General features: G+C 52.9%; 1 long non-coding RNA gene across 1 annotated transcript; it reads left to right on the top strand.

The window, feature by feature from the left end:
• Nucleotides 1–27,774: 27,774 nt before the first annotated feature.
• LOC140003444 (uncharacterized) lies at nucleotides 27,775–56,203 on the top strand. The gene is made up of 3 exons (XR_011812128.1): nucleotides 27,775–36,915; nucleotides 43,243–52,441; nucleotides 52,634–56,203. It is a non-coding gene; the product is annotated as an uncharacterized lncRNA (long non-coding RNA).
• Nucleotides 56,204–59,103: the final 2,900 nt, after the last annotated feature.

Below are 59,103 nucleotides of genomic sequence, written 5' to 3'. Positions count from 1 at the left end.
TGGATTAACGTACCTCTTAAACACCAGCTCAAAACATCGAGTGTAAGCTGCTAGTTGAAAATACTTACTGTTCTTCCACAACTTGACCAGTGCCAGAACAGATGCTGGAAGTGTACAACCTCAGCGTTTCCAGGTTTCTTCTGAGTGAAGGCTTGCCTGTTGTAACTGCTGTTCCAGCAGTGACACAAATAGGTTTGACTCTTAGATGACTTCAAGATCACTTTAGCAACTTTAACTCCGTCATGTTACTAGAAGCCTGAATGTGACTGCTGGCTTGGTTCACTGAAGTCCATATAGGAGCTGTATATATAAAGCATGTGAGAGAGTAAGTCAGTTTTGTATTTCTATGAAACATGAATTGGTAGCTGGGAATAGAGAACCTACTTTCTTGGTTTGTTTAAAAATGGTTCTTTAACTGGAGACAGGAATATTTATATGAAAGGGGAAAAATAAAGGTGAGAAGTTGGTGCTTGTCTGGAAACAAACAAAATCAAACAACAAAAATTGCCAAGCCTGAATGTCTTGATCTCAATGGTTGCAATAGTGTTCCTACAGATTTACTTCAGCTTGGTACAGGTTATTAGTAGTTTCTTGTCGCTCTTTAATTCAGGACAAGTAATCACTTGAATATAGGCTCTAAGAAATCTGGGTGCTTGTCTGACACCAGCTGTTGTGTGTGCTGAGAGTTTCAGAGCACTCTGTTACGTCTCCTCCTCAAAACCATCATGCTAAACCCATTTGATCTGCTGGAGTTCAACATTTATTTTTTTTGAACAGTGCTTTCATGTGTTGAACTGTGCCTTGTTTGCTCTAGGAGCATTTCTGTCTTGGCATGGATTATTTTTTCTTTCTCAGTTCATTATCAAAAGAGTTAGTGGAGCTGAAATTAAAATGATGTAGTAACAGCTCAATTGCACATCAGAAAGTTGCTTTCTTCTGGAGGAGCGGTACCCAGAGCTGCTGCCAGCATGGCGTCAGTAGGCAGCTGTGGAGCTCTTAGCTGTGGTTACATTTCCCTGGGCATGAAGCTGTTCTTAACAGCAGGATTGTGTTTGGATGCAGTGGTTAACTGCGAAGAATTCTTACTTCAGGGTGGGGGAAATACAAGACAAAGAGTGCCCTAGAAGCGAGAAACTAAATCTCAATTTCCTTGGGAACACTAACTCAACACAGCATGTAATTCCTGCTAGCTGAGACTTTTTTTTTTTTTTTTTTTTTTTGCCTGCTAGCTCACCCTCTTGTTACCTTGGTGTTGATGATGCTGTAAAGTCCTAGCATGTAAGAAACTAAGCTTAATGTTTTGGGGTTTACTAGGTGTGGATTATTTAAGTACTGTATGAATGGGGAGATCTGTGGGCTCAAACCAAAAGAACAACTAACTCTCTTGGCAGTGCTCTGTATGAGGTTTTTGGCTCAACTGAATCATGAAGGTGAAGGTAAAATCTGGGCTGTGTTTGCTCATCAGCAAAATTCCCATGGCAGTGATAATCCATGTGTTTGGTATAATCAAGCATGAGGAATCACCTGTGTAGTAAAGGAAGCTTTCAATTTTTATGCTTTCATGGACAAACATTGCTGATAAATGAAGGGGGAAAATGGGAGGTCACAAAAATGCCAGATGTAAACGAAATGCATTGAAGAGGTTTCAGGGGTACTTCACGAGACACGTATGGTGATCTGTTACGTGAAACAGGAAAGCAATATTATAAGGTAATGCTGCTTATAATTGATTGTTGGCACAATGTTGCTATTATTCGGCAGCCCTATTTTAAGTGGGTATATGACTTCTAAGTAGCTGACTTGGAAATACGTCTGAGTCCTGGAAAGTTTGTAGAGATTACTGCTTTCTTAATCTAATGTGTGCATTGCTCTGCCAACTCAGAAAATTAACTTTTAATAGAAAAAACATACATATAACTCAATCACAGCTATTAGATCAGATGGATTTTACATTAAGTGAAAAAGATGCTGAGCATTAAGGGATATTAAATTGTGAAGCTTTTTACTGTTGGACTCAGCTTTCAAGCCAGCACTCTACTGTGAAGAATATTTATTTGTGCATTTACCAAGTATCTTAGATGACAGGAAAGGAATGCATATGAAAGGAAAACAGGACATGAAAATATGACTTCTTTCCAGTGTGAACATCTAGCTTTATTTCATAATAATTAGTTTTACACTTCATTAAATGCTGTTTTTTTGTTTTTCTTTCCTGCTTGTGTGCTCTTAGGGCCCAACAGAGATGACTTCAAAAATTCGCTGCAGGGCATCAAGCCAGAGTTTTGTAATCTAGTGGGAGTATTCCAAAGTAAGAGAGGATCTCTTGAAGCTTCTTCATGTGTTGGGAGTCAAGTGTGGTATAAGAGTTATTTTGGGTGCAAGGACACTTGTCGTGTCTTGCCATACTACTTGCTGCAGTTTAGGAATTGGAACACATTGCTCTAACTACCAGTGGACAAACCTAAAAACAATTAGTGTAGATCAAGTAAATCTATAATATGATCTGGTCACGAGGGACTTTGACACACAACTCTTAGTTTTCAAGAAATTCTAGCACTTGATGATAGGGATACTTATGCTGTTGAGTTCAAAAAAAAAAAAAAGTCTAAACATCACTAGTGAAAAATGGTGATCTGCTGACCGTGTAGGCATACTTCAACTTGAAAGCTCCTCTGAAAGAAGTGATAAAGGAATGTTTTGAGAGAAGGGAGAAGTTAAATAGATCGTTTTGTCAGTGATAAGGAATTCCCTAGGAAAAAAGTAGGAAGAAGAAAATAAAGAAAAATATGCCAGTTGCAGGATAGCAGAATTAAAACCTTTTCAAAAGGTTTGAAAAGCCTTGAAACTGGGTAGAGCTTCAGGGGAGCAGCAAAAGCTGCTGTGCCTGTATAGGAAGCAAAGGAATTAGAAGTATGGTAGGTGCTGCAAGCAAGAACAACAGACAGGTTTTTAAAAGAAATGTGTTGAGAAATATCCATTCAGTGCTATGGGCCTGACTTCAAATTGTAAAACTGGAGAATGTTCTAGCAGGGGAGCTGCTACAGGGATGTACAAGAAACGGCAGAATAGGTGGCGAGGTGTGATACTAAAGCGACCAGTTCATGGGCTAAAAGCAGCCAGAACATTGTTCTCCAGGCTTGAAAGCTGCAGCGAGAAGGCAGCTGACTGTGGGTGGCCTCCTGCGAGTTATATCACATTTTGAAAAGCTTTAATTTTAGCTCAAGCATGAATTAAAAGGCAGCAGGCCTTTCCTGCTCTGGCTGCTGCCATGCAGTCTCAGCTGAGATGAACCCGTGAAGATGCAGACTTCTGTTGGTAGTGCTTGGGCTGGGAGGTATCAGTAGACCTGTCAAGCAGTGTTTAAGAAGTTGGCATCCTACATCTCTTGGAGCAGGGCGCAGTGCTGGCTTGCCTGATGGGGAAAAGGCAACGTTGCTTCTAGCGTGGTGAAGCTGGGAAAACGCGGAAATTGTCAGCGAAGTCTCACAGCATAACGTATGAAGGAATGCTGAACTCTTCCATCCCTTTCAGCAAAAGTAGTACTTCTTTTTACCTCCTACATCTCAAATATGAAGTGAAAATTACTCCAGATTACTGCTTCTGCTCCAAGGAGGCTGCTGAAATGGTGCATGCATGAGTACTTCCTAATGCTGCCATTTGACACGTTGCAATCAGCTACAGAAGTAATAAGCCTGGAACAGCACGGTGCACTTGAACGAGGCACAAAACTGGCAAGCTGAGTTGCTTGGAGATGTTTGTGACTGGCTGTGGTGCCTGGGTAAGCACAGGGCTGCCCTCTGCCAGCAGCTCAGAGCACTTTGGCCAAGCCTGCAGCATCTTGCAGCAGTGTCTCAGCTTCTAATGAGGGAGAAGTTTGAAGAGCTGATCCCACTTTGAAAGGGACTGGGGGGAAAGCGCAATCGTGAAGAGTGTTCCTTTCTGCTCTTGTGTGCCCCTGGAGAGACCAGGTATCCAGAACAGCAGTTGGTGGCTGCTGGATGAACAGGGGACTTGGAGCATTTCCAATGGGTTGTGACAGGAAGAATTTGGCTGGGGAAGAGCAGACTTGAAGTGTAGCTGATGGGCGCTCTTAAATGCGGATCTCACAGGAGCTAGCAGTTCCAGCAGGGGCTGCAGGAGGGCCTGGATTTTCAAGTGATGTATTTGTTGTCTTTTGCCTAGGAAAAAAAAAAAAAAAAACTGACCTTGTCTTCATTTAGGCTTCTTGGGCTGTTAGTGGCTTGCTCTGATCTGAAGCTCAGAGTTGTCAAGTATCTTAAAAAAAATTAAAAAATAAATGACAAGTGTGTGTACATATCTCAGCTCTTAAGTCTGACACTCTCAAGCTGTTGGACTTTCTCTGGAGGTGCTGTGTTACCATCTACACATACAAGGAGTGGGCGTGATGCACTCAGAAAATATGGGACCTCTGGCACTCGCGCATATTTCTGTACAAGAAATCTGAGGCAGAAATGTGGCAGCCCTATTCAAGCAGCTTCCTCCAGCGTTGGGTAGTTAAAGCGTCTGGCATGTCCTACTGTTGCTGAAATGTAAAGAAAACCAGTGGGGCATTTAACTAATGCTCACTGCGATAAAGGGAACTCTTTGGTAAAAAGCAAAACCCTGTGGGAGGTTAGGGTGCAGGAGGAGCGGGGCCCTAAAAGGGTAACAGTCCTCTTAGGGTTTCGGGTTTGCTTGGGGAGAGTGAGGGAGGTACAAAACTACATGAGTCTGGGGAGCTGTGAAGAATCCTGGCAGGAGATTTTTTCTCTTTCTTTAATGAGGTTCTTAATGAAGGTGTAAAATGAGCTGAGCGGGGAGGAGGGGACGATTCCTCTGCAGACTGGAGAGGGCTCTCAAAATTCCCTGGTTATTCCTCTGGGTACGTATGGGGAAAGGATGAGAGGGCTGCTGACAGGAGGAGGATGGACAAAGGCTCACCCCTCTGAGAGGGACAAGGAATACTTTGCTGCTCTCGGGGTCTTCTTTAAAAGATTTATCCTGGGTGAGTGGATGCAGATTTGTTGCTCAGACCTACTGGACTTCCCTGCCTGTGTTTCTCCAGGTTTCGTGGAGCAGGACCAGAGGCAGGGTCCCAGCAGACAGTGCAGGAGCTGGCCCTTCCCAGGAGCTTCAGAAATGCCTCATGGGCTGAGAGCTTTCTCTCTGCAGCAGAAGAGCTTTCACATGCTTGTTTCTTAGCAAAACTAAAACCAAATGTTATGGGAGGTACCGGTAGCAAAGGGCTGTTCTTTAGCTGTGGCTGATGGAAGCTGTGCCATCGCAAGAGGAGGCTGTGTCGGCTCACCAGTGGCGTGGAGGTGAGGTGCTCCATGTCGTGGCTCAACCCTGAAGAAGGGGAGCCGTGTGCTGCTCACGAGTCCCTGCCTGAGGGATGTCACGGTGCATCAGGCTGGAGAGCTAGGGGAGAGGACAAAGAAGTGACATTGCATGGCAGCACTTAGCTGCATATTAATTTCTCAGCAAATGTTATGAGTGTTTAATCTGCTTATTCTCTTGAGCTGTTCTAGAGCAAAGAACTCTGCTGGTGATAAAGGAAGAGTGATTTACAGCTTTAAAATTATCGGTGCCTCAACAGATCACCAGCCTCAGATTGCATGCCTTTCTTGTTCTGCTTTATAGATGCTTCCTCTGAAGCTCAGTCAAGGCTGTGTGCAGGCATTTGGTTTTGTCCTTCCAGAAACATGACCTTGGACAGCCAAAAGTGAGGTTATTTAAACACCACCCCCTACACACCCGTCAGCACAGCCCCTATGCCCCCAGTCTGCTCACTAAACTCCGGCTGAGTTGCTTGTGGCATCCTATAGAGCGTATGATTTAAAAACTTCCCAGGTCACCTTTGCAGTATCTCAGATGCAATTGATGGGGAATCCAGGGACGCATTTTAAAGTAAATTACATGGAACAAATAAACCAATCTGCTTCTAAAGCACTTGTGCCTTTGAAAACACTGGCACTGCTGCTGTTTTTTTTTTTTAAAAGGGTACTTGTATTCATTCTAATTGAGTTGACCTTAAAAAAAATAAATTAAAAAAAAATAACCCAAGTGATGTGGGTGGTGTTTTAGGATACGTCTGTTCTTAATCTATGCCAGCCTGCTCAGACAGCCACAAGGGTAAGGACAAAGCAGTAACTCTTGTGCAAAATGCTGTCTGTTGTACCCTGGGCTGTGAGCTCTGGCAGCAGCCAGCATTGATGCTGCCATCCGTGGGGCTTGTGGCCACGTGCCTGGCCGGCAGCAAGCACGGTGCTGACCCTTCACCGCTCCTTTGGGCAGTTAGCCCTTTGCAGGAGGCGAATCCTGCGAGTGTCTTTCTGCTCAGGATGACTTCTCCTGCTCTGTCTTCCCCGTATCAATCTAAGCGTCCTCTCAGGCTCCGTGCTGTGGGGCGGAGAGCTCCTCGTGCGGTGAGCGTTATTGATGTTCTCTGGGGATTAGGCAGAGCTCGCAGCAATCGCTTTGCACCGCGGGCCACATTCCAAGTGCTTTCAGCTGGGTTAGTGATCATTAACAACCTGTCTGTGTTCCATCAGATCACCTGGCAGTACAAATTTGTCTACCTCGAGCATGATCCTGTCATTGTATTTGTCAGACTAGCTAGAACTGGCAGTCCTGAGCTCGTGCTGGCTTTGTGGTTTTTGTGCCAGCTGTGGATAACAGATGGTACCTGCTCTGCCATAACCTCTTTTCTGCAATCTGATAAAGCTAGGCTGAGGACAGAGGTTGCCTGATCTGGCACAGAGCCTGTCAGGACAAAGTTAACGTGCCTGCCAGCACCTCTGGAATGTGTTTGAACTGGCTCAGGGAGTTTGCATGGGGTCAGCACTTCTGGGCTACCCGCTTACAGCATGTTTTCGTCCTGCGTCACACACCTCAAAAAAAGCAATCCTCCAGGGGAGGGCAACAAAGCTGGGGAAAGGGCTGGAGGGCACATCCTCTGAGGACAGCCTGGCTGCCTGGTCTGGAGGCTGAGAGGTGCCTCCCTGCCCTCTGCAGCTTTGTGAGGGGAGATGGAGAGGGGGGATGCCGGCCTCTGTTCCTTACTCATGTCAGAGCTGCCCCGGGAGGTTCAGACTGGACATCAGGAAAAAATCTCCTCACCATGAAGGTGGTCAAGCACTGGAACAAGCTTTCTGGAGAGGTGGTTGATGCCCTGTGCTTGCTCAAGAGCATTTGAACAAGGCCCTCGGTAACACGCTTGATTTTTGGTTAGCCTGCAGTGGTCAGGCAGCTGGACTAGGTGATCATTGAAGGTGCCTTCCAACTGAACTATGCATTTCTCTTAAATAGTGTTAAAAGAGGGTCTCCAGTGAGCCCACCAGTGTCTGTTTTGTTGCAAGCTGGTTTTATTCCTTTTCTCTTGAAAGAAAAGGATCTCATCCCCCGAGGCTGGGTGAGATTTGGAGGTGATGTTTCCCGTTATGCGCGTTTGTTCTGCTGTGCTATTCCACGATGCTGCTCATGGAAAAAGTGCTGCTGAGTCGAGTATTTTCTGGAGGATGTGACAAAAGCCTACTTAGACACATGGTGATTCAGATGAGCCTTTCTTTTGGTAACAAAGCCTAGCCTCTCAGCCTCCTTCCTGGGACCAGGAGGAGGCTGGGGAGTGAGGGAGAAGGCTCTGTGGTTTTCTAGGCAAATCAAGGAACCAGGAAGGGCTCTAGATCCTGGCTAGCAAGCCTTCTGCTCCTTCAGCCAGTGACCCCTGGGCTGCTGTGGGAGAGGTAAGGCATCTTGCCTGCCATGCCAAGTTCTTACTGCATTTGTCTCTGTAAGATGCGTACTTCCCCTGTTAGTTTCAAATGCATTTAATTGAAATGTGCTTACAGAGCTTCTGCCTGTAGGCTCTGGCAGAGATGTTCTGCCCTGTGGCTCTGAGTTTTTTTGTGCCAGCTGATTTCCTAATTGACAGCACACACTCCGCACTAACACAGCAAGCTGTAAACTGCAGCAAGCGTCACAGGGAGGGAAGGTTGGCAAGAGGTTTCTGACTGTACCTTGATACAACAACACGTTCCTGGGTAAGCGTTATCAGGTGTATTCCCATCTTGGTCTGGGGATGCTCTGGTGTTTCTGTTGAAATAGAGATGCCTGTGAGAGGCTACAAATGCTGCAGATGGGTTTTCCTTGGGCTACAGAAGGTATGTGCTCTGTGCCAGCTGGCTTGTCTCATCAGGACAGAATATATATGTGACTCTCATAGCTGTCCTGTTCTCCTGGGAGTGTGTTCTAGGGGGGATAGGTAAGGGAGAAATGAACACCACAGAGGGGCTGGGGCTGGACAGCAAGACACAGGGCTTTAAACTATTAGGTGGGCTGATGCTTGACATATTAATGGACATGAATGTGGAATCCCCTGGGGCTCAGTGTGAGGGAACCGATGAGTTTTGAATTGCATAGCACCCGGCCCTGTGTTGTTCCCCATGCAAACCAGGATCTGGCCCAGCTGCAGCTTGTCTGCAGGACTGTGCCTCATGCACGCTCCTGGAACAGTTTAATGTCTGAAACATTCACCGATAGCAAGGTGGGAGATGTCCTGACTTAGCAGCATCCAGGATGAATGAATTAATGCTGTTGAGCAGAAGCATTTACACAGGAAGAAAGATGCCTGCTGTTTGGCACGTTCTGTACAGCTGGCCAAAAGGTATTGTGAAGAGGTGTTTCTTTGAGCGTTTGTGTGGGCACTTCTTTCAAACCTTCCAGTGTTTGCTGTGGAAATGTTGTGTGGCATGAAGAGATGTGTGCTTTCAAAACAAATAGGTAGCCCTAAAACTTCTGCTAAAATGAAAATTTCCATAAATAATTTCAGGAGAAAAGGACTGTTGAAGATCGTGCTTAGCAGAAAACATTGCAAATAATTCTAATTTAAAGGTAACTTGTCTTTTCCTGATATGATTGGATTTCATGGAAAAAGAGGGGGTGGCTGTGCACCGACTTAGCAGAAGCAGAGCTGCCCAGGCTCTGAAACCCAGTGCTTTGGGATTACTCATGGCTTTTAGCGTTTGGCACGTACTTGACAGCTGAATTGTACACGCTCTGACACGCTCCCTGAGACAGGGATTTGGCCTCCCGCAGCCCCTTGATGCAGCTGGGAGGAGCTCAATGCTGCAGGCCCAAGCTCTGTTTGTTCTCTGACCTCCTTTAAGGCTCTGATGGAGCCTCCCCGGCCCTGCTCCACGCGCTGCTTCACCCGAAGGCCTCACACGGGCCCTTCACCTTCATGGGGAGGCCTGTGGGCAGCCGCCTGTGTGAGCTGTTCTTAGCAGGCCTGCGGGTGCAAGTTACTTGGGCAGGCTCCTGGTGGGGCTGGATTTGGGCATTGTGGTGACCTCCCTGGCAGCAGGAGGTCGGGTGCCTTCCTCGGCCTCTCGGGAGGAGGTTGTTCCACGCAGCCCTGCTGCTTGCATGTCCATGGTGCTCATTGCGTCTGCCCTGGTTCACGGCCTGCTTTGTGACTGCTTCGTTCTCCCACACGACACCATCCCTTTACATAGACACCTTCCCTTGTTGATATTTACTGCCGGTATAGCTCTGTGCCCTCAAGTATACCATCTGGCCCCATGCTGGCTGGGTGCTGAGGCTTCTCCATGCTCCTGAAGCTTTGTTCCGCCTGGGTGCTGGCAGCAACCCACCTTCAGGTCCTTAGTGGCTTGAGTGTGCTCTGGGCAACTTGCTCTGTTAACCTGTGTTGGTCCCCACATTGATCCATGAAGGACTCCGGTGTGTGCTAGAAGTGAGTTGATGCAGTGACTGTACCGCCTGTGCTTCCTCTCTTACTGCTTCTTTACCCTGCCCTTTCCATCAAAGCTGGCTTGTTCACAGGGCATGGCTTCTGCAAGTACAGCTGAGCCTTGCTCTTGTCCTTTGTTGCAGGAATTAGTGCTCTGATTTTAAAACAAACAACCCTAAAAAAAAAAAAATCCTTCCCCTGCTCCCATCCCAATCAAAAAGTACAGCCCTCTGGGGGTAGCCTCGAGCAGTCGGCTGGGCACAAAGGTCTGCAAGGTTTTACTCCACTTCCCATTTACCTCCATCACGTCAACCCTTCTTTGAAACTGGATCCTAAGTCTCACGTGGGGGTTGCCCTAACTTAAATGCTCTTTCTCATGCTGTCACTTGTGGGTTTTGCTGTGTAGACTGGGCAACAAATTAAAGTGATTAAAAAAAAAAAAAGCAACAAAAAAAAACCTCCCACAAAAACCAACAAAACACCCAGATTCTGTAATTGCTTTGGAATCTGATGAGCAGCAGATGGCTCTGTGCTCTTTGCAAGCACCCATCCTCTGCACATCAAGGAATAACTACGTCATGTTGTTCAACAAGCCACAGAAAATTATATTTTAATCCAACCTTGCTTCCCCCTTCTTCTTCCCACCCGCTCGCCCCCCCTGTGGTTTGTTGTTTCACTCAGTAGCTTGCCATAATGCATTTAGTCCTGCCTGCCTGTGATTGGAAACACAAGACATGGCTTCATTACAAGCTCTATGGCTTCCCCCTACACTTAACATACCGTACAAATTGTTTGCTCAACTTTGGCATCTTGCCTCAGAGGAATTTTTGTCATTTGAAGGTTTTAAATCAGCTATTTGAGCCACTCACAATTGTAAATAATAGGCTATTAGTTTATAAGAGACATGCTTGCTGGCATTTCAAACCTCTCGGAGGGATCACACTGTCTTGGAAACCCTGTAATGCCTATGGAACCGAACACTCTTAAAAAGAAACCCCCAAACACTGCCCTGGGAAAATTCATTTATAGAAAATAAGTGAAATGAATAGATGTTTTTAGCCACATGTTACTCATTTTCTTTTTATTGCTTTAACATGCCTTCACTGGAACATGTTACCATCGGAGGCTGCTGATGCCAGCTGTACACCTGGCTCAAGCTGGAAAAAAATGGAGTTTGGCCTTTCATCTTCTCTGTTTTCTGTTGTGATTGGAACCAAGGGTTGGCCCCAGATCAGACAAAGGGTGAACTGAAAACCATCCTCAGAGCCGGTTTCTAGAGGAAGCCTTATAGGGCTGTGTGTGGGGGGTTTGGTTTTTTTTTCCCACTTTTTGGAGCTCTTGTATCAAGTTTATATACTGGCAGAGGCAGGAAACCATTGTGTACAATATGGCAAACAGAGCTAACAGGCAGCCAGGCCAAAGGCTATAAATTATTATTTTAATTTCTTGGTTTATGGTTTCTTGTTGACTCCAGATCAATAGGAAAAAGGTGCATTGAGCCACCTCTTTTAATTAAAAAGGCTGCTGTGATTAGGTTCTAGTGAGGGATGGAGAGATGTGTGAAGAGGATGTGCCTGGAAGCAGATGCTGGTTTCCAGCGCGAGGAATGCTGCTTTCCCCTGTGCTGCATTAGTTGCTCGTGGCTTCTACTGGCCAAGTTTCTATGGGAGAAACCCAACTGCAGTGCTGCTTTATGAAGTTCTCTTCTAGCCTGTTTTGCGTTTGCATCCTCACATCCTAAGCCAGTGGACCTTGTTTCCCATAGAATAAAAAGGCCATGTATTTTAGTGGAATCTTCTGCTTATTATAAAATAGCTCCAGATTCATTTCACCCTAAACTCAGGACACTTGGCCCCATAGTGCTGAGAAATCATTAGCGTTTTGTGCTTAACAGGTGCAGCAAACTTTTTCTTTCCAAAGATTTTCCAGAGTGAAATGCACATCTGTAACAAAAGCTGTGTTTTTCTGCTCATCACCTTCAGACATGGCCATAATTAAATGCAGATATCAAGATGGAGGACGAGTTTGTGTTCCATAATCCGTAGAATGACCCATCACATGATGCTTGTTTGAAGTCTTAGTTAACCTTTAATCATTCGATGCTGAGTCTGGCTTTGATTTTCCGCAGAAAAAGTGTATTTTGCAAAATCTTCAGGAAGGAAATATGCCAATTCTGCAGTGTTTCTCATTGTGCTGGAAATGTTACTTTCAAAACCTCCCGGGAGATACGGTGTAAAATGAATGCTCTTCCATTTCCTTGCCTGGGCTCTGGCTCTTGTAAAGCTGGTATCCAGGATCAGAATAGTAACTTAAATGTTGTTAAAGCTTGTTTTTCTGAAGGAGACCGAGGACAACTGAAGGGGATGTCGTGGTGCAGGTCTCAGATGCGGAATTTCCTCAGTACTAAGGCATGCTGAATAGGTACTTGAGGGAACACTTACAGGTGTTCAGAAAAAGCAGAACTAGCAACGTTAAATCTTCAGTGCATTCCATGATAAAATCGGAGCCAAAGCTCTTTAGAAGCATGTCAGCTTGTTTGTTTTTGTCTTATGGGAGGTGCTGTTTAACTGGCAGTGAGCTGGTAGGTAAGCCAGCCGCTGCCATGCCAAAGAGCGCGGTGAAGAATTCCCCTTGCCCACTCCCACCCAATGTGTTGTGTGCGAGCTTGAACCGACGCCTGTTCAAGTTGCTGTAATAAAAAATCTGCCTTCCACAGAGGATTTGGCTCAGAGCCTGGGGAGCTGGGAACTGCGCTTCCCATCAGATGTGGAAACCCGTAGGCTGCTGCACCGCTTGTGCAAGGCGGTGCTTGGATCAGAGCAGCTTGCCGCACCGACCTCTCTTCAGCAAACCACGGTTTCCAGCACTCCTGACCTCCTGAATTCTTCATCTACATGCCAGCGCTTCCTTTTCACCACCATTCCTTCCCCATAACTATCACAGCTGATTCCTTCCCCCAAAGAATGGGAAATAAGCTCCCTTACCTCCAGCCAAAACCTGATAACCGCCGATAAGCGGCTTGTCAGCAGGGGCTGTGACAGGCGATGGTGTGAGCGAAATGGCAGCTCCTGGAGGCAGGGACACGTGCTTCCAGCCACTGCTGGAGAGCTCGTCTCCTCCTCATCTGGGGTGCTCAGCCTCGCATCTGCACTGGGGCAGAGCGTGGGGTGGACCCGGGGCTCTCGGTGGTGCTGTGCCCGGAGGCTTGGCAGTGGGGCGTGCGGCTGATGTGCTGAGCAAAGGGAGGGTTGTAGGGGACATGCACTCCCCAGGTGACATCTTCATCCTGAGTATAAATATTTAGCCTATCTAGCAATTTAGGCATGAGGCTAGGGAGTGGTATTGGGCCAAAAAAATAAAAATAAATCTGGTCTTGACTTGGGGGCTTCGTGCTTTTTAAGTTGGTGCGTACGCTCCTCGTGGTTCTGGCTGAACCTCTCAGGGTATTTTTCAGCCCTGCCTTGTAAGTGCTGCTGTGGGCTTGTGAACCCTGCTGGGAGGTGGGCTTGTGCCTGACAGCCCGGGGGTTCAGATCTGCAGCCCCGTAAAGCTCCAGGAAGTCATCTTAAGCTCACGGGCTTTGAAAATATTTTCTTACCTCGTGCTGAAAGGTCTGTAGGGACAGTCATGGTTCTCTTATGGCAAAAGACCTCTCGGGGGTAAGTGGAGAAGCTGGGAGAGGCTCAACTTTTGGGACTCGCTGAGGGCAGGTTTTGGTTTGGTCGCCAAATCCCTCTTTGCTTCAGCTTTCCATCTGTGCACTGATGATAAAAGCAGCAGTGTGCCTCTCCAGGAGCTTGGGAGGATAAACACACTAGAGGCTTGTGAAACCCTGAATGTAATAGAAATTGGGGCTGGCTAATGCCAAGAGAGAGCTCTCTGCTGACATCTAAGCACCACGCTGCCCTTCTCATATATATATTATACTCTTATTATTTGGCTTCTCTGAATGAACTCCGTGGAGTGATTCTCATGTAAATAGGAGAGACTGTTCCATTGCATATTGTAGCATCCTTCCACGCAGGCTGGGCTTTGACTTCTCAGGCATGTGCTGTTCCGTGGGTATACAAATAACAATTTTCAAGATCTTTCTGCCTCCCATGCGCCCTTTGCTCGTCGCCCCACTGGGGAGGAGCAGGAGCCCCGTGCTGTGGATGGCACCGCAGCCTGCAGATGGTGCCAGAGACATGGCCAAATGCAAGCTGGTTGCTGCTGCACAGCTCTCATCCCTGTGCTGGTTTAGGGAAATTCTGTGCTCAGCAGCACAGAAGTAATAGGAAGATAATACAGGCAAGTTGGTGGAAATTGAGAGGAAATCTGTACCAAATGCATTCCGGAGTTTGGGGAAGATTGTTATAGAAACCTATTGCTTTAGGTGGCTGAGAATATTGCTTTGAAGCAGGGGAAGCGCTGAAAACAAGACATGTGGAAAAGGCCCTCACTTTGTACAGATCCCTTATGGCTTCATGGTCCTCGTGCAGTGTTGGCTGCAACACTGGCGGGGCCTGGTCCTGGACCCCTCCTGCAAAACAAAAGGTGACGATGCCAGGAAAGCAGAAAGCTTTGCTCATTGAGTGCCCTGTGAAGAAGGATACCTAACAGAGGTGCTCGTCCACCATCAGCCTCGTGTGCCGGAGGTTTCCTGCCAGCTTGCTGCTCTGTCCCGTCTGTTGTTTCAGTTGTTCCGTGAGCGTGACCCCTGGTTCTGAATATCTCAAAGGCATTTTCATTAATCTCTTAATCTGAGCGTTTAACACCTTTTGTGGCATCAGCTGCCTCCGTTTGCAGCTGAGAGTAGTCAAGCAGGCTGTCTCAAAATTGTCTCACTGAGCAAAGAAGGATGTCTGGAGCCGCAGTGTGTCTGCCGTGGTTCACAGCTATCACAGAGCTGAAATGCTTCATCTCTTAATTTCCAAAGACTTCAGATTGACTGCTTGTTTCCCTGTTTCAAAGTGCTTGTGGTCAGTGAGAGCTGGGTGTCAGCTGCAGGATCTGACAGACGTCCCTGGTCCGTCCTGCTGCAGGAGATGCCTGCTTCGAGCACCAGCCTGGTACAAGAGCTCCGTTCTCACTGCAACTGGGGGACCTGCTCAGCAAAGCACAGTCTCATTGACTGCGTAGTCAAAATGTATGTTTTTCTCTTCTGGAAGAGGTGAATCCTCCTCCTCCAGTGTCCCCAGGACCAGGGTCTCTTCCCGTTGATGTCCGGGGACAGCACCCTTGGAGGATGTGGGGACCAAATGGCTGCTGCACTGGGTGAGCTGCTTGGTGGTGGTGCCCACCCAGCCTCTGCAAACCTGGCTTTCCAAATCAAACGTGCTTGTTGGCAGTGCTGCTGCCCTGCCCCGCGTACCCACTGTGCAAATTCCTCTGCCGACTCCTTCCTGATCAGGCGACGTGTGAGAGGGCTGGTGGTGGAAGAGACGGGCTGAATCTGGCTTTGCACTAGGCTGTGGACGTAATTTATGTGCTGTGGACTATCCAGCTGGTTGCCGAATGGGGTAGCGTGGATGGCATTTTCCTTTTCAAGTTTGGTTTCTGTGGAGACTGGTTTCTTCATAGGTGATAACTTTACAGAGGAGACTAATGACCACATGTTGATGAAATACTGCTGCGAGCCCATCTGGAACTGACATGTGTCTTTGGGTAACAGCTGGTGAGCAAAGACAGCAGAGGGAGCTGCCCTAGCAAAAGTGGAAGAGGTTGACCCCTTTTCTCTCTGACAGGGCTGTTAGCTTTTTAGGATCAAAGCTTTTCACATTTGGTCCCTGTTCTTGAAGAAGCACAAGTGTTTCCACTGCAGACATTAGTGATTCTGGCTCTGCTCCCTGCCACCCATCCCCAGATCCACTTTGCAAGCATTCTCCTTGAAACTGTAGTTTACAAAAATAAAACCTAGATTAAAGCCAGTACAGCTGCCCTGAGGTTTGAATCAATGCTGGTATGATGTGTTGCCAAAGAGAGAATTACTCAGGAGTGTGGATTAGAGCTGTTTGTCTCCAGGAAGACCTGGTCTTCAAAGCCAGGGAATTTTCACAGCTAGAGCTGGTGCATCTCCAGCTACGAGGCTCTGGTGCCCTTCTCCATGGGCACTGGGCTGTCAGCTATCTTGTTTTTATCTCGTCTTCGTCATCTCCCTTCTTCATATCTGGCTCCTGTGCTTTTCCTTTGGCTGGAATTTGCTGACCGGGACTGCCCTGCAGCCTTCCCCGTTGCTGTCTCTCACCAGCTGTAAAAACTTCAGTGCTTTAAAAAATATTTTTCTTCCTGTTGGGAGAGAGGTTAGACTTTTTTTTTTTGTTTTGTTTTAAACAATGCACACTTCTGCAGCACTGCTGAGGGTCCGAGCGTTCAAGGAAGGTTTAGAAACTCCAGTTTTTAGCAGCTGCTGGGTCTGGAGAGAGAGGCACTGCTGCTGAGCCCTTGCAGGAGTTGTCTGTGCGGGGCTGGTGCCATATGGCAGCATCTCAAAGCAGCAGTGCACGAGCTCATGTGCTGGCCTGCGTGGAGGGAAGGCTGAGGGTTCGGGAGGGCTCGAGTCAAGGCTGATGTTCAGCAGAGCCCTTAGGGCCAAGTTTTTCTGCACTCGCTGCCCTGGCGCTGCCACAGGGAAGGGCTGCAGCAAGTGGTCGGTGCCATCTCCCAGCTGCGGCAGAAAGGCAGCCTTGGTGGGAGATGTGCCTGAGCAGGGTGTGAGCTCCAAATATCAACCCTCTGGAATTACCAGGGGGATAGCCCGTGGTGCCCTGCCTTGTGTTGGGGTGGAACTGTCTGAATGTGTGCAGGAGATGCATCCACAGGGTGCTCAGTGCTGGGTGCTCACTCTACAAGCTCAGCTCCTGTGCACAGAGCCCTGATGGATGGGTGCTCACGCTCCACGTCCAGTGGAGGAGGCCAGGCTCGTTGCTTCCAAGGCCGAGCCCAAACCTCGCTGATGCCAGGCGTGCTGCGGAGCCTCGCCTCTGTCTCGGCAGCGTTTGTTCTCCAGGGACTCTGCCTCCTCCATCCCTGGAGCCAAAACTCCTTTGCCGTGATTGCTGCCTTTGAAGCAAGCTAAGCCTTCCAAGTGCAGGCTTGAGCCAAGCTTGGGCTCTGGCTCAGCACTTCTGACACGAAGCCTTCTCCAGCTCTGGGATGTGTCATCTGTGACCTCCTGAGGGCTCACGGGGCAGGTGCTGTTGGCACCGTGACGTCTGTAGATATTACCTGGCTGTCAGTAGCCAGGGCCTGACTTAACCTCTCCGTGCTCTGCAGGCTCCTCTCCCTTGTCCCCTGTCCATCGCTGTGCTTCTTCTAGCAGGGGCATCCTTTGTGCTCCAGGGCAGGCCAGATGCTGGCACCACTCCTTCATCTTTTGGTCCACCTCCTGTTGTATCTCACTGTCTGTGCCAGGTCTTTTGGGGCCAGGGGACAGCTGGCACCTCGAGCTCCCTGCTCCTTTTTCTTTCTGCCCTCCCCTTGCGAGCTCCAGGCCTTGTCACCAGGAACACGGATAGACCTCGAGGAGCCCGTTAGTTTGGGTAGCCAGTGACCCCAGGCCTGACAGCACAGCTGGGAAGGGACTGATGGCATGCTCTGGGGGGCGCATCCCATTGCACTGTCCATGGGTAGCACGGAGCCAAGGCCGAGGAATGTGCCTGGTGCTGGGGGTGGCAGGAGACGGGGTGCAGGAAGGCGCTGGGGAACCTTCAGCGTGCTTTTGGAGAAGAAACAATCGAGATGCTGGTAGTTGTCTTTTGATGGATTCAGGCTGTATTTATTAGTGTTCCGTTTTTGGCTTCGTTTGTCCAAATCCTTAACGAGGTCACGGCCGTAAAACAAAAATAGCATCCATGATAGATCTCAATCTTGCCTATTAAATCTCTTTTAAAAATGCACTCTGGATCTTTAAAAGCAAAAACCCCGACTGGCACAGAGCGAGGGTGAGCCACCAGCTTCCCCCCGAACAGAGGATTTCTTCCAGCAAACGAGGACCTGCTTCCCTATGTGTCGAGACCCCAGGATGGTTTAATTTCTGTGTCAGTGCTAATTGATTGGAAGCAACAATTTTGCCAGACAAAGCTGTAAATTAGTTTCAAATGGGGGAAACAGGCCACCCACTGCCCAAATATCATATTGCAGTAACAACATTAAACATAGAGCAAACCATAACCCAGGGAAGGAAAACCCAAGTGAAACCAGATTTCCACTCATTCCCTTTCCCTCGGAAAGTGGAACCAGATGGCTTGTGGCTTTGATAATAAGAGAGCCTGATTCTTTCAGATACCGCTTAAACTAAGTATCACACAAAGGGATGGGCTGAGAAGCAAAACCTCACAGGCATGAATTTTGCCTCCCGAGACCATCGGCATGCGAAACACTCCCAATAAAAACATTACAGAAAATTGTCCTCCTAATTGCAACTGGGCCCTTCTTGCTGGGCCGGCCCCTCTCAGCGCCTCGTGCGAAAGAGCAGCGCTGCTCCCAGCAGTTTCGGCCACAAACCCAAATGCCTCCCCGCATCTCCCGAGGCAGCGGGTGCCCGCCCAGGCTTGGAGGGTTTGCAAAGTGCCTGCGCAGCGGCGCCTGCCTTTGCTGAGAGGTTCGCCGTGCACCCGGAGGCAGCGCTGGGGTAACGAGCGGTGCCTGCGCCTCACCTCTGCAGCCAAGCTCCTGCTGGATCCAGGCCTGCCAGGGCTGAGTGTGAGCAGCTCTGCGGCTGTGCCGCAGCTTCCCAGCACAGCTCGGGCTGACTCACGGTCTCTGCTAACAGGGAGCGGTGCAGGAGCTCTCTCGGAGGTTTCCCCACATCGTTTTTTTGGGTCTGATGCCACGCGGCTCGGTGCTAGCAGCCCCGTCCACGTGGTGGGCAGCTGGGTTGTGCTGGAGTTATCCACATGTTCCTGTAGCACCTAGTGCCCTGTCCCCAGGGCAGCACGTTGGAGAGCTGGGGGTGGATGGACGTGTGGGGTCTGCCCTAGGAAAGCTGGTAGAAATTCCTTCCTATTTCTGTGGATTTGGGTCTAGGCAGGGAAATCTTTGTCTCGTCTGAGGAGTCCTCCTTCCCCCAGGCTGGTGCCGCCTCGCTGTCGCAGTGGCTGTGGAGGGACCTGAGGGAAAAGCTTTCTGCTTTTTTCCTATTTTTTTTTTTTGGGTTTTGAAATACATTTTTTTTTGTTTTTTTTTTTTTCAAGCCAAGTCTTCCCGCAGCAGCCCTGGGACTTGGCTTGGCAGGGGTGTTTCCTTGCGCGGGGAGAAGCAGGTAGGTGGTGATGTGAGCAGTGGCGGAGCAGAGACAGCGAGCTCCTGTTGGCAGCTCTTGGGAAGTTTATGGGCTGTGTGGTGATGGTGTCAGGGGAGCTGCGTGTATGTTGTGCTTGGATGAGGGCTCTGAAAAACCATCAACAAATAATTGCAATTTCCTCTTTGCCTTGTGGTAAGGCTAGATCCAAGCCTGAGAAACCACTGTTGCTTGCTGTAACGATGCACAAAATAGAAATCTCCACCTAACCCAGCACAAAATGCTGTGCAATCACTTTTAAATCACTGTGGGTTGCTTTAGCCACAGATGCAAAGTCTGACATCCAAATGCACAACAGAAGGTGGGTAGGAAGTGCTACACAGACCTACATATGTGTGTATGCTGGTCTCTCCTGCTCGTGGAGGGATTTTCTTTCTCTTCATCACCCAGAGCAATTCGGGAGGAGCGGAGCTGTGTCGGCGCGTGGATCTGCCGGGTTTCCCCCTGCACGTGGAAGTGCTGAAGGTTGGCTGGGGCTGGAGGCTGGGTGGCTGCCTGTCCGGGGGTCTCATCTGCCCAGGACAGAGCTGCTGCTGCCTCGCCGAAGTGCCAAGTGCCCCGGGGAGCAGCCGCCTACAAACGCTTCCACTGCTGGCAGCCGGGCCCAGGTTGTGCCTGACAAGCGGCAAAGCTGTTTCTCTGTTCCTTTGGCAAAGTGCTTGTGAAACACAGGATGACACAGCCTCGGAGACCGATAAGAAATTCCCATCGCAAGCGGAGAACACCCCCGTGGTCCTTGAACTTGTGAGGACTGGCAGCTATCATTATGCATGCAGCATCTTCCCCCCGGGTGCCTGCAGCATTACAATGCCGGCTTCTCCCAAGCTAATCGCTGTTTTGAACAACAAGATTGATTGCTTTCTCCTTTAATTATTTGCAGATCACTGAGACTTTGCAAAATGCTCTAGGTGACATAAACCACAGTTTAGTGTGTTAGCATTTGCCCGTCTGGGGGATTTTTCAAGCTCAGCCACCAGCGGGGCTGTGGGAAAGGAGCGCAGACAGCGCTGTCCTCTAATGACCTGGCTCGTGCACATGCATTATTGACAGCATTAATACGGAGCTTTGGGGAGAAGGCTGGGTGTCTCGTCACTGTCCTCGTTCCCTTTCTCATTAATGTGGATGAATTCAAGCACTTAACAGCTTTTGGCTGCTAATTTGGAGCTCAGAACCGCTGGTAGCAACCTGCACGGTGCCGTAGGTGCGGCGCTGCCAACCTGGCCTCGCTGTTGGACGTGCTGCTCCCAGGCTGCTGCACCTCGGGTGCCACCTGCATCTCCTCCGTGCTCTCCATCACCCCCGGAGGAGGGTCACCCCTCTTCCTTCGTGTCTGCTGACCTGGAAATTGTTCCTGCGAGTGCTTTGTGTAAGAGTTGCCCGGCGTAAGGCTCTGCCGGGGAGTCTCTGTGGCGTGCTATTTAAACCCCGCGGATCTGTGCCTTCCGAAAAGGTCACAATATCTGCATAGACTTTTACAGCTAAAGCTGCTGGAGGGCTGGGGAGGATATTGTGCTTGTCGAGTCACATTCGGCAGAGAGCAGCTATTCCCGTCGCCGCACAGAAATAGCTGTTCTTGTTCTGGGGAGGATGCTTCGCTCTCAGGCTCCTTCCTCTGAAAAACCCCCTCCTCGTGGGGCGCGCAGGCTCCAAGCCCAAACACGGGGCTCGTCCGTGGCTTCAAAGTCACAGCGATGACATCTGAAAAGCATGGTGCCAGCCCCTGGTGATCCACCCAGCCGGGTCCCTGCAGCATCTCACCCCAATTCCTGCCTCTGAGGGGCACAGCGAGGGCCCACGTGGGGACCAGGCTGTCCCCAGCAGGGGCAGGAGGGCCCCTCCCAGGACACTGAGCGCCTCCCTGTCTGCTTGGCCAATGTTTTTTTGTGATAAAGAAGCAAATGAGCTGTAGGGAAATGCGCGTCTGCTATATATTTCCAATTAAAGCACAGCTTGGTGCTGATTAGATCTCGAAGTTACACCAAGAAAGGGGAAAAATGTAAATAAGTGGTATTATATTTTTTTTTTTTCCCCTCGTCCTTTCGACAGATGGAGCCGCGCTGATTAGATTATCTGATCTCTTTCTAAAGAACAAATTGTTGATGGGAAGCTCTCTCTGCGGGCCCGATGTGGCTGCAGGATGACGCCGGGTTTGTTCCCCGCGCCGCTTCCACCAGCCCGGCCGGCACAGCCCGCGTGCCGTCCCCGCACCGCTCCTGCCACCGGCTCTGCCTGCTCCGGGAGCGAGGTTTGTCTTAAATGAAATCACTTCCTCGGAGTAATTACATCAGCTAATTAGGGACCTAATTGGCTAATTAGAGCAAAGTGACAGTTCCTTCGCTCCACGGGGAAGGAACACGGTGTAATGGCAGGAAATCTGCACAGCTCCTCGTGCCAGCACCCGTGGTGGAGGAGATGCTGGGTGCACCTCTCAGCCTGGGCTGCCCTTCAGCTGATCACCAGCCGTGTTGGAGGGATGCAAGCCCCTGTCCCACTGGTGCCCTTGCAAGAATGCCCACTCTGCCCAGTGCCAGGGATGTGGGGATGAGGGTGATAGCGGTGCCGGATCAGTGCAGGAGGTCCCAGTGGGGATGCGGGACGTGGGGTGCCAGCAGCATCCAGGGGCGTTGGAGGCAGCAACCAGAGCGTGGCACGGTGCTGGGCTCAGCTTCGCTGCTGGTCAGAGGGGTTGGGGAGCAACTGAACGGAGGGAGAGGGTTTTCCCTTCACCATCTCTTTGTTCATGTCAGCCGCCGAGCTGCGAGCGCTGCCCGGGTCTGTGGTTTGGTTTGGCTGCCTCCCGGGGAGCCTTTGGATGTGGTTGTGTTGGTGAGGGCCTGGGGTGGGAGCTGGAGACCTGGATGCTGTTCTCGGTGCTGGCACCAGTTCTGTGTGGCCTCCAGCAAATTTCTGCACAGCTCTAGGACACTTTTTCTACTCTTTTGCCAGCCGTGCCTTGTGAGGGATTTCTCTGCAGCACAAACACGTCTGCGTGTACCCACAGCGATGCTCTCGTCTTGCGTGGTGCCACGTTCTCAATCTCAAAGTGACTTAGGCATCAAAAAACTGCCTTGCTATTTCTGTGAGCATCCCGACCTGAAACTTAGGGCCTTGCTCGCGTGTGATCTAACCCTAGGGGACCACAAAATCTGTTAGGCCTGTGTGCCTCTGTCAGCAGAGTTCCCTAGGTACCATGCTATCCATTCCCTGCTGTTCCCAGCACGTCTGAGCCCTGTGTGTTGGAGGCCCAGCAGGAGCCAGAGGTGCTCCTGGTGTCCCTCCCCAGTCCCCTAATTTCTTAGAAGCAGCCTGAGCCCACGTCGGTGCCAGACCTCGCTGAGCAGAGGTGAGCCCAGCCAGCAAAGTGGTTGCAGGGAGCAGGAGCCCAGTTCCTGGCAAGCCCAAAGCCCCGAGCAAACTCACTCGTAGTGGCTGAATTTCACGTGAAAACTCTGCAAAGGGAAATTTCCCACGAACTTTGTACAACAAAGGGGAAACGGCAGCCTGGGCTGGCTCAGCAGCTGGCCCCCGCGCATCCCAGGACGGATATAACCTGAAGAGCGGCGTCTGGACTGAGGGCCAAAACCCCGTGAATTTGGTATGTTTTAAAGTTTATTGTGAACACTTCACCAGGTTCTAACATACAGTTACTTGTTCTGGTAACTGCTTATTCGGTATTTAAATTGCAGCAGGGGATACTCCCTCCGACACCGTAACGCAGCCTGCAATCTTCCTCTGGCTTTATCCCTTTGCCACGAGGTGCAGCGCCGCGCTGCCACAGCCCTCTCGGGGGAAAAGTTCAACCTGTTCCGGGATGTTTTTGCAGCTGGAAGAGAAGGGCCTTGTAGCGCTTAAGGATAAATTGGTTTCGAAGTATTTTTGTAGCGTATAAAATAATATTTTATATATATGGAACGAAACAAGCACGGCAAAGACGTTAAATTCCTCCAGCAAATTGCTCAGGGAATTTTTGTGCGGCTCTGTTTCTACTGGAGGGGAAATCTTCTGACCACGATCGCGGCGTTGAGCGCCAAGCAAACACCTCGAGGAAGAGCTGAGGCTGCTCAGGGTCACCAGCAGCCCCAGGGTGAAATCCAGCCCAGGACTGGGGCTGGGTGCAGGCTGCGTGGCCGCGTGCCCAAGGCTGGGCTGAGCCCTGCGGGGTCGTGGCTGGGGGCTGGAGACGAGCTGGCTGTTGGAAAGCAGTGCTTCTGTCCAACAGAGGATGTCTGGGGTTTGAAATGGTTTTTGTTCAGAGCTTTGGCCTCAGGCTGAGCCCACCTCTGTGGTTCATCAGGACAAGGATGTCCCTGCAGTGGGTTTCGGTTTGTCAAGCGGTGTTTTCCAACAGAAGCAAGCGCAGCTGAAAGTGCCTGGGCACTGAGGAGCAGGGGGCATGTCCCAGAACAGCACCCGCACCCTGATCACACCCCGGGACACTGCTCTGCTCCTGCACAGCATCCCTGCGTGGCACAGACCTGGTGGAGACGCCACGAACCCCCCGGCTGCAGCTTTCCATCCCGGTCTTGTTTGCCTGGCTCGCCAGGCCACGCTCCTGCTCTGGGGCAGGGTCAGGAAGGAAAAGCTTCCAGGACCACGGGAGCAGGCACCGAGCCCTCCGAGACACCTCTCGGGAGCCAGCTGGCTCCTGGCAGAGAAGTTTTGAATGAAACATCTTTCTTAGAACTGCCTGTTCGCAGAATTTGGGTTTCCTGATGAATTTGCTCATCTAACCTACAAGAAAGCAGCACTCCGGAACAAGCCCTTCTCTTGTCTTCCCGACTTGAAATATAATTTTGGTTTCTAAAATAAAACAAAAAAAAAATCAGTTTCGAATTGACGTTTTGACTTGAAATGTCATTTTGTTTTTAATTGCAGAACCAGAGTGAAATGACATTTTAAGTCAAAATGTTAATGTTTTGTTTAGACATCTCCCATGGGAAAATTCAGATGTTTCATTGGAGCTGACATTTGCCTGCAAAAAAAAAATCCCAAAACGTTTTTTTTTTTTTTTTTTCCTCCAAGCAGGGGTGAGGAGGTTTCCTGCGCTGGGCGTTTGAAGAGGCAGCGTGGGGCTGCCCAGATGCTCTGCTCGTTAGCGCGGGCAGGAGGGGAGGCCCCCGGCGTGTCGTTAACCGCCCGCGCCGCCGCTGCCGCACGGAGCGGAGGAGGAGGAGAGGCTTCGGTGCTGCTTTGGCGGAGGTGAGCGGGTCACCAGCCTAATGCCGTGCTATTAAGCTGCTGCATCTCTTCAGCGAAATCCTCTGGCACTTGAAATAATGAGCGCTGATAATTCCGTGCGGTTTGTGTGCCCTTGCTTAAACGGCGAGATCCTGCCTTTCCTCCGCTCATCAGGAGGAGCAGCCCATCCCGAAACCTGCGGGTTTCGCTAATTCTGTTCAAAGGAAACGCTCAATTACGGCAAAGTAAAGGTTTGCTTTGCTGGAGAGCCCAATCTGCAGAAGCACCCACTTGTGCAGAGGAGGAACACCCCTCCTGCAGTGCCGCAGCCTGCCTCTGTGGCCGTTTCGGGAGCGGAAAATCAAATGCACTGGAGAGGATTTCTCACCTGCATCACCAGACCTGTGTCAGTGGTGAGGCTTCCTCCTGACACAGGGCAGGTTTTGCTCTTGCTCAGGGTACTGTCTGTGGCCAGGCTGCAACGCCTGGAGCGTAAGCCCATCTTTTCTTCCTCTGTGTTGGACGGGGGCAGCTCAAAGTCAGGTGGAAGCTGCAGGACAGGAGTGCACGAGATGGCTAAGGGAGATGTTGAGGAAGCAGATCGTCTCGGTGGCAAGATTGATGAACTGGAAATGTTTGAGGAAACTCTCTGGGAAGGGGCTCCTGCGGACTGACAGCGACGGTGCCTCCGGGTATGGCTCGGGGCAGGAAGGGTGAGGATGTGACAGCACCGTGCTGATGGCCACCAACATGAGCTGGCTCATTGCTGGTCCATGGGCACAAGGCCACATCTCCCTTCCTTCCATCTCACCCCTCCATGCAGTGATGTGCTCCTGCAGCTGCAGTGAGCAGAACTGCCACTGCATGTTAGCAGGGAGCTGGTGGGAGAGCAACATTTACACTGGACGGGGCATCTAAAACCACCAGCTCCAGGTGGCCTCTGTCCTCACACCTCCATTTTGACATACGCCTTCGTTCTGTTATCTGTGTCAAATGAAAAACAAAACAAAACAAAAGAGGAACCTTCCCTGCTGCCTACTTTTCCTTATGGGCAAATATGAGGAAATGCCACAAGTCTCCAAAGGCACTAAGGAAAACTCCAGCAGCCGCAGAAGCAGCTGACAGACTTGCCTAAATCTCCCAAAACACCCAAATCCAGGCTGGTTTGGGTGCTTTGGGCATCTCTGCTCCCAGGGCTGCGCAAACAGGCAGCTCGGCGGCTCCCAGGCCCAGGGGCAGTGCTCTGTCCCTTGGGAGGAAATTAAAAATACATTGATTCTAATTCTCAGACATCTTGCCCGGGGGTTAGCACAGTTTCTGCTTTTTCCCCCTCAACCAGAAAGAAAATAACTTCCCAAAAGCTTTGGTGTTTGCTTCAGCCTTGTTAGCATCTCCACCGAGGCAGGGTGCTGGAGGGACGGGTGCGCTGTGCCAGCGGGAGGCACCAGGCTGCGGAGATCTTCCAGGCTGAGAGCTGGAGGGGATCTGGCCCTGGGGGTGCTCCCACGGGGTGAAATGGCCAGAGCCAGGCTCCCCATCCATCCCTGCCTGACCCCAGCAGGATGTGGGGAGCAAGGAATTGTGGCATGGGCATCGCTTCAGGCCATTCAGCACCTGTCTTCTGCGCAAAAACACTCGGAGATTCCAGTATGGAGCTAACAAATGCGGTGAGCACAGAAAAACACCATTTCCCAGCTGGGCTTTACAGCCTTCCCCCGGCGGCACCTGCACCAGGCCTGGGTGCTCCCTGGCACAGTGGGAGCACCAGGACCCAGGGTACAGGTTTCCACTGCTTTTTCTGCTTTTGTCTTGTGACAATGAAATCCCCGCACCCGCACATCGCTCCGCAAGCAGTCCCTGCTGCTAGAACGCATCAACCTGCAGAGCATCCACCAAGATCCAGGGAGCTGTTACTGCACTTGCTCCTCATTGTTTAGTTTTGAGGTGTTTGCAAATACTAGAATTATCTTTAATTATTGCTCAAAACCAAACAGACAACATCCCCCGTGCGCATCAAGCCTGCTGTGCTGGGTGCGCGGCTGAGCCAAGGCGCAGAGCAGCCAGGCTGGCAGCGGGAGCAGGGCCCTGGAGGGGCGATTACAGAGAGCCCTTCGGCTTTTCGTTCTGCTCCCGTGGGTTGTCAGGCTGCTTTGGCTGTCTGTCTGCTTTGCTGGGGTTTCCCCTCGCCGTCCCCTTTCGTTTAAGCTTGAGGAAGGCGCTGCTGTGACAGCACGGCGGCGGCGAGCCCTGGGCACCGGGGGACAGCGGGGGCTGGCGATCCGGGGTTGGAGCTGAGCTCTTGGACCTCGTGGCCACAGCAGGCGGCTCCTAATCTCACTTGAAGGTCCCTGGGAGTGTGTGCTCGCTCTGGCTGCCAGCATGCGGCCGTCACCTCGTGTTAACGGCGTGCCGAGGTCGCTGCTCCACGGCTTGGCTCTCTCCATGCGCAGCGGCACAGAGCATCCTCCCTGCGCCCCGCTGGGGCTGCCCACGAGGGCTGCAGGGCACAGCTCCCAGCCTCAGCTGGGCCTTCCCAGCTCCCCCTCACCCAGACAAACCACAGACCCGTCTGTACTTTGGTTTAATTGCTGCTTTTCTGCAACACTTCAAAGAATGTTTCTAACCGCAGTATGTGGCACATATTATTAGATTTGTTTTTGGAATATAATGATAAACTGTTGCTATTATGGAGGTAGACATAATTATCTGAAATCTATTTTAATCTATTCTGCCTTTTAAATATTCTATGTTCCCTTTTAATAAGAGGTAGCATCCACCCTTTGATGTTATAGCGGAGGTGTAGAAAGCTCTCCTCTCCTTGCTGCAAATGTTAATTGAATAGCCTCCCTTTCTCTTCATTAGCTGCATTAGCTTGCATTAACACCTTTTAATATCTCTTTAAAATCTTGTTCAATTTACTTTCTTTAATCTTTTCCTTTCCCAGAGTGTTGCATCACTTTGATCCTCATCTTCTTCTTTTCTTTGATGACAACTTTGAGTTTAATTTGTATTTGAATTGAAATGGAAATTTCCTAATTCCCCAGAATTCAGCAAGCGTTTTACACAGTTTTGGCATCTGCATTAACGCGCGGTGCTGCCCATTTAAGGAGGGAGAGCAAGAGGGGAGGGAAGACTGTAAAAATCCAGCCTGCTGCCCTAAACACAGCCTCTGCCCTGAGGGTCCCTCCTTGTGCACAAACACGGGCAAGCTGTTTTGCTGTCAGATGCCCTGAGGATCACAGGCGAGGTCAATGAAGACTTCCCACGGTCCTCAGGAGCCTGGCTCCTTGGCCCTGGGTGTCCTCTGTCCTGCTGTGCCGTGCCGTGCCAGCCCTCAGCACATGCAGCACGCTTCCCCTCGGGGTGCAAACCTCGGCTCCTTCCCCTCCTTGCCCGCCTTGTGCAGCGGGGCAAGTGCTGGAGCCTGTTCATGGGGCACAGGCGTTTTGGTGTTTGCTCCTTAGTGGCCTGGAGGCAAACAGCAGGATGGAGGGTGCTGGCTTCCCCCCGACTGCTTCTTGCAGGCGAAATATCATGGGGCAGGAGCAGGGTCAGCACTCTCAGCCTTGCCTTACACCACGAGCTGAGTGAGTAATAGCTCAGCTTGTCTTTTGGTAGCTCAGCTTGCCTTTTGGTCTCACGCTGGGCAACAAGGAGCAGCAACTTGTATGGCAGCGCTCGGGGACCTTCCCTACTGCTCTCCCGGGGATCGGCTCGCGGCCCCGCTGTGCCCTGCCCCGTTCTGCAGGGCTGGAGCTGTTTGTTCTGGTTACCTCGCAGGCCTTTAATAGAGGCGTTGGCATCCTCTCCGTACGTCACCTCAGCATCACCTTAACCTCAGTTCTCCCCAGACTGTCGGGCCTTTTAATTACAAACTCTCTGATGTTGGTGCGCAGCCTTCAACCTGCCCCTAACGACGCGGTGATTGCCCACTCGTTAAGTGTTGTGGGCACCATGGGGAGCTCAGCACCCGCCAGCCTCCTGCTGCTGGGGGTCAGCAGCTGACGAGCCGAGCAAACAGAGCGTGCCAGGGCTGCTGGGGAGTCACAGGCAAGCTCGTTAGCGGTGGCTCGAGAGCGCACGTTCCTGCCCGTCATCTGTTTCTTGCTGGTTTTCCTCCTTGCTTTTCGCATGGACAGCGCTCAGGCTGGTGGCGCTGACTGTAATGAGAACTGAACGCCTGCACTGCAAAGCCAGCAAGGTTTATTGCTCTCTCTGCAATTAAATTAAGCTTCGGCGATGGATGCTCGGGGTACGTACGGGTGGTTAATTGAGTTCTCCATGCCTTCCGCCCCCGCCGTGCTTGCACCTCTCAGGTACGACCTGCACAATCCCCCAGGCCTGGGGCTGACTCCATCCCCTACAGCTCTGTTTCTGCCTCCTCCGAGGAAGGTCCCATCCCATTAAGCAGGGCAGGTACTTGCAAAAACTGTTGTTAATGGCACGTGCAGATTGTGTGTCTCCCTGGTGAGTCTCCTCCTTGCTGCGCTCCCTCCTGGACCCGCGCTGTCTCCAAATGCAGCCCAACCCTTGCCATTGCAGCTGATGGTGCCCGTGGATCTCCTGCAGGAACACTGTGCCCCTAACAGGCTGATGGGGTGAGATGCTCAGCTCCGCAGGACATCACGGGAGGCTCAGCAGGGAACGGCCACCCAGGCGGAGATGCCCTGCCAGCAGGGAGGGCGCGACAGCGTGCGATAGAAGCCGCTCGTGCAGCTCGATGAGATACCGTACCTCCCACGGGGAGAGACGTGGAAGGCTTCCTGAGTCTTATTTTCAGGCTTAAAGTATAATAAATCAGCTTACTCTAGAAAGAGAGACAGATTAATATTTTTAAATACTTTATTCCCGATGCTGTTCATCAGAGCGCTTGCTATCTATTAAAAACAAATTGGCATGGATTTTGACAATAACACTAGAGATGAATCATGTTTCCCTGAGCACTTCAAATAGCGCTCGTTGAGTCCAAGAGAAGAGATCATTGATTGATATATTATTCACAGGCTTGATTTCTTGATTTATACAAATATTTTCCTTTTTTTGTGTGCATTCGTCCAGTCCTTCAGATGAATAACTCTGATACGGGGAAAATGTGCTGCCCGTTACCAGGGGTGCGTGGCCTGCGTTTCGTTTTGCCCACCCCTAAAATCGCCCTTGACGTGATGGGGGTGGAAGCTGCACACAGGGCGGTGCGTGGCTGTGGGTTCAAGGATTGCTGGAGCCGTGTGCCTGTTCCGTGCCCCCCAGCCCCTCCGTGCTGTGTGAAGGGCAGGGCCCCCCCGTCCCCGTCCCCATCCCTCGCAGCCCCCTCTCCGTGTGCTGCCGGCGAACCCAGGGCAGCGCCGGCTTGTCAAAGCACGCTGCCTGCCTTCGCTGCGGCTTGACAGCGGGTGAAGACGGCGTCCTGCTTAAAGCTGACAAATGATCTCTGTCTCCAGCACCGAAATGAATTGATCTAAAGTCTCCAGGGAGGAGGTGTCGCGATGGCAGGGGGCCGCGCCGTGCCCTTGTCAGCCGGCTGCGCGCACTGCCTGGAGCCGCGGCGGTGCCGTCCTCAGAGGGACGGGAATTTGTGGGGTGTTTTGCATGTTTTTCCTTTTCAGACCGTGTAAAGAAAGATCTGATTTTTGAAGCATTGCTCTTTTCCTTCCCTTTCTGGGAAGAGGAGCTTTGCTCGGAGGCTCGTGCTTTGCAGAACCTCCTGGGGAAACGGGAGGCTCCCAAACAGCCGCGTGCGCCCCAGCTCCGTGTGATCCTCTCCGCTAAACTGGTGGCAGCATCTCAGAGCTGTGCGAGATGGGAGGATACAGAGGAGGCTCTTTAAGGGATCACAGCTTATCAGACAGAATGGTAAATTCCCCTGCCTGGGAGGTGCCTTGATGTTAGGTTACAGAGCCTGACCTTGCCCCAGGCACCCGTCGCTGCGGTGCAGGATGTGTGTGCTTGGCGTGTGCGGCTGCGAACGAGGGATGAGCCGAGCTGTTCCTGGGAGCTGTGGCTTCATGGATTTTCTCTCCTGTCCCCACCAGATGCCTGCTCCTCCTCGCCTCTCCTCGGCACGTGCAGCAGGGCAGGCAGGCTGGTGGCCCTGAGGGAGCCGTGCAGGGCACCCGTCCTGGGTCACCTCGGGGCTCACCCAGCCCATGGCTTGGGGTCCTGTGCCACTGGAGGGGGGCCTGGTGTCCTCCCTCCCTCCCAATCTGTGGGGTGCACAAACACCGCGCTGAGCTCTGCCGGGGCTGTGATGCGGTCTCCTCTTGCTGTCTCATCAGCTGGGAAGGGCAAATAACCTGCAGCCTGGCTGGGTTTTCCTGTCTTCTTACATCCTGGGAGAGATCTGTCTGCATGCTGCGCTTTATTGAAGCGGACCTCTCTCTCTCTCCTTGTTTTTTTTTTTTTTTTTTTTTTTTTTCCCATATCCACACACCTCGGTAAGCCTCTGGCTGTGAAACCCCAAACAAACAAACCCAGCTCCACCGCCTGGGTGGCACGGAGGGGCAGGGGACAGCCAGGTGCCTGCAGAGCCCCCGGCTCACCCTGCAGGGCTGCAGGAGGCTGGGGCTGCACGGGGCTGCTCGCAGCCCTCGGGGAATACCCACACCCCGGGTTAAACCCACAAGGTCCCGTAACAAATCACCACGGCTCCAGAAACAGCGCGAGGAGCCGCGGGCTCCAAGCACGTCGCTTCCTGCCCGTGCCTCCTGGGCTTGGTGCGGCGAGGGCTCTGCTGGCAGCTCTGCTTTAAGGAGCCCAAAACAACGCCGGGGTGATGATTAAGTACAGGTCTAAGGCTGTGTGTTGTGAGAAGCCTGCCTCACCGTGCTCACGCTGCAGTTGAGGCCGTATTGTATTTTTACGCTCGATGGTATTTCTCCCATGATTTCCAATAAAAGCAGGCAAGGAATCCGAAAACTTTCCTCGGTCAGGTTTAATTAGTTTCCAGATTGGAAGAACAAAGAGCTCTGAGGCGTTGAGGACCGCTGGAAATTAAAACTTTGCTCGGGGTGGGAAATGCTGGGGAGGCGGCAGGCTGGCTGTGCCACCGTGCGCTCTGCCTGCGCTGGTGGCTCGCTGCAGCCCCTCGCAGGCTGCACAGCATCCCCTGAGCACCACGGCGAGGGGCTGTGCTGCCCAGGAGCTACTCCCCCAGGCCTCCTGGTGCTTGGGAGCATCTTTAAGGTGCCTGTGTACGTCTTGGATCTTGGGTTTGACTGAAAAACGTGCCCACAATGTGCCGGGCAGGGTGCTGAGCTGGGGTGGGCGGCTCTGGGGGAGGCTGGCTTGGTGACCTCTTGAAAAGCAGCTGCAGCAAAGCAGCCTCTCGGCAGCTTTTAAAACTATAAAGAAAGGAGGTTTGAACACTGCCACGGGATTGTATCCACATGAAGGGAAAATGAACCCAGTCTTCTCGTGCTTTGGTCAGAAAAGCAGTGAACACCCAGCACAGACTCCATCCTGCCTTGCTGGGGAAGGATGTCTCCCCCTACAAGGGTGGTTTGACTTCAGAGGCCTGTGTGCAAGAATAATGAATATTTCCCATTATTAAATCCAGTTTTTTTTTTATTGCTTACGACTTTGCTCTTAGCTTGGGGGGAAAAAAACTTTCTGTGGGCAGCGTCTGCTTTAGGTTGAAACTTTGTATTTGGGAAGTTTTGGCTAAAACAATTCAACCACATCTGAGAGCGACGGGAGGGAAGCAGTCTGCTCTGGCATGTTTGAAAAGCAAAGCGAAACGCACGCAACGAGGCCGCCGACACACGGGGCTGCGCGGCCGGGAGGGTGCCTGGCTGGGGTCCGTGCGTGGTGCTGGGGGCACGGGCTCTGGATGTGCCCGTGTGCTGCCCCCAGGGACTGCGTTTGCCCCATTGCAGGATGGATGGGCTGAGCCTGGCCTTCCATGCCCAAGAATTTCGGGCTGCTGGTGTTGGGGAGGTGGCAGAAGGCAGGGCAGCGGTGCTGGGAGGGTGCCCAGGCGGCGTGGGAGGGCTGGGGAGGGCGAACGGCACGGAAAGCGGAGGGCAGGGGGCAGGATGCAAGGAGGAGCAGTGAGGGAGCCCAGCTCCTCCTCCATCCTTAGCACAAGGCTCTGGTGGAGCTCTCGTATTGCTCGGGCACAGGCGTGTGCTGCGGTAGCTGCGTGGTGCTGCCGAGTTGCAAAGCACCAGCCCCCCTTTCCTCAGCTCCTTGGGTTGATGCCTCCTGGCTCCAGAACCCCTCTGCTTTCTGCTCTCAGTTTTGGATTGGTTTTATGGGAGTGTTGAAGCAATAGATGCTGCACCGACCTGTGCACACGCTTCCCCTGCAGGGAGGACTGAAACGAGCCCTCTGGGGGGTCTCCAGGGGCTGCACCTCCTGCCCTGCCCCTGTGCTGCTGCAGTGCAGCTCCCTGGAGGCTCCAACCCCTCCCTGCTGGGGCTGGTGCAAGGGTTTCCGAGGGCTCTGCAGTGGGAACTGCTCCTGCACCACTTTGCAGTGGTGGAAATGAGTTTTTTTGGGCCAGCTCCTGTGGCTGAGATGTGCCTTTCACACCAGGGACCGCTCTCCATCACCCTTCAGGAGCCACCACCTGCAAATCCCAGCTGGGAGCTCTGCTACAGCCTCTTGTGAGCTGGGAGCATCCCCAGAACAGCTTCACTGCTGCTCTGCTGCACTTCTCCTGGCCACAGCCCCAGGTCCTGTCCCTGGGCATGAAGTGCCGATAATGCTGCTGGGCAGGGGAGCCGGGGCTGTGCAGCAGCGGTCATTAGGAAGCACAAGCAGCAGGTTGAGAGCTGGGGCTGGAGATGCTCAGCTGCATCTAAACAGGAGCACAGCGCTGGTACTGGGCTTATCTCATCTCTCCCGAGCTTCTCTTCCCCCCCCCCCCCTGCTGCTGTTTGGTCCTGCGGCAGGAGAAAAGCATTTTCCCAGTAAAAGTTGGGCCAGTTCCTCCTGGGCTCCCTCTGCAAAATGCAGCACTTGCATCCATCTGAGAGGCTCTCCGGATGAGGGCCCGTTTCTTTGCAGATATTTAAATGGAAATCGGGCAGGGTTATTAAGCGCGGAGCAGCGAATTTATTCTGGTCATTTATTATTGATAGGTAACATGACATTATTTTAATAGTGTTCTCTGATCCTGCTGCGGCACAGCAGCATGGGGCTGGGCACGGGCTCGGGGGAACCCAGATCCTTTTCCCAGGTTTCTGGAGCCCTGCCGATGAGGGATGTTGTGCCTGCGGCCCCGAGGGCAGCCTCTTCCCCATCCTTGAGCCCCCTAGCACCCGTCGGGACCACGTGCGAGCCTGCTGGGCTCGGCGGGTGCCTCTTCCTCCTGGCAGCCTGCAGGCAGCCTTTGTGCGGCTGGGACCAGGCAGATCATGCGGCCCCTGTTTTGGGGCTCTTGGTCCTACACGGGTGAGGGACCGTGTATGGGCTCCCCCAGGGGCAAAGGAAGGAGGAATCACCCGGGATATTCAGACACAAAGCCCGGGCAGCTGCGGGAGACCCCCCAGCCCTGCCAAATGGCACTCGTTAAGCCTTGCTGAAAGAATCCAGCCCGGTACCTCCGGCACAGCCCGCTGGTCCTGGCAGCCGGTCCTGCCTGCCCCGGGCCCGGCTCCAGCTCATCCCACAGGCACAGGAGGCTGGGGCAGGATGCCCTTGAGGATCTCTTCCCCATGGGTTTGTTCTCCTCCTGCTTTCTGGCTGTGAGTGAGCCACGGCCTTGAAAAGCCCCCGATGCGCAGCCGCCGTCACCAGGAGCTCCCCGCGGGTGCAGGCGTCGGGGCAAGCTCCTTTCAGGACGAGCCGACACCTGCAGGACTTCTCCGAGCTGTTTATTCAGACAGCACAGAGCCACTGTGCAGCTCCGCGCCGAGTTTGCTCTGGGTTATGGTGGAGAGGGGGGCTGGAAATGAAAAGGAATATTTTCTCTTTGAAAAGGAGAGGGATCGTGTCTGCTGTGTTAAAGCCAGAGACCTGGCTATGAAAAAGATGTGCGCGCGTGTGATGAAAAGCTTCCTGCGAGTTCATCCCATGTAATTGGGATGAGAGCTCTTGCTTTGTGCAAAGCCCGTGACGTCGGGCACGGGGGGAATAAGCGAGCCGAGGGGCGCGCGGAGACACAGCCCTCGGTGCTGTTTGAACATTGCCTGCAAATCCCAGACTAGGCCATTAGAAATTAAAGAGATGCTGTTAATCTGGGTTGGAAATAAAGCAGGACACACATGAGCTCATCTGGTTGGTCTGGAGCGCTTCTGGTGTCAGCTTCAATTGGAATAAACAAGTGTTGCTCGCCCGTGCTGGGCTCCTGCAACGCCGAGCATCGCTGGGAGCCAGAGGCGGCTGCGCTCCCCGGTGAGAACCACTTGCCCAATTTCTGCTCATTTTTAAACACAAGCAGTTGTGAAACCGAGAGGGTACTCAGGGGTACTCATTACCACTTCTTCTTTGCAAGAGTTTTCCTCCAGCGCCCATAAAAACACTTCTTGCTCTCGCAGGGGATTCCACATCAAATATTCAAGGCAGATTACAGCGAGCACCACACAGGAAAAAAAAAAAAAAAAAAAAAAAAGAGTATAAACTGTTCGGTTGCTTTAATAAAGGAGCCAAAAAGGTTAACACGGAGGCAGGGAGGTGGAGGGGAGGGAAGGAGTTGCGTGGCTCGGGGCAGTGCTGCTGCAGGGCGCAGGTTGTGACCTGCAGCCGAGGGCAAAAAGCGAACCGGGACGGCGCGCACGTGGCTGCTCCTTGAAACCGTGCGGTGCTGCTCTAACGGGGAAAAATAAAAATAGGGCTGGTGAGTATTCCTGCCCTGTGGGCGTTTGGTGGCCTGCCTGAAAGGGGCTTGCTCGCTGTAGGTCTGGGCAGAGATTGAAGCTCTGCGGGGTGGCGGGGATGGATGTGAGCGTCCTGAGGAGCCCCCGAGTGGGGTCGGGCACCTCTGGGACCCCCAGGCACAGCTGGGGAATGGCCCCAAGAGCACTGAGCAGGCTGGGCCAAGCCCTCCCTTCGCCCTTGCTTGCATGGCCCCATCTGGGGGGAGCTTTGGGGCCGCTTTGTGTGAATTTCACCCGTAAGACTGGCACGTGCTGGGAGCTCTCCAGCGATTTTGTCCGTGGTTTGTCACCAAGTCCTGGCTCCAGCCAGGTACCCGTGGTTCCCGATGCCCATTTTGTCCTGGGAGCCGGGGAGGGTGGGGAGAGCACCTCTGGAGAGCTGAACGGGGCCGTGCTGCCCGCAGGGGTTTTCCCCCGCGGTGCAGTGCCACAGCGAAACGTTCAAAGCCTCGCAGAGCTCCTGAGAGCACAATTTCACCTCGCAGATAACATCTCCCCCCCAGAAACGCTCTGCTGTTTCTCTCACACGTTTTCCTACTGCATAATTGTTTTTCTCCTCCTAATTGCGCTGCAGAACCTGACCCCACCTTGCAGCGACACAATGCTGTGTGGGAACCTGGGGCCAGGGCCCGGTTTTTGGGGGGCTGCTCTCCCCCTACAGGGAGCAGGGAAGGGCCTGGGGTGTGTAGGATCTCTGGGGCTGCGTTGCTGAGCAGCACCCGGGGCTTTAACACCCTCCTCGTGCAGCCTGGTGGGAGGACGTGCAGTGCTCATGTGGTCCCCTGGGCCTTTCTAAAAACCGCCATGCGTTCATAAGAGGATGCTCAGCTTGGTTTTGCCAGTGCTCAGGCTGGGAAGCTCAGCAAGGAGCCTCCCAAAAACCACCCCAGCCCTCTTGGGGCCACCCCAACCCATCCGGCTGCACGGAGGGCTCCTGGAGAGGCAGCAACACATGGTTCAGCTTGGGGATCCCACTGAGCCTGCCCGTGCTGCGGCGCTGGTTGGAGCAAGCATGGTTTGGACGCTGAATTAAAACAGTTTTATACCTCCAAGGTCACCCCAGGGGTCTCTTTGCAAAGCCCTGGCAGCCCTGCACCCCGCTACCACCCCACGGCCCCACTCCCGCGGTGATGCTGCGGCCACACGAGGGTTTTGCGGAGGATGCGAGCGGGGAGGCTCCGTGCTGGGAGCCCACAGCACGGGGAGCTGGTGCTCAGCACCCTCCCGCGGGGTCCCAGCGGGCTCACGGCCCTCTAATTGCTCAGGGTTTTCTTCCCCTCTCCCCGTGCTTAATTGCTGGCTTTCTCCGCGCTAGCAGCACCTGTAGCGCTCTGAAATGGAGCTCGTGAGTCACAAGCCACCCACGTCGAGTGTTTATTAAGCCACAGGGGAAAAGCAGCGGGCTTTCAAAACACTGCATACCAGGAGCCTTACCCCACCGCTGCCTCCACCCTACCCGGCCCCGCACCTGCGGGCAATGCTCCAGCTCTGCCCCGGGAGCGCGGCAGCACCTCGGGGCTCGTGGGGTGGGCACGGGGGACCCCAGCCCATCCTAAAAAATCAGGGTGCCCCCAGGCAAAGGGGTGGGCAGGGGGGGCAGCAATGGGCGCTGCTTCGCCCTCCTGCCTGCCCATGGTGGCTCCGTGCGTGCAGGATGGGGACGGCCCCGTCCCAGGCAGCGTCGTGGCGGGCAGGTGGTGGCACACGTGGTCCTGAGAAGCAGCAATGGGTTGCTGTGGTTTCGTGCTCATAAGCAAATGGATTTGTGGCTTCAGCCGACTGACTCATAGCTGAAGTGTTACTTGGCAAGTGGAGGAGAGCTCCCACCCCCGGCGCCGCTCCCCGTGCATCCTCACCGGCAAACAACACATCGAGAGCGACAGTTTAAGGCAGGATGTGGCCGTGGTTTCTTTTCCTTCTCTGTTTTTGGGGGTCTTTTTTTTTTTTTTTTTTTTTTTTTTTTTTTTCCTTCAAGCTGAGATCTTCTCTAAAGAAAACAAATCTCTGTGGCCTGGCCCAGCCCCGGGGGTGCTCCGCACGTGGGGTGGAAGCGGTTGGGTCGGGGCTGCTCCTGTGGGAAGAGCAGGTCCTGGGTCTGCCTCCCCCCATGGGCAGGCCAGGGGGCTGTGGGGTGGGATGGGATGGGATGGGATGGGATGGGGATGGGGGTGGGGATGGGGATGGGGATGGGGATGGGATGGGATGGGATGGGATGGGATGGGATGGGGATGGGGATGGGATGGGATGGGATGGGATGGGATGGGATGGGATGGGGATGGGGATGGGGATGGGATGGGATGGGGATGGGAATAGGGATGGGAATAGGGATGGGGATGGGATGGGATGGGGATGGGATGGGATGGGATGGGATGGGATGGGATGGGGATGAACATGGGGGTGGCCGTCCTGTTTCCCCAGGACCTGGGAACCACAGCGTGGGAGGGGACCTGGTCTGTGGCCTCTCTGAGGGCTCGCCAGAGCAGGGCTGGTTTCTGTTGAGTCATTTGAGAAACATCTCAGTGCGAAAACGGCCCTGTGGCCTGGGGACTGAGCTGGGGGCCTCGCTCCTGCTGATGGTGAAATGAATAAATCCTGCCCTGAAATGAATAAATCCTGCCCTGTGTGGCAGGAGCCGCTGGCGATGCCTCTCTGTCACTGCTGTGGCTGCAGGCTGTGAAGGTGGAAGGTGGCTGTTTTGGGGTGAAACTGGCTCGTTTTCCCTCCCGTGAAGGCTTTGCTGAGCAATGACACCAGCCCAGGAGAGACGGGCCCACGTTGGCACGTGCAAGGCACCAACTGGTGGGGGTTTTGTCAGCACTGGTTACTGCTGGAGCAGCGAGCTGGGCACCGCAGGGACACGCTGCCCTGGCTCCCTGCTCCCTCACTGCCACAGAGCTCGTGTCACCGTTCCCCTCGAGTTCTTCCCCTTTTCCCTTTCTCCGCTCCAAATTTTCCAGCTTTGGAGAACCCCTTGTGGCGGAGTGGCCGCGGTTTTGCTTTGCCTGTGTCAGGTAGGGAGGTTTTGCACAGCGCGAGCGGGGAAGGCACGGGGGTGGCAGGGACGGGAGGTGAGCAGCAGCGGCGGCAGCTTGCAAAAACGCCAGCACGGAGCCGTGCTGCAGGCACCCGGGGAGCTTTTTGTGAAACGCTGCTGCTGGTTGCGGTGTCTGCCTGGCGGCGCCGGCCCTCGGACCCGCCTGCGCTTCCCGCACTCAAGCTGCTGCTTGTGCAAGCTGAGGGTTTGCTTCTGCAGAGCTGGCGGGGGAAAAACCAGGAGCGAAAGCGCAGCGGTGCCGGGCTGGTGTCAGCAGCTCTGGCGGGGAGCACGTGGCTGGCAGCAGGCAGCAGCGAGCGGCTCGGTGAGGGGATGGAGCTGCTGCACGCCCGGCACTGCCCGGCTCGGCTGTGCCCCTGCTCCACGACCCCCAGGGCTGCCCCTCTCTGCGGTACAACCTGGGCTCTTCTCTGTGCCAAGGTGGCTCCTCAAGGCCGTGAAGGCACATCCCCGGCCCCAAAAGTTGCCTCCTCGGTTGGAGTTTGACACCACTGCTGCTTTTCCCCATGTCCTGCAGGAGCTCCTTGTGTGAGTGCTGTGGGGATGCAGCCCCTCAGTGCCCACCACAGCCCCATGGGCGCACGGCTGGGCTCTGGCCCCTTCATCGCCCCGGGACCGGGACCGGCTGCCGGTAACGGGGCAGGAAGTGGTTTGTGGAATGGTGGCAGCGATGAGCTGGTTCAGAAATGCGGCTATGGCTTGAGGTTTCTGCTCTGGAAAGCTGACTAATTTCCACCAAAAGTGAGGCCGCAAGACAAAAAAAAAAATCCCAAGAAATGGCTGTGCCACTAACCTTTTGACACGGGCTTCTGGAAGAGGCCAAGGGGCTCGGTGACGTGGACGTGCCTGGCGCACAAACCCCCGGAGGGCTGCAGGTCTTTGGGCTCGCTGCTTGCCTGCTATCACAATCTTTTTAAGGTCAAAGAGGCCTCATCAGCATGAGCTGGAGAGGTGACGTTCCCGGAGATGGCCGTGCTGGAGGTTCCAGGTCTCAGCTCCTCCTCGCTGGCCTCAGAGCAGAGCAAACCCAGAGCTTGGGTGCTTCATCCCCAGCAGCTCCCGAGACGCAATTCTGGCCAACATTAAAACTTTTGGAGACCCAGCTCTCAGCAAATTATCATCTTCTGATGCACAAAATCTTCCCCTTTTATCTATCTATCTATCTATCTATCTATCTATCTATCTATCTATTTATTTATTTTTACTTTTAATAGAAGACGCTGATGTAAAAGCACCAGGGAACACTAGAAAGTTAACAAGTGGTTTCTTTTGTCCACCCTATCTCTCCATCTCCCCAGACGAGCTGAGTGTTGTGGTTCTGGGCACTTTTGGAGCTGGTGGCCGTGCCCCAGCTGGGACACTCACACCCATCTGTCAGGGGTCCTGGTGGTGACCCCAGCCCTCGGGTGGGTAAAACCAGCTGCACCCTGTGGTGTTGATTTGGGTGCCTGTGAGCAATCCGGCTTTGCCATGGGGACAGTGCTTGAAAAAAAAAAAAAAGCCCATCCAAGATTCCTGCTGAAATGTGTGTTTTCCTTGGTGCCAGCGTGAAGAAGGGGGATGTGTAAGGGAGCCATAAAAAGCCCCCAGTTTTATCTCTGTAAGACGTGAAACGCAGGCCCTAACAACAGATGAGGCCCCGCTAATTTCTTTCCTCAATGCAGTTTAGTTTCATGGGTGACAGGATGCAATTTGTGTTTGAGTTTGGCTTTCTAGTGAAACTCTTGGCTTGTCACTCTCAAGACACAACAAGCTCCTTAAATAGCAGGCTAAATTTCTCCACCTAGCCTAAAAAAATAAAACACTGCTCTGCCAAATGAAAGGACATATTCCAGTATTCTTTGTTGTTGCAACAAATTGGGTGGATACTGTCAGACTTCTGTATTCTGGGAATACTTCCAGAGCCTCTCTTTGTGTGCAAGTCGGTTACCATGTAATTGTCAACTTAAATTGCAGTGTTGGATAACTCTGCTCCGGCTGGAAGATAATCTGCCTCGCGGGTGCCTTCGCCCCAGCAGCGTGGGGCAGCGCGGTGCCCGGCTCCCCGCGGTGCCAAGGGACGAGCTCTGCATTGGGTCCTCGGTGCCCGCGGCTGGTGGCACCTCTGCTGACGCCCTGCTTGGTGTGGGGAGGGACGGATCCTGCTCCTGCGGCCAGGGCGGCCCCGGCCCCCGGCCCCACGTGCCGCTGTCTGCGGTGGAGAAGAGATAAAAAGGTTGCTTTCGATGCGGTGGGAATCGCGTTCACCCTCTTCCTTCCCCTTTCAAATTGGCAGCTCGTTTTGTTGTGTTTGTTTTAGCCCGAATCCCAATGACAATTAGTGCTAGAAGGCTAGATTAAGCTGTTTTTACTTGTTTTCTTTTTCACTTTGATTTCCACCTCCTCCAAATTCTTAATCCTACTGAATATTTCATCTCCTGTAACTTCATCAATTGAAAGTCTCCCAGCGGGACGTACGGGACCAGCACTATTAAGGCTGCTTTGCTTCAGCTAATGCTTCTCAGCGCGGGGCTGGGTTTGTTGCGCAATTTATTTCAGACGAGAAAACCACAGCATCCGCTGCAGCGACCGCGCGGGCGAGCGGGGAGCGGGGCTGTGCGACAAACGAGAACTTGGGCAGCTGCTGAGAAAGCCGAGCTCCCCGTGTTCCCACCTCGCTCCTTCTCCAACTGCAACGCGCTTTGTGCAGGTGGGGAGCCTCTCGTGGTGCCACGAGGAGGAGGAGGGCCGGCTGCAGCCGAAGGAAACTTTCTGCCTGGGGCAAAACTTTTCTACCTGTGCCGTGGGGAAGGGTCTGCTGGGGTGGAAAGCCCTGCAAAAATCACACTTTTCTGCCCTGCACTCACCGCTTCGGCGCGTGCTCTGCCGATCGCGTTGCCTTGTCTGGGAGCACGTCTTTGTAACCGTGCCTTTTGCCACCCAAATCACTCAGCAACATCCCTAACAGCGTGCAGGGACGTTTCTCTCTGGGAGGAATCGAGCTGCCCGCACGTCCCGCTGCTGCTGACATAAAGCAGGGATGCAGCAGGCTTTGCCAGCAGGTCCTTTGAAGCTTGCAAAGCTTCAGTGCTCTTCACCTGGTCTATTTGTTCCTTATCAAGAGCCCCAAAGTGTCTGCAGCCTGGATGGGAAGAGCTCTTAGTGAAGCGCCAGCAACCGGCTCCAAGAGCTTTTGCCAAGGGAGCTGCGGTGGCATATGTTTGCTCTCAGAGCAAGGTTACAGTCTTGACTCATTAGAAGTTACTTTCCTCATTTTGGGGCATATGTAGAAGAGCCTCGTGCCAAGCTGGCAACGTGCGTGGCGGAGCAGGGAGGGCTCCGCGAGGCTCCGAGGGAAGTTTGCACTTGCACTTCTGTCCCCAGTTATTTTGTTGTGAAAGCAGCACGGGGTGTGCCCTGCCTCAGGGCCGTGGAGCCCCGCGTGGCCCTGGCAGGATGGCAACGTGCTGTACCCCGGCCTTGCACCCACCACGCCTGGCTTTCCTTCCCCACGAGACCTGCAGACAAGATGCTTGCTCAGAAACCAAGTCCTGAGAAGGCTGGGATGGGACACAGAAGGGTGGGATGGTGACAAAAGCCAGCAGACCCCTGCACAGGGGTGAGGTTGTTCCGCGTGGCTCTGGAGCTCCCCAAATGCATACTTTAATTGGAGAGATTTATTTTTCCTCTCTGGCTATACAAACTCACCCGAGGCCCCCTTGCCAGGCAAAGCTGATGGCCGTGGCTTTGGGGTTTTGTTCCTTTGGGCAAACAAGATCTTGCCCGTTTAGCAGAGTTTTTCCACCTCCATATGTGTGTTCCTGGCCGAGATCCGAGGTGCCCAAAGGCTTTGCACAGAAGGGCTTTGCACGGCTGCTTCTCATCATTCCTTGGTGTCCCCTTTTTAAAACTCTCTCCTTGTGTCCTTGCTGGGTTTTTGTGCTGCGAGGCGCATCGTAAGGGGTGATGTACAAACCTGATCCGGGCTGCCCAGCGCTCTGCTCTGCTCGGCTGTCCCTGGGTTCAGGCAGCAGCCGTGCCGTGATTTACTCTGCCTGTGCTGCGGGCAAAGCGGCAGCCCCGATCTCTGATGAGCTGCATTAGACTTGGGTAATTCAGCACATTCCTAAATAATGGGTCTAATAGTTTTGCAGGATCTGTAGCCCATACTAATGGCTCATTGCTGAACCATAAGTGGTTGTATTATACTTTGGATTTATTGTAGGCCGAGGGATTAATTTCCTGAAATATATGATCATGATGTTGAGGTTAAATTAAGATCTCATTCAAAAGGATTCTTTTTATTATATTTAATTTGTAACCCTTTTTCTGTAGCCATTTTACAGCCATTCCTCCCCCTCCCTTAAATGTTCAGTGTCATGTTTCCAGGAAGAATCTTATTTCATGTGGACTAATAGCATTTTTCATGACGACCTTTTACAGTTCCTCACCGTTCAAGTTACTCTAGTCTCGGTTGTTTATACACAACGAGTTCTTAAATCCTCTCTTAGAAAATAAAGATGTTGATGCGCAAGCAACAGGAGCTTCTGGCAGAGCCAAAATCCACCCGTTCCCTCCTTCCCCACGTGCCCCCCTTCCACCTGCTGTAACTAACAGCCCTTTTACTCCAGCGCTCGAGCACTTTGATAAAACGCATGTCGAGTAAATCTTACATGACATTTTTACTCTGGGTGGTATGTATATAAAGTCGGTCTCGTTCGGTGCTCGCCTTGCTTCGCCCTTCTTGATGATGCAGTTATTAAACTGATAAATTATCTGTGGAAGCCGGTGCGAGGAGGTGCCGGCGGGCAGGGCTGAGGGCATTGTGGTGGGATGCTGAGCACCGGGGTCTGGATGCGGCCCCTGGCCCTGCAGGGATGTGCACAGCCAATGCTTGAGGCACCAATTTAGAGAGGTTTCACCATGCTGGACAGGGATAAGGAAGGGTCCTGGAGTGGGCAAGCATCCGAACCCGGGGAGCCCCCTCGCCCCTGCAAGCCCAGGCAGCCCCCAAACCCCAGCCCGGTCCCCAGCCCAGCGCCACGCTCGGCCGCGCTCCACCCCGAGTGTCAGCCCTGCCTCGTGCCAGCATTTTCTGTTTTTTCTTTCTTTTTTTTTTTTTTTCTTCCCTCCTCCAGAAGTGCTGATGGACAAGTTGAGTAACCGTATCTGCTTGTTACAGGACATCTTGAGGCTGATTGCGGAGGTCAGGACTCAACTGGAAAGACCGCAACGGGTTGCTGACTGGCATCCACGGCCCAGATAAGATAAAAACAACTGATGACAGCAGGGAAGTGAAACAGTCATCTCGGCACTTGGATTAGTGCCCGGCAAAGAGGAAGGGAAAAAAACCGAGGAGGGCCGGTGGGGAGGAGAAGGGGGTGGAATACGTATTAGAATAGAAACTCTGGAAAGAGCTATCAGGAGGCAGCAGATTTGGGTGTTAAATATTTATGAATTAGCGGCACTTGTCGCGTTCTTCCTGAGTGGTGAGGCTCCGGGGTGGGTGCGTTGGGGCTGCTGGCTGTGCCGCAGCCAGGAGGGGCATGGGGAGGACGGGGACAGTCCCCAGGACAAGGTGACCGGCCCAGCACCACCGCGGTGCCCGGGGCTGCGGCAGCCCCGTGAGACTCGCTCCTGTGCAGAACCAATGCAAGTGAAGAGGAGCAGGATAAATGAGGTGCCGTAAAAGCCACTACTATTATTCAGAAAATTCTGCTGAAGAGCATCGGAGTAATTAAACCATAATTGCTTACTGCTCGGCTGAAGTGACATTGGAAGTGGCTGAAGGTGGCGAGGAGAGGAAGGGGCGGCTTGGCTGCTGCTCCGAGCAGGGACCCCGGCACCAGGGCAGGCCCCCGGACCCCCGAGCTCATTTCCAGCCCAGCCCCTGCCAGCACCTTGCTGCCCGTGCCCTCCTGCCTGGTGATGGGTCTGGAAGTGCCTTTCCTCCAGGTTCACCCCAATTCCTCATCAGCAGGGCCCCGCTGCGTGGTGTTCCTGGGCGTAAGGGACTCCAGGTTGGGCTGACGGCTGAGCTCGGCGCTTTGGAGGAGCCGTTCCCAACCGTGAAACAAATAGCCTGCAAATCCTGTAAGCACTTAATTACACAGCGATGTTTATGTAACGTTTTAAAGGGCTCATGTAAGCTGGCAGCATGGAGGAGACTCGAGGTAGAGGTTTAAAGCGTGGACCTCCCCAGCATGCGGCTCCACGTAGGATTTCCCTTCCCATACCAGCTGGGATGAGGAACTGCGCCTCCGGCTCCGGTAACACGCTCCAAATGCTGCTGGGGTTTCCTCCTATTTGTGTTTTGCAGGAATACTTTGTGTTTTCAGGACTTCGCTGAAGCAAGGTCATCCAGCACAGGGTGCAGCTGAGCACCTTGCCTTCACTCCTCCCCCTGTCGCCGTCTCCCTCCCCACCTCTGCTCCATCACCGGGGTGCCAGGAGGCAGGGGCAGCCCTCGGGCTGTGGGTATGGGGGCAGCAGGTCTGTGGGGACATCCCAGCTGGGGAGCACAGGGCCAAAACACCAGGCCCACCAAGATGCTCACAGCTCTGCCCATGTTGCATCCTCTCTCAGGCAGACTTTCTGCATGGAGAAACCTCGTCCCAAGAGGACAGGGGCTCCTGCTGCTGCTGCTGGCCTTCTTCTGCCCTGGTTCCAGCTGGCATAGAAGGGTTATGGTCTGACAGCAAGAACCAAGCAGTTTTTATAGAAAAAGTCCTGGAAGATTCATGGAAAAGAGCATCCCCGCTGCGGTGGTCTGGAGAAAAACCCCTTGGAAGCCTCCCGCTGCACTTGCGGGGAGCACCAGCCTTCGGCATTTTGAGGAAGGGAGAAGCTGGTTACATTTCCACCGGGCGTATTTATTTTTATTTTTTAAATAACTGTAAAATGAGTCACCTGGCTCCGCCGCAGAGCGCAGCCCACCAGCAAGGAGCGAGCCGAGGAGCTGCCAGCGCGTCGGCTGCCAATAAACCTCGCACGACTGCAGCAGCCTCTCCGCCCGAGGAGCCAGCCGGAGAGGACGCCGTGGCCACGCTGCCGGGCACCATCCCCATCCCCACTTGCGGGGGACAATCCAGGGCACTTGTGCTCCTACAAAATAAAAAATAAAAAAATCCCTAAATGTGAACCCCCTGGGGCTTCCTGGCGTGTGGGCTGGCAGTCGGTGCAGGCTGGTGGCTGCACGGACCGGGCATCACGGGGCTAAAACACCAAGTGCGAAGGAGCAGGGCTCCGGTGATGCAGACAATAAAAAGTCTCTGCATTCCGCTGAAGTTTCTTGAGCAACTGGCATTTGCCCATAAATGTACTTAAGCAGAAAATCACCAGAAAAGTGCTATAATCTGACAGATTTTTCACAGGCTTAAATATTCATGAATTAAAAGAATTGGCAGAATTTTCTACATTATTAGCTTTCATCGTGGCTACAGGAGCAGTTGGTGCACTGGCTGCTCTTCAAAAACTATTAATCTAGTCTGTCATCACAGCAGCCATTTTTTAATTAGCTACTTTACTGAACGATCTGGTGCAGTAGTGAGACTGGAACATTTAAATGGTATTAAAGTTTTAAAGGTGCCCCTTTCCATTTTTAATCTAAGTTCTGAAACGCAGCAATAGGGAAAGCAGCGTGGAAGCCGATTGCTTCATTTCAATGGTTAACTTCTTATGTTATTTTGGAAAATCATGCCTTGGAAAACCGAGCCGCTTTCTACCAGGGGAAGAAATTGCGAGAAATAAATTGTTCTCTAAACCCGGGTTCACAACATTCCTTCCCGATGAAATCAAAACGAGATGTTTGCAGCCAAAGCATCGCGTGCGTCTTTGATGGAAAATAACGGGCCGTGGCACCGCGTGCCTCTGGCTGGGATTTGCTGCTGTCTGTCCCGCAGTGTGACAGCACGCTGCTGGGAATCCTCACGGCCATACAGCACCGGCTGCTGCAGCTCATGGGGGCCTTGCACCGTGCTACCTGCTGCTGGTCCCTGCCTGCAGCACGTCCCCGGCACTGGGAACGCAACCCTGGCACTGGGACCACATCCCCGGCACTGGGACCACATCCCCGGCACTGGGACCAGGTCCTGGGGGACATGTCCGGGGCAGCCCCATGCAGTGAGGTTGGGGAGCGGAGGCTCACGGGCACAGGTCTGAGCTTTTCCAGCCCGGGCACTTGGCACAGCCCGCTCTGAACCCTGCTTTGCTCTCCGTGCCAGAGATGCTGCTCTCCTGGCTTGTTATTTGCATGTGAAAACACGGCAAAATTATGTCTTTATGGTGGTTTTAAATGGGCCGCTTTTTGGCATCGGTGGCTACCTCTCTGATCTCTGCTGCTGGTTATTGACAGAGCTTTAATTTGGGCATTACGCGCCAGTGTCCTGCTGACTGTGAAAGGGAATCGCTGCACTTTTTTCCTTTTCTCCTATTGTCGTGTAAAGCAAGCAGTGTAAAGAAATTGGCAGCTAAAATGCCAATGCTGCAGCGTATAACATTTCAAGAAGTTGCTCTTTGTAAGCCCTTCTACCATGAGAAGTCATTTTGAAGGAGGTTTTTCTTTTACTTGACTTGATGCCGCTCTTACTGTTTGAAAGCACCAAGACGGGCGCTGGCAGGGTACCAAGGGGTCTATATTAATATCGAGTGCTGTGAAAGCAGTACACAAACTGCGAACCATTTCCCATTTGCCTGTAGAGCTCAGACACCAGGGGAGGAACTCACGGGGGGGTTCTCCGTGGCTGCACCCAGCGGCTGCACATCCCCTGCCCTGCATCTCCCTGGGTGCTGGGTTCATCTCCAGATGGGGGTCCTGGGGTCCTGCCCCCGAGCCCGGAGCACCGCGTGTGTTTGGAAGTGAGCGTGCACCACTTGATCCCTGTGAGCCTCACACCCTGCACATGGGGAAAATCCCACTCTATAACTTCAGGGGAGGAAAAATGGGGAAATGTTCCCAGAAAATCTATTTACGGCGAGAGATTTTTCATGTGGTTTTCTTGGTTTGGATTTCTCTGTGGTTGTTTTGCTTTTTTTCCATCCAGAAGAAGTTTTCTGCTCGGTGACCTGTTGCTGTCTGATCCCTGCGGGACCCAGGAAGGGTCTGGGAGGGCTGAGGACCCCAGAGTGCACATCGGTGGCTGTCCTGCCCCACTTGGCCACCCAAACGGGGAGATGATGGGGTGCATCTCCTGCAGCTCGAGCCCTTCTGGGCTGCTGGATTAATACCCATGATGGTGCACGGCATAAGCTGAAAGGATGCACTGTAAATCAAAATTTAATAGCACAGGTTGCTGCTGTCATTTCCATTAAATGTTAGGCACGGGTTTGACATCAGCATGGAGCTGGAGACCTGGTGAAGGGCTCTGCAGCTCCTTTTCCCAGTGCTGCACATCTCCGGCTGCTCCACCACTCGTTGCCTCAAGCAGCACTTGCTGCTGCTCTGGGGCTGGGAAGCCTGCAACCCCGCTGAGCCTTGCTGGGATGGCTCTGCATTCCCCTTCAGTTGGCGTTTTTAGGAAGAAAAAGGGAATAACCTTATCCTCTTCTGTGCAGCAGTGGCCACAGCAAAGTGCGTGCCGTGGGCAGGATAAATCCATCCCCACTGGCAGCAGCCCATCCGCAGGGCACACGCAGCAGGGAGGGTGGGGGGGAGAAGGGCACAAATCACTGTGTAAAAGCCACTCAGTGCTACTGGGGTGAACAATTATGATTTTTTTAAACCCCTCCTTCATCCTTTCTAATACGTAGTCACTTAAATGAGGCACGCACCCTTCTTGGCAATTATTTGTAATTGTTCCCTGTGAGTTCTCGAACAAAACGCTCTTTTATTAATACTTAAAGCTCCTAAAAGCATTGCAGATCTGATCGAGATACTTTATTCAGCAGGCTGCACCACACACTGTAGCCCATTAATTAAATTTCCTAGATAGGATAATTCATTAGAAGAATGTGCTCAATATGTCCTTTAAAGCCCGGGGTGGTCCCGTGCTTGCTGTTGTGCAATACTCGGCTCCTCTTTTTGCTATTTGTGCTGGGGGGAAAATGAGCCTGTACATTGGGATCCAAATGAAGATCTGAACAAAACCACTGTGTGCGGGGCAGATTGCCCTATGGAAATCCTATCACACGCGGCTTCGCGTGGCTGGAAGTAGCTGAGGAGGAGGAAAACAGTGCTGAAGTACGTGACAGCCATGGAGAACCAGGGGCACATCGACCCGGGCTGGGTTTTGGGGGAAAAGGCTCTGCCCCAGGTGAGCGCAGCTCCACGCAGCCTCCAGTGCCCGGCTCCGCATCCCGTGGTGTGTGCTCATGGATGAGACCACGGGGCCGAAAGAAACTTGCCCATCTATTAAAAAGGAAAAAAAAAAATAAAAATCAGCTGTGTCTTTCCGTGTTTGAACAATGAAGCCATATGTGTTTCTTCTCATTAAAAACATTTCTTTTTTTTTTTTTTTTTTTTAAGGAACTCCACTGCAGAAACAAGCATGGAAGCCGACATAATTAAAGGCTTCTTTTTCCCCAGCCGTGGTCCTCTGGTCTTTGAAGAGCTCGGGGATCCCTGTGGAATGCTCTGAACTCTGCAATATTTTGATAGCTGCAATAACATAATCAAAAGATGCTTTCATGAAGAGAGCACCTTGTGCGAATTGAGGCCGGCCCCTCTCCCCCCGCAGACGGCCGATTTAATGGGGTCCAGAGCTGCGCGCAGATGGGGAGCTTTATTTTCTGCATGTGCTCCTCCGGGGACGGTGCCTCGCAGGGCTTTTTGGAAAGAAAGACAGCATTTCCCTGCACGGTGTGGGTCACACATCCACACCCACACACCTGATTCCCACCGAGATAACCTGGAGGTGATGTGGGCGCTCCAGCTCTGCGCTGTGCTGGCGGAGATCAGTGCTGGGGGCACCCTCGGGGCAGGAATCGGGGCTGAACTTCTTCAGCCTGGACTTTGCCTCCCTTCAAATTGTTGCAGGCAGCAGCTCTGTGCTGGTGGAGGTGCCACCAGGTTGCTATTCATCCTGAAATCCTCATTAAAACACTTTAATTCCTCCCTTTCGTTAGATAACCGGCTCATCTGCTTGCATGAATCCTTCTCTCTGTGCCCAGGCCATTGAAATCCTAATTTTTTCATGCTGTCTCTCAGATCTGCAGAGCCTTGCGTGTCCTCTCCACCTGAGTTTTGGCAGCAAGGGCTTTTTGGAACGAGGAAATTGGGGCATTTCTTTAATCACCAAGCTGGAATCATTAAGCTTTAATCAGGCCAAATTAGGATTTTGAGTCCCGCTGCCTCGCATCGCTCCCTAATTGCACGCACTCAGCAGCTCCTGAAGCTCGCCTGTCCCAGGGCTCTGCCCCCTGGCAGCATTGGGAACGGGGCCCCCACACCCTGGGTGCTTTCAGCCCTCTCCAGCAGGAGCCCATGGGTGCTGCAGGGGGCTGGGGCCCAGCTGGGGGCTCCTGCACCGTGGGAGACCACTCCCCAGGCAGAGCCAAGCCCTGCAGTGGCCCAGGGTGAGCACATTTGGACAACACCACATTTCCCCAAGCTGCAGGGCTGGGTTTGCCCCCCAGCTCTGCTGTTCCCTTCCCTCTGCTCCCTCTCCTCTCCATTTCCCTTGAGCTCTCCTGTGGGCGCCCTGGCACGGGGGCGAGCAGCAGCGATGCGCCCCGTGGCATCTGTGCCAGCCGTCCCCGCTCCCACTGCTCCATCCCCTCCCGTCTCCCATAAAGGCAGCTATTCACCATATAACGTGAATGAATTCTCATTAAAGGCTGCTAAATTACTCGGAGACAAAGCGAGGCGCCAGGGCGCGGGCTGCTTTGCCAGTTCTTCTCGGCGGGTTTCACATCCCGCAGGGCCCCGCACCATCCTGCCTGGGGGAGCCCCAGCCCTGCCGCTCTCCTCGCCTCCCCTCTGCGCTTTGCCCTCACTCATGAGGGGCCGCGGGCAGGGACAGGACCCAGCGGGACTGGGATCCGCCGTGGGCATCGCCTGTGCTCTGCCGGACCAGGCTGACAGCGAGCCACGGCGCAATAAAAGAGCAGAATTCACATTGCTGATACGATTTCACAGAATTTACCCCCCCCTTTCCTTTTTGATTTTTGCATGCACGCATTTCCCCACGCTCTCGGAGCTTCCTGGAGCCCAGCTGACTGCGCTGACTTCCCTCCCACTCAAACGCTCGTGGCGAGGCGCGCGGGGGACGGCTGGGCTCGGTCCCGACAGCAGCTCCCCGACGCAGCTCACACGGCGAGGGGAACAAAATATGCTTTTTTATAGCTCACAAATACTTCCCCCAAACCATCTGAATCCAAATTGATCAGAAATCTGGCTTTGCTCCCCAGCCGGTGCCCCAGAGATGATGCTTTGGGGACACCCCGGTAGGAGCAGGTTGTGAATGGTGATGGCCAGCGGCCCCGTGGCCGCGCTGAGCCCGCTTTGGGGGCGCAGAGCCCCAGTGTGGGGACATGGCACTGGGGCTGGATGGGCACAGCTCTGGCTGGTGGCTCCAGTTTGGTGGCAGCTGAGATGTCCAACACAGCTCTGTTTGTGGCACGGACCTATCCAACACCAAGGGGGATTTTTGGGTACATTCAGGGAATGGACTGCAACCGTGAGCAGGAGCGAGCACCTTTTGGGTACGGCGCTGCCGGCCGGGCACAGCCGCAGCCGTCACCACCTCCATGAGCTGGGCACATCCCCGTGCCCCCACCTCACCCAGCCCCGTGCTCACTCTCACAAATCTCTTGGCGTGGAGCCGCCGCGCGGTGTCTCCGGGTGCGCGCTGTAACCTCCCCTCACCGAACCCTCGGCGTTCCCCCGGATTGTTCAGCCTGTTATCGTTTTTCCCACAATGCGCTCGCATGATCCTCTCTCAGGCTTAACCACATGGCAACCACATCACATAATGCAACTTCTGTTCTGAGATTATTCATATTTTTTTTTTTCCCTATTGTTGCTTTGCCAAGTTTTTCTTCTAATTCTGAGAAACTGAATTTAAAAGAGCAGTGTCTCCGGCACAAGGACATGCTTAGGAGGCAGCGTGAGCAAATCAACTCGACAAGTGTGTTCACAGGAGTCAAACTGGGGGGGAGCTGTGAAAAAGCAAAACAAAAGCCCCTCCAAATGTCTATTTTTATTTTATTTCGTTTTCTGGAATGCCTCATCACATGAAATAACAATACATCCTGGAGAGGAGACTGCGAGCGGGCTCCAGTGAGGGGGCAGCCGAGGAGAGTCTGTTCCAGAGGAGGATTTACACGCGCCCATCACAGACGCCAGTTCCCAGCAGATCAGGATAAGCACAGGGACCTGCGTGATTTGGGATGTGCCTGAGCCCCAGAAGGGGAAAGGGACGGATCCTGCTGGGCACACCGGGTCCTGGGGGGATGCGAGGGGCTGGGAGCGTGGCTGGGAAGCTGGGGAAGGGGGCAAGGAAGGGGGCTGCCTCAAAAGGGCAGCAGGAGGGATCCGGACAGAGGGGCAGGGACACCTGCCTGTGTCCCAGCAGTGCTGGGGGTCTGGGAAGTGCACCAAAACCCTGGCATTTCCACCCAGAGCCTCCTGTCCGTGGCAGCCACCAACTGCCTGCTTCGTGAGATCGTATCAGCATAAATTCCCAGAAAGGGCAGCAGATTGCAAGGATTTCAACCCTGCCTCCATTGTACCCCAATGTTTTACCCCAATTCTAATTAACGTCCCTGGGAGCAACCAGCTGATGAGGTTCTGCATACAGGCAGGCGTGCAGAATGCAGCCCAACACCTTCTGTGCTGGTGTTTTCTGGAAGGACACCTCAATTCAGGGGTTCACCGAGGTTTAATTTTTTAGTAAGTGTGAGCATCCACTGCCCCTCATAACAATCCCGACCCAGGCAGCCAGCAGCATTTCAAATGCTGGCAGGTCCATGGGGGTATAAGGGCAGAGGAGGTGGTCCTCAGCCCAGCTTCAGGCTCACACACCATTTTTGTTCCTCTCACTTTTGTTTTACAGCTTTGTTTGGGCCCGAGAATTTCCACTCCGCATCTATTTTCTTATGAAACTGGCCTAGCTTTTATTTTTTTCTTCATTTCTGCATCTTTTAATTCTTGAGTCATCAGCCGTACTGACCAGTTTAGCATAAGAAATGAAATTAATTCTCATGCTCAGGCTCCAAATGTAAATTCGTTTATTAATAATTTAAATAGATTTATTTATGCAGTTTGATATTTTTCAGGTTCATGGAAGCGATTCATTTTTCTCGCGTTGATGATCAACAGACACCGTCATTAAGCTCTTTCTTTCCCCATCCTCCTCTTCCATCCCAGCCTGCTAAACAGATAAAAGATCGGAGCCCGCTGGTCTCGGCGGGCTCCCAGAGAAGCTTTCCATCAGCTAATGTAGGTAAATAATTAATTCCACCTTATCTTCTATCTACTCCGGACATTTCCTCCCTCGAAAAGGGATGGATTTTCCTCCCAAGCGTTTCCAGTTACCACCATGCGAAGAGTTTCTGCCAAGTGCTCTGAGCTTCTGCACTGAGTGGCAGCTCCATTTTTTAGCATTACCCGAAAAATGGCTTTTTTTTTTTTTTAGCTCTTGGTGTTGATGGAAACCAGGGAGCAGAGGCACCTTGGTCCCGGGGAGCTGCGTGATCTCTGCACAAAGCTGGAGCTTCGTGAAGCGGACACTCAGCTGGGGGCAGGTCACAAAACATCCCATAGGCAAAAAACCCAAAACACCAAACACGATGTGAAAATCCCCATGGCCAGAGAAGCTGGGGACTGGATGGCACCTTCGGCAGCGGGTAAATTGACTGCTCTGATTGAAGGCAGCTGACCTCCGAGTGCATCTACAGAACATCACGGCGAGGCCGGGGAAAATAACATGGTAAACGTTGATGTGTTAATGGCAGCCACAACATCTCGATCCCCTCCAGATAGGGATAAATGGCAAACCCAGCTCCATAGGATGTGGTGGAATATTTGAAGCAAGAATCACGTGTATTTACTTAGAATTAGATGTCCCTGAAATGAAACCCTCAATCTGAAAACCCACAAGCTTTGAGCCCAGAGTCCAAGCCCACCTCATGACAGATTTTTGCACCTGGTTTTCATCTGCGTAATGGGTCCACCCAGCCCTCTGGATAGGAATACCACAAAACCCTGGGAATGTTTGAAATTTAGATCCGTTTCCTTGTGGTTTGGACCCCTCTGAGATGAATTGAACTTTCGATCAATCTGGATTTGCTTTTCTCCCGTGGGACGACATTCCCTTGCTGAACCCGTCAGGCTCGTGTGACTCTCGCCCGGCTTCACGCTCTGTTAAAAATGGGAAATTTCATTTCAAAGACTTGCAACTTTTTGCCCTGAATTGTTCTGAAGCCTGTGCAAATGTGGCCGAGCCAATGTGGCCTCGGCTTTGGGAGACTTTTATTATTATTATGGCAAAGCACAGGTGAGGTGCCCCTTGTCGGAGGTTCTGCCTTCACCTTGTGCTTGCTCACGATGCCCGTGGAAGACGTCAGACAGACAGACACAGACAGACAGACGTGGAGCAGGCGGGCAGCACGGCTCGCCTCGCGGCCAGCTTTCCCACCACCCCAGTTCTGCTCGCTTTCATGAAGTTTTAGCATTTCTTTTTTATCTCCACCTTGCAGGCTTCAAAGCCAGCGTGCAGCCAAGCTCTACCTGCTGCAGATGGGAACGAGGCAGCTCGTGCTTCCCGTGCTCATCCTGTAGAACTGGAATTGATTTATTCTGGTTGCAGCACTGACGGCTGCAGCTCCTGGGTGGATGCAAAACCAGGCTCCTCAGAGTCTTTTTTAGCATGCTGGCTCTTAGGAAACCCTTTGCAAGGCCAACGCCACCGTCTTTTGCTTTTGACAGCAAAACCTGATGCAAATAAAAGCCGTTTTTCCCCATTTGCTTACGTGGCCTGTTCCTGCAGGCAGAAAGCAGAGAGGTTTGTGAGCATCGCCCCATGAGAAAGCACCCAAAAACTTCCCCGGTGCTGGCGAGCCATCGAGGCTGGCATCGGGGAGCTCCCTGCAGAAGGAGATGGGCTGGAGCACGCTGCGGCTCGGGGATCGGGGTGCTCCTGGGGCATCTCCTCCACGCCCTGCATGGTGTGAGGACATCAGGGTGTCCTCAGGGGCTGCACGTGATGGTTGTGCCACCCAGATATGGCAGATAAGCAAGAGAAACCCGCGTCGACAACACTCCCCGCAACGACAGCACTCTCGTTTTTTGGATCACGAGCCCGATCTGTCAATTAGCGGGCTGCGCATCGGCTCCAAGCGCCGTGCCCAGAATAGCAGCAGCGAAGTGTTGAAGCCTCTATTAAATTTATTTTCAACCACGAAAACCAAGGCACGTCTGCTCACGTTATCGCAGCGTCGCCGGACGTTCTGCTTTGCTTTGCTTCGCTCGGGATTATTTTGGTGTCTGTGTGCATTTGGAGTGCGGTGCCCGGCCATATGGCCCAGGCCAAAGGTCTGCTCTGTTTAACCAGCACGAAGGGGTGGAAGATGCTGGCCACAGCTGCATGTGCACATCCCAATTCCCCTTCTCTGTGCTGTACTCTGCCAGGCCACTGGGTCCATGCCCCTCTCGTGCCACTCAGCTGGGGCTGGAGGTGCCAGGAGACCCCAGGCCCCCCCATCCCTGCTGGAGGATGCGCTCCTGCCGTGGGTTTCCCTTCGTCCTATCCCCAACCTGCTGCAGGAAGGGCAAAATTAATTCCTCCTTCCTTGAGTTTAAAAGGTTGAGAAGGAATTTACGGAGTTTCTGCATCCCTGGAGAAACAGAAGCTTGCTGCAGTGCTGCAAGGGGGTGCACAGGAGGGGCCGCATAGCTGCAGCCTGGCAGGGAGGGGGTCACAGGGCCAGCTGGGGGTTTCCTCCACGTCCTTCATTCAAACCATCCTGCTCCCCTGCACTGCTGGCTTTCTGGAGGCTGGGGAGATGTCCACGGCCACCAGAAATCCCTCTAGAGAGAGGTTTCCTCCAGCACAAGGCTTCTGCTCCCAGCAGCAACCCGCAGCCCTGTGCCGGGGAAGGATCACCCACGGGTGACCAGCACCCACGTCCCCCACCAGGGAGCCCCCGGCAGCATCTCTGCAGCACCAGCTTGTTCCCTGCATAATTCCAATTATGCTTGATGATGAACCACCCAACTGCAGCATCTTAAACAACGCACTGAGCTGATTGGAAGTGTGATAAGTCATGGGGAGGGGGGGGATGCTTTTAAACATGATCATGCAGCAGATAAGGCTGCTCGTGGGGGATTACGTGTGATAGTGGGGATGGAAAACACCATGGTTCTGCAGAGAGCGTTCCCAGCTGGGGCTCTGGGCCCTGTTTCAGACACCCCCATCCTTACCTGCTGCATTTACCTCTTGCTCGAGTCCCCTCCTGGTGCTCAAGGCACTGGGATGAGCGTGGTGCAGCAGGCAGGAGGTGATGCTCAGGGCCCCAGCCGGGGGGGACACGCGGAGCCCTAGCGGATTGGTTTGCACTTTTTTGAAATGAGCAATATTTTTTTATTTAAGGCCATTTTTCCCTATGGAAAGCTCACAGTGTGTCTCTCTGCTTTGCTCCATTTTCAGGGTAAAGGACGGGTACTCCTCTGCTGGCTTTCGCCACCCTGAGCCCCTGCTGGAATATTTCCTTCTGAGAAATCCTTTTAGAAGGGTTTGAATGGTTTCTGGAGACGCCCCAACAAAGGCTGAACATGTTTTCAGCAATATTTTTTTATTTAAAAAATGGGTTAGCGTTTGGAGGAACGCAAGAATGGTCGGGGGAAAGGCAAAAGGTGGTGGGATGGGGATGGGGATGAGGCACAGAGCCTGCATGGCTGGGGGCTCCGGGACCCCTGTGCCGGGGGCGGGGGGGGCTCTCCTTCCCGGCACAGGGTTGCTGAAAGCGCCTTCCCTAATTTATTGGTTTTTCTTTCTCACGGGTGGAAAAATCAAGGGCAGCGCCGCGCAGCCTGCTTGCAAACGTGGCTTCCAGGGAAACTTGTGAAAGGACATTGATTTATGATCAAAAGGGAAAAAGCAAAGCAGAATAAAAAGAATACTTAAGACTTAAAAACAGGGAAATCTCGTTTCTTCCTGTGTAGGTGTTACCTGGGAATCTTTCATGTTAAACTTAAATGGAATTAAGAATGAGGGGAAAATCACCCTGGGACTAGCGTGATCCTTGTAGCCCTCTATTAAAATTAATACTGGCATTGATCTGTACAATTTATTAATAGCCCAGCGCCGGGAGAGGGGCTGCCGTGATAAACAGCTCCAGCCCTAATTCGGAGCGTCCCCGCTCCAGCGGGGCCCCGTGCAGCATTGTCACCTCGGCTCCCGGTGATTTTATAATTGGTCTGAGTCGTTACTATTCAAACCCTGCAGAACCAATTAGCAAGAGTCGTCTCTGACCTGTGGTTTCTATGGCGTGAGGGAAACTAAAGACTTAAAATGAAAAACCAAGAGCAAAGACCTAAATCTTTTTGGCTGCCTGATTAATAATCCTGTCAGGCCTATCACAGGCACTAAACAGTAATGCTGGTTGCAGCTGAATTTTTTATACTTTCTATTAATCTTTAATGATAGCTTGGTCACCTAGTCTCTTTTATCTTGTCAGATAAATGTATGGTTAACAGGATAATGAGATTTCTAAGGCTCTGTTCTAGCTTACAGCCATGCAGTGCATGGGGTGACCCCTGCCCCTGCCAGGGAGCGGAGCGGAGGTGATGGTAATTGCTGGATGTGCTGGGAATGTATTGGAAGCTGATGGATGGTTTAAACTTTGATTTGGGGTCAGGAGGTCCCCTGGCTCTGCAAGGCAACTGTGGTTTTATTACTTGCAGGATCTGATGGGGATGTAATTAGATTTAGCTATTGCTTTATTAATAAGTAATTGTTCCCACTATTGCTTCAGGTTAGCAAATATATTCCGCTGATAATTTAGGGCATTGATATGGCTTTATTTATTAATAAACGGGAATGTATATTTTTGCCTATAGCAAAGAACGGTGCACGGCTCTCTCTGGCCACCTCTCCCGGAGTGAAGGATTTGTCCATCAGTAATTCAATAATTAACCTAATTCTGGGAAGCCCGTCTGTGCCGGCTGCGAGGCAGGGCGCAGGCTCGCGTGGCCGCTGGAGAGGTCAGCGTGTGGGGACAGGGACGGTGTGGGTTGGGGACACTCCGGGGCCTCCCCAATGCAGGGGGACATGGATATGGGGGCGGGGGATGTGGCCCCATGCCCCGTGCCCACGCAGGGACTCCTGCACCCGCTCAGCATCCCGAGCTGTGCTTGGCGCACGGCTTCGCACCGTGGGAAATGCACTCGGCAGGTCCCTGCTGGCTGCCGTTTCCCCTTCCCTTTTATTTATTTTCTATTTTCCAGGAAGCTCAGGGGCAGCGGGGTCGGTGCGGTGCAGGAGCTGAGCACCCTGCCCGGTTGCAGGGTGCAGGGCCCCGGGGGGGCTTCGTGTGGCTCGGCCGCCCGCAAGAAGCACCGTGCATTAATTATGTTACCATGTAGAAAGCTCTGGCCTGTCACATACTTTTTTTTTTTTTTTTTTTTTTAAGCTCTGTTTTTCATAAAGTGGTCCTAAAATGACACGGAAAGCAGCTGCTTAAGCAATTGTGCCAATTAATGGGTCTCTGAAATTAAAACGCCTACACAGTCTAGATGAGATTTCTCCAGGAGGGAATTCAGCAATTGTCTTCATGATAATCAGGCTTGACTTGTCTTAGCACACATTAATAAAAAAGCAAATGCATTCAAAGAGATGCCCTTTAGTGGAGAATATCCACAATATAGTAATGAGTCTCCAAAAAAAAAAAGGGGGGGGGGAGAGCGAGAGATAGGAGCAATGGCTGAGCCGGCTCCGAGCGGCTTCCTCGCGGGAGGGAGATTTGTAATTCATGTCATGGACTCGCTGGATTCTCCTGCAGCAGCTCCTGGTTGTAAATCTGCCCCTGGTGCCGTGGCAAGGTGGCACGGGATGGGGGGGGTGAGGGCAGCACAGCCCCGACGCAGCGCTGGGGGCACCGGGTGCGTGGTGGGGTCTGCCCCGAGCTCTTTTTGGGGATGGAAGGAGCAGCCCCGGAGATGCAAGGTGTTGAGATGTGATGGGATGTGATGCACGGCACGTGGTGCTGGGCCAAGCTGCCCCACTGCCACCCCTGTCCCCCCCTTCTGGCCCTAAATTTCCAGCCCTGTGTTCCTGGCCTGGGCGGGTGAAGGCTGCTGCTGGTGCACTGCCTGCGGAGTTTGAGCCCTGCTCCTTTGGGTGCTTCTTGATGTAGTTTGCAGCTGCAGATGGGATGGAAGAGAAGCTGGGGCTTTGGGCAAGCGTGGTGAGGCCAGCGCTTTGCCAGCACACCGGAGACACTCACGGTGCTCCAGGAGCACTTTGCGCACGGGGGCAGGAAGGGGCAGACGTGCAGCAGCATGGCCGAGACCCCCTGGGCTGTGGCTTCCTGGCAGCAGGACCCCCGGGATGCCCGGGGTGCAATGAGGGGGTCCCTGGCTGGCATCAACACTGGTCCAGGAGCAGCCCCAGCGGGCACCGCACGTGTCCGGCACATGGTGGGTGCCCGGCTGCTCTCTCCTGAGCTCTCCATAAACTGCATCTGGAGCTCGGAGCTGAGCCCCGGTCCTCGCTGGGAGCCTGGAAAAGTCACGTCCCCCCCTTGGCTCTGCTCAGCTGCGTCCCGTCGCGGGCTCAGACCTCCCCGAGGAGAGGACAGGAGCCGGGAGCGGCCCCCAGCTGCGCCCTGCTCGCACCCGTGCCGCGGTGGGTGGCTCTGATGTTACCCTTAACGTCAGGCGTGAGAAAGAGAACATGTTGTGAGCTGGGCGAGATGTTTATTTTCCAATTTAACAGCAATAATAAACTCCTTTATTGCAGCCTCGTTTCCAGCACCATCCCAGGAGTGTGCGTGACGGCTGTGATAGTCCCGGGCTCTTCGCAGCAGAATGCGGCTCCTGGCAAGGCTCTGACGCTAATAAGGGTGGCACTAACGAGCTTGGGGGAGCCATGCGCACTGCATGGGC

This window comes from Anas platyrhynchos, chromosome 11 (assembly GCF_047663525.1).
Source record: "Anas platyrhynchos isolate ZD024472 breed Pekin duck chromosome 11, IASCAAS_PekinDuck_T2T, whole genome shotgun sequence".
In the NCBI taxonomy this organism is placed as follows: domain Eukaryota; kingdom Metazoa; phylum Chordata; class Aves; order Anseriformes; family Anatidae; genus Anas; species Anas platyrhynchos.
This window is presented reverse-complemented; position numbering and strand designations above follow the sequence as displayed.